At 28.2% G+C, this 72,089-nt stretch overlaps 3 protein-coding genes across 3 annotated transcripts; all 3 read right to left on the bottom strand.

Moving 5' to 3' along the window:
- Window positions 1-32,175: 32,175 nt before the first annotated feature.
- Window positions 32,176-46,752, bottom strand: LOC113386953 (CLIP domain-containing serine protease 2-like). The gene is made up of 8 exons (XM_026624713.1): window positions 46,186-46,752; window positions 40,699-40,891; window positions 37,682-37,899; window positions 35,316-35,427; window positions 34,456-34,655; window positions 34,076-34,180; window positions 33,476-33,564; window positions 32,176-32,493 (listed from the first exon to the last, which is right to left on the bottom strand). The coding sequence occupies exons 1-8, from the start codon at window positions 46,241-46,243 to the stop codon at window positions 32,272-32,274; spliced, it is 1,197 nt and encodes a 398-aa protein (XP_026480498.1). The 5' UTR covers window positions 46,244-46,752; the 3' UTR covers window positions 32,176-32,271.
- A 5,656-nt stretch (window positions 46,753-52,408) lies between these two features.
- Window positions 52,409-57,219, bottom strand: LOC113385722 (phenoloxidase-activating factor 1-like). Its single transcript, XM_026623561.1, has 8 exons — window positions 57,159-57,219; window positions 55,368-55,554; window positions 54,893-55,107; window positions 54,466-54,562; window positions 53,996-54,189; window positions 53,825-53,926; window positions 53,666-53,754; window positions 52,409-52,671 (listed from the first exon to the last, which is right to left on the bottom strand). The coding sequence occupies exons 1-8, from the start codon at window positions 57,217-57,219 to the stop codon at window positions 52,450-52,452; spliced, it is 1,167 nt and encodes a 388-aa protein (XP_026479346.1). The 3' UTR covers window positions 52,409-52,449.
- A 3,076-nt stretch (window positions 57,220-60,295) lies between these two features.
- LOC113385721 (CLIP domain-containing serine protease 2-like) lies at window positions 60,296-66,356 on the bottom strand. The gene is made up of 7 exons (XM_026623560.1): window positions 66,299-66,356; window positions 65,940-66,082; window positions 65,276-65,490; window positions 61,391-61,572; window positions 61,236-61,331; window positions 60,620-60,799; window positions 60,296-60,462 (listed from the first exon to the last, which is right to left on the bottom strand). The coding sequence occupies exons 1-7, from the start codon at window positions 66,354-66,356 to the stop codon at window positions 60,305-60,307; spliced, it is 1,032 nt and encodes a 343-aa protein (XP_026479345.1). The 3' UTR covers window positions 60,296-60,304.
- Window positions 66,357-72,089: the final 5,733 nt, after the last annotated feature.

The raw sequence follows: 72,089 nt of genomic DNA, 5'->3' as shown, positions 1-72,089 counted from the left end.
ACCATTTTTGGTTAAAAAATTATATCAGTATTTGTTAATCATAAACCAACTATAAATAAAGATTCAATCAATGCTAAAATTGTTTTTTTTTATTTTAATTAAATTAAGTGTTACAAATCTTGTTTCTTAGCGGTACAACTGAAGCAACCTTACCTTTCTTTGGTTTGAAATTGAAGGTTTAGTTAACCATCCAAAACCATTGTACCCCTCTAAGTTTTTAAGTTTTTAATTCACAATTTAAAATATATGTTTTGCGCAATAATTTGTCATTTTTTACGTATTAGTAGGTAAATTTTTACGTACAGGGCTTAATTGTAGGTAAATGGTTACAATGAACTGGACTGGACCAGAATCAAAAATTCTGGGTTCGATGCCGCTTCGAGCAGCCTGATATCAAGCAGTCGTGACATCGGTTTTTATTTGGAAATATAAGTAACAATATGTTTTCAAGTGAAAATAGCCCTCACCTAGCAGTGCTGCATTTATAATAAAACATCACTATTACAGATATTGTAATAATCTCATAGAAATGATACAACTAGGTTTGGGTAGCCAACTAGTAAAAGCTACATAGTGTGTAAGTAATTTACCAAAATTGCTTATAGAATCCTTAATTTCTGATTGCTCTCCAAATATTATTAAAAAATAACATCAGATAAATATTTGAACACCAATCAGAACTCTGGTGTCTTATACGCTGTTGTAATGATGCTTATTAACTGCGATTGAAGATTAATACTATTAGAATTTCTTCATAACTGTTGATTTTCAGTTTGGTGTAAAAATGCAAGAGTTGGACTATGTTTATTTGAGAACATATTTCAAATTGTTATTTTAACTAGAAACCGATATTGTAACTGCTTGCGGTGATATTTTGTATGGCTTTCTAAGGTGGATATCAAACCTGGAACTTTTAGTTCCTAACTCAATGATTTTATTGGTTATGAGGAAATCTTTGCAAACACTACAACTAAATTGATATGCGTGGAATATTTGTTTATAAAAATAAAATACTTTTACTTATGAGCATATCCCAAATCAAATGTTTTGTGATACTTCAAATTCTACCGGATGGTGTAATATTTGCGTTTCTGGTTTTTTGTTTTCCTGAAATGATTTTATAATAATGATCAACTATGAAATTTTATAAATACTTAATAATATAATAAGGTTACAAAACGTATAGGATTGAAATATTGCTAAATAAAAGTCTTCTAATATAGGCAAAATATGTCTATAATATAATGGAAAGTTTAAATAATTATGTTTTTTATAATTAATTATAAATTAATTATTAATTAATATTAATAATTGAATAAATGTTTAATAATGAATATTTAAAAATATATCAAAAAATGTTATTGAGTCTGAAGTCAAATTTCTTTGGCAAAATATCAACAATATAGATTGAGGTGAATTTATTTCATAAAATATTATTATCATATATTATTCTATACTTTTGTAAATCTTTTCCTTATAAAATATTATTTCAATTTAGGTATTTATTATAAACGTAAATTAAATATTAAATCCACAAGTCAATTAAATTTGCTTCTATTTTATACCATGTTTTAAACGCTTCACGAAACAGTCCATTAACACTTGAGTGTTACTCAAATCGAATATATATTTTTTTCTATATCATATTGAATATGTCAAATTTCACAATCATATAGAAACGGAAGTTAGTACATTATTGCAAAACGATAATAATTCAAACCCTCGAGGCACAATCTGGAAAAATGCGTTTCGCGAATAAAAATTCGCCACACATTTTTTAGCATATACAAAACATTTATGTTCATACACACAATCGGATATATAATTTTAAAACGAATGCGCAATAAATCTTTAACAAACGACATGTAATACAATAACAGTAAATCATCATAAGTATCTACTCATCGTTGATCAAAACAACATCGCATTGGAATAGACACAATTGACAATAGGAAAACATATAATATAAAAAATCCATTTTCACTCGTCGTATACCATAAAAGCCCCTTCGCAATTTATCCATTCTCAATTATTATCGATTATGAAATGGCGTCAACTTTTGGCATGAATCTTCTATTCCTCGTGCACAATACGATGGGGAATTGGATGAAAGACCGTGAAGGATATGTGATTGTTGTTCGCGAATTTCAGAGCCGGGAAAGCAGAACTTTGGAAGGTTTTCAAAAAATAATAAAGTAACATATTTTTTTTTAAATGCTTCTGATCTATTCTAAAAGTTCGATCGATAAACAGATACAATACAATATCAATTATTTGCATTATTTGTATTTCCGTGAAATGCAAAGATATAAATATATAGTATATATGTGATAAAATTGCTTCTTGGGCATCCATCCAGTAATTAAAAACAGTTTTATTGAAAGAAATTGTTTTTATTCAGAGAACATACGTTTCGGGTCTTGGTTTGACCCATCTTCAGTGCAAACAAATAAATTTGAAAAAAAAAACACAAAAACACACGAAACTGCACGCAAAAAACAAATTTGAAACAAAAAAATGCTAAAACGTCGAGTCAGGATAAATTTTAAAAAATTGTAAAATTAAAATAAATAATATATTTTATTTTAAAATAGCTTATTCCAAATGAACATGTTGTCAGCTTGGAGTATGTATTACGTGTCACATTACGTGTTCACACGTAGTACATACTGACAACATGTTCGTTTGGAATAAGCTTTTTCAATAAAACTGTTTTTAATTACTGAATGAAAGCACAAGAAATAATTTTATCACATTATTTCACCATCTGAAGAAAAACCTCTTGCATTCAAATACCTTGTATAAAATTTGCTTATCTAGCAAGAAGCAGGAAAACTTCTAACCAGTTAACTATATCGTTCACACAGAACAGTGAGCACAGTTTTCTTTCGTCCCAATCAGTCCGAATCGAGCTTTTATGACACTGAACTGAGTAAGAATAGTTTTCGATGGAAAGCACAAACAATTTTCAAAATAAACACTAGAAAATATTACTTCAATGCAAAATCTCATTTCTTATTAATTAAGTATATTAATTCCACATTTCAGGAAAATCATACCACTTGCCTAAAGAAAAAATACCACTTACAACTCCTTATTCTATACACTCATAACCTCAAAATTTCTATATATCCTGACATTAAAGATTTTTTTTCAAAAATTTCATTCTAACTAGCAAATCACTGTTATGTACACATGACGAGTATACTCGTCAATACACAGGATTTTACCACTTGTCCGTGACGAGTATATTCATCAATCAGAGTTGATTAATAAAAACAGATCAATAAAGATAACACTTTAAAAAAAGGAAGCTTAGGACATATAATATAAGTATAAGCAGTTGAAATTCTAGTCGATTAAAAGACAATATTGCTAACAAAAAAATATAATAATAAAAAATAATATAGTTAATAAAGATCAATTTACATTTTATTACTTGTCGTTTCTGCAGTTAAAGGATGCTATTATACATCAACAACACTGCTACAGAATAAAAAAAATCAGAATTATATCGTGATGAACAAAACTTTAATCTCTGTGACAAAATATCAAGAGTAAAAAAACAAGTGTAAATAGTAAGTTGTGGCAGGAATAGCTCAGTCAGTAGCGGGCCCGACTCACATGCCATGGATACCCAGTTCGAGTCCTGGCACTAACATGGAATTGTTAATTGATTTGTTAGATTGTAATGAAGTAGAATCTGAATTGTTGATTTGAGATAGAATAGAAGAAAAACATGAATTGAAGAAGTCAGTTTAAAGAAAATTGGATAGTATAGGATATAAAAATAGTATATGTAAAGATGATAATATAAGAAATAATAATAAATAATAAGTTTATTTAATGAATAAATGGTCCTTGTTAATCAATCTATTTTGCTATCTATTTATACGCATGTGCGAAAGTATACAGTTTTGCTAATTTTTTACCATAGTTTTTAAACAGTTTCATTTCAAGGATTGCGAGTAATGAGTATTTTTTCCAAATTTACTATAAATAACAAAAATATTTTTATTTTTTTTTTTATTAAAATTGAACGAAATTAACCGACGTATATAGATAATATATATTCTATTTTTTTCTATCGTATAAAATCGATATTAAATCCTATATTTTTTTACATGTTTTAACGTTTAAAAGAATTTGAAAGAGACTTATTAAATATAACTATTTAGGCGGCGCCTGTGGTCAATTTTAATTTTAACTCCACTGAGTTAAAATAAATCAACTATGCCTAAATTTTTTAAGTAATCCGTACAAATACAACGGAAGTGCGTTACGGCAGATAAGATAATATAAGAGTCGAGTGCCAAAAATTCGTCATTCGCTCTCGATGATATCATTTCTATACGGGTCGATTGTGATAAGTCGTCGCCTATGTGAATAGAGATCTGTCGTTGTATGCGTACCGATATCAACAAGAAAATCGTCATAGATAAATAAACATTTTAAAGTTACATCGTAGTAAATAGAATTTTAAATCTTGATTTAATAAAAAATGCCTGAATCAGAATAATATTTCACCCTGTTCTCCGTAAATAATTATAATGAAAATGATAAAACAAATGCAGCATTTGCGCCGTGTATGAAACATTAGTTTATTGAAATAATTTCTATATTATTCGTAGTTTCTATAAATCTTTGAAGTTATTGAAATGGAAAATATTTTTAGGCAAAACAGATATTACAGCTGTTCAAAGAATGAGACTATATTGCCAGCAAAAAAGTAAAAAAAATACAATCAGTCAATGAATGCATGCTAATTTTATTACATATCTTTAAACACAATTACATGATGAGTGAAATTGTGAAAACAAGATTTTTAGGCGTTGTTTGACATAATCCACTGTGTGAACAAATATTATGGAAGTTATTAATCAGCAATTACCTTATTTCTCTAATAAAAGTTCATTTCCAAATGCTAATTACAATGACAAACCGATTATGTTTTTTTTTTTTTGAATGCCATCTTGTACGGTAGCAAATAAGTTGCACTTCAATCGCGTGTGAACCTTACGCGCACTCTTTTTTTGCTAACTATTTTGCATATTTTAGATCAGAAATAATTAGCAAATTCAAAAATTTTATTACAATATAAAATAGACTAAAAGATTTTCAAATTGAATATTTCTATAAACATTAAGAAATAAATTTGCACTATTTCTATCAATACGGTCCCTGTTTCTGATGCGAGTTCTTCACGCATGGGGTGTTTCTGTTCGCCATACATGGGAGGGAATACAACAAAACAAAAAGGCCAAAATGTCATCGAGAGCGTTTCAGAGCGCGCGCTCAACGCGTGTTCGGAACGCAAAGATCGCAGACGTGGAATTGTTTGAAACAATTATTACTATTAGTTCTTACATACATGTATTGGTGCCTCGATCGTATTCCATATTATCAATCAATGGTTTATATAATATCATATGCAACGGCGCGATGATGATCTCTTTCTCTGCATTCAATATATACTTATATATATATATATATATATATAAATTTTTATGGGTCGTCGAATAAAAAAATTAATGTACTATTAATTTTTTTACGTAGAACTTCAATATTAGATCTATTTGAACTAATATCAGTATTTCTGTCCACATAAAAAAATTGTTCGAAATAATATTTGACAAAATGTTTGTTGCCTATTCGTATTATATGAGCAACCATAAATGTATATTGTTCACAATCTGCTGTACGCCAATTTACATTTTATTACTTGTCGTTTCTGCAGTTAAAGGATGCTATTATACATCAACAACACTGCTACAGAATAAAAAAAATCAGAATTATATCGTGATGAACAAAACTTTAATCTCTGTGACAAAATATCAAGAGTAAAAAAACAAGTGTAAATAGTAAGTTGTGGCAGGAATAGCTCAGTCAGTAGCGGGCCCGACTCACATGCCATGGATACCCAGTTCGAGTCCTGGCACTAACATGGAATTGTTAATTGATTTGTTAGATTGTAATGAAGTAGAATCTGAATTGTTGATTTGAGATAGAATAGAAGAAAAACATGAATTGAAGAAGTCAGTTTAAAGAAAATTGGATAGTATAGGATATAAAAATAGTATATGTAAAGATGATAATATAAGAAATAATAATAAATAATAAGTTTATTTAATGAATAAATGGTCCTTGTTAATCAATCTATTTTGCTATCTATTTATACGCATGTGCGAAAGTATACAGTTTTGCTAATTTTTTACCATAGTTTTTAAACAGTTTCATTTCAAGGATTGCGAGTAATGAGTATTTTTTCCAAATTTACTATAAATAACAAAAATATTTTTATTTTTTTTTTTATTAAAATTGAACGAAATTAACCGACGTATATAGATAATATATATTCTATTTTTTTCTATCGTATAAAATCGATATTAAATCCTATATTTTTTTACATGTTTTAACGTTTAAAAGAATTTGAAAGAGACTTATTAAATATAACTATTTAGGCGGCGCCTGTGGTCAATTTTAATTTTAACTCCACTGAGTTAAAATAAATCAACTATGCCTAAATTTTTTAAGTAATCCGTACAAATACAACGGAAGTGCGTTACGGCAGATAAGATAATATAAGAGTCGAGTGCCAAAAATTCGTCATTCGCTCTCGATGATATCATTTCTATACGGGTCGATTGTGATAAGTCGTCGCCTATGTGAATAGAGATCTGTCGTTGTATGCGTACCGATATCAACAAGAAAATCGTCATAGATAAATAAACATTTTAAAGTTACATCGTAGTAAATAGAATTTTAAATCTTGATTTAATAAAAAATGCCTGAATCAGAATAATATTTCACCCTGTTCTCCGTAAATAATTATAATGAAAATGATAAAACAAATGCAGCATTTGCGCCGTGTATGAAACATTAGTTTATTGAAATAATTTCTATATTATTCGTAGTTTCTATAAATCTTTGAAGTTATTGAAATGGAAAATATTTTTAGGCAAAACAGATATTACAGCTGTTCAAAGAATGAGACTATATTGCCAGCAAAAAAGTAAAAAAAAATACAATCAGTCAATGAATGCATGCTAATTTTATTACATATCTTTAAACACAATTACATGATGAGTGAAATTGTGAAAACAAGATTTTTAGGCGTTGTTTGACATAATCCACTGTGTGAACAAATATTATGGAAGTTATTAATCAGCAATTACCTTATTTCTCTAATAAAAGTTCATTTCCAAATGCTAATTACAATGACAAACCGATTATGTTTTTTTTTTTTTGAATGCCATCTTGTACGGTAGCAAATAAGTTGCACTTCAATCGCGTGTGAACCTTACGCGCACTCTTTTTTTGCTAACTATTTTGCATATTTTAGATCAGAAATAATTAGCAAATTCAAAAATTTTATTACAATATAAAATAGACTAAAAGATTTTCAAATTGAATATTTCTATAAACATTAAGAAATAAATTTGCACTATTTCTATCAATACGGTCCCTGTTTCTGATGCGAGTTCTTCACGCATGGGGTGTTTCTGTTCGCCATACATGGGAGGGAATACAACAAAACAAAAAGGCCAAAATGTCATCGAGAGCGTTTCAGAGCGCGCGCTCAACGCGTGTTCGGAACGCAAAGATCGCAGACGTGGAATTGTTTGAAAGTGATTTAGTAGGACGGACACTTACATGCGTTTCCTCCCCTTAGACAAAGTTTCAGGGGTGTGAGGGTGGATCTTGTACCGAAGGGGCTTTGCGGCCTCAGCAAACCGCATGGAGTTTCACGTGCGCGAAACGGATGAGTTCGCTTTTGTCTATTGTGGGTAGTTGGACAAGCGTAAGAAATGCTTTGTTAATGAATTTTCAAGGGTAGACAAGTAATGAATATTTTTATCAAATGATAACAAAAGCCAAAATGGTCACAATATATAAAATATTATGAAACATTGACAAAATCTTGATCTCTAAGATAAAGCTAATAAAATAATTGTTAAACAAAAAAACTAGTGAATCACTCCATTATTCTAAAAATACTGCTTCGAGGAAAACGCGTTTAAAGATAAAATGATCGTTATACTATATATTATATATACTTTTTTAAATGGCTATAGCTCAAAAACTATTTAAGATAGCTATTTAAAATTTTAGTATGTTATTTTTAAAGGTATAACCCATCGAAATATAGAAAAAATAAAATTCAATTTTTTGAAAATTTCACACTAGATGTGTGATTAAATTTCAATAAATTTTATTAATTTGTTCAAAAATTTAATTATTGCGTATTTTTATTATATTTGAGAAATATCTTCACAAACCACAATTTAATAAAACAATCATAAAAGTCTATGCAATTTATGTATGGGGCTATTTGTAATAGGGTTAACTAGTAACAAGCGTTTCTCATTGGAACCTTAAACAATATTAAAATATTTTTCTGTCTTCACATGTAAACAGTCTTGCATAATATTGTCATAGCTACTGTATCACAGTCAAGTTATATAAAATTAATCTATCATAAAATTTTGATTTGCTTATTTATCATCATTTAACATTATCATCCACTAACTTTAAATTTTATATATCCTGATTCGTTTCCAATTAATCTTTTATAATGTGTAACGATGTTTGTAATTGCTAAATTGTGTAGATAGTTATCTTGATTATTGTAACTAAAAACACACTTGGGGTTAGTTAAAAAAATCCTTGAGGCTAGTTATAATATACAAGATTTATATACAGATTCAAGTGAAAAATTTGTCTTGCAGGAGGTACTATAACTTTTATTTTTATTATAAAATTAATTGCAAATTTCGTTGATTTTACATATGATAAAAATGTATAATATAGGAGACATTATTTATTTTATTTGTTTTAATTATAGTTTGCGTTAATGTGCGGTAAGAATTATTTAGAAACAAGTTAATTTTTTCAAATATGAGTGAAGAACAAATTTCTAGATCCATTACTGTAGTTTTACACATGTTATGCTGTCATAGTGCACTTTTGTAGAAATTGATTAAATAATTAACATTAGCTGTGGAAGTATTTTTACTTAATTTGGTAAGAAATAGTTCCAGCAACTATGCTTTTAAACCGAAAAATATAATCAGTACACCTCAATACTAATTATTAAAAAAACTGTTACGAACAGGCCCCAAATTTAACACCTAATATATAATTTGTTTTTGTGGATTAGCATTTAGCATTTTGCATCCATCCGATTTTTGTTTCTAATATTTTTTGCGACCATTCGATAGAACTCAATATAATGATAATTTATAGTAATTTATGATTTGATATCGGCATCTTGCAATTTGCAACCATTAGGTTTATGTATGAATGCATGTTTTTTTCAACCCCTCGGTACCGATTTATGTAGATATAAGCATTTACCATTTTGCAGCTATTTTGTTTAAGAACATATTTTTTGCAAACTTTAAATAGACCTTAGAAGCGATTTATGTAGATTACATATTAGTATTTAGCATTTTACAACCATTCGATTTGATTTCTAATGCATATTTTTTCAACTTTTCGATAGATCAATAGATTAGATGTTATCAACAAGCATTTATGTAACGAAGTTTTAATTAAAATTTTATAATCTATCGATTTATATAAAAATCCATGCACGAAATACATTAGAATATGACCTTATTTTATAGTCAAATCAAATACAAATTGGTAACTGTAGAGTTTCTAAAAAGCCTTCTAAAAATCAACGTTATTATAGAAGGTCATATATTCATCACAACACCATATAGAATTGTGAAGTTCTGAGTTCTGATTGCTATTCAAATGCAACTATTTATTTAACTATTTTTATATGTATGAAAATACTTATGGCAATTTATATAACCTTTTATATTTACCAATATGTTTTTCAACATATTCAAAAAAAAATGTAAATTATACTTAAATACATACTAACAATGAGCAGGTTTATTAATGCAGAGTGCTATTATTATTTTATACCGCTACATAAGACATTTTATTCCAAAAAACCCAAACCTCCCAAAGTAGTATTTGTATTTTAAAATTCATAAACTAAGTAAAACGATATCAATTTTCTCATTTCTATATTTTTTCTATAGATATCCCAGTTTGTTCAAACTTATTTCTACAAATCAAATTTAGTGAAACATAAAAAAACCTATCCAATATCTCTCAATATGACACCATTTTTATATTGATACATTATGCAACACGCCCCAATATTTCTTATTTCATCCGAAGTGCTAAAATTATTTGACGCCTCGAGGGAAAGCTTTTATATCAAATAATATCACAGTGACCTGAAATGATCTGTTTTGCCGGGAGAAAATATATATTGGGGGATGAGAGGACAAAAGTTTGTTCAAACACTTCATTATCCGATAAAAGGTTTCGATTTGTACATGTGTAGGCTTTCTAATGCACAATACGCCAGAGGATGGTGGACGTGTGCGACCAGTGTTATATATCCTGATGTCAAAACACGTAAAATTGATGGAAAAATAAGTATTGTGTTTATAATAGAATATTGAGCTTTTATGTGAATTGAAGTCATAGGAATTGGAAACAATGCTACGACATTTCGTTGTTTTGAATTAATTTAAATATTTAATTGCAGTAATTTTTCTATGAGTGCTTTGAATTAATTAAACACTACGCTTAGTCCTAAACCTGCTTAATTATTATTGAAGTTATGAACACAAAACTTTCAAAATTTTACTTTTAAGTTCTCTTACTTTTGTTCATAAGTGTCCTATTTTTAACTTCCCGCAGGGCAAGTAATAGTAAGTAGTCGTTCAAAAATCGAAAACTAAAATTTTTGCTTATCTTTGCAAGAAATGTGTTGATTGTTTTTGGCAAAAGTTTTGGAGATAAGAAGTCCAGCCGTTTTGGAGATAAGTAGTCCAGCCGTTTTGTAGATATAAAAAGTGCAGAAAATGGAAATGGAGTTTTTGAGAGGACAGAACATCTGATTTGAAATATTTAAAAAATATTTAATTAGTAATGATGAGAAGACATGGTGATTAGTTTTTGACAAAGGCAGGCCCAGTCGGTTCAGAGTGAGGAGCTAAAAGTGTAAATAATAGCAATTTTGAGGGAACAAAGCTCCCGATTCAAAAAAAAATTTTACTTGTGAAGAAACGATTAGTTTAGGAAGGCAACATTTCAAAAGAAGTTTAATTTCTAATTATTTTTTTAAATATCAAAAATGATTCGAATTTTAAGTATAATTCTACCTAAAATTTTTACGCTCTCTTCTATACTTCAAATATATAGTTTTAATTTTGCAATTCACTTTATAGAATTCTTAGAAATATGAGATTTGTTCCTTCATTCTTGACCCAATTTTGTTTATGTTATCTATACTTTTAATGCAAATATATATAAACATCATCGTCCAATTTATATATAAGCTCTTATATTTTGTCATTCAAATACGAATAATGAAATTACAGTATTAAAAATCTATGTAATAATCTATAAATAATAATACCTATTCAAATAGGTTGAAAACATTTAATATTCATCGAACATTTCATAACGATTCGGAAATTTCAGAAAAGTGAAACATTTTTCGCCCACGTTTTAGCCCGGAATTCTGAATCGATTTTGAAAATTCAAAAACCGTTCGAAAGATATTGGTAGGGAATCTTGCTGATTAGTTTTCGGTAAAGAACGGCCGGGGCGTTTTCTTGTAATTAAGTGTTATAAAAAATTTTTTCGACGAGTTTTATTATTATTTTTTTGACGGTAGAAATATTACGGCCGTGCGACAACTCGTTTAACTTTAAAAATTCGCCAAAGTTTGTAAAAATTCGTATCGTTTTTTTGGAATTTGTCAAAATTAGACCTTTCATCGATGTTTTCTCAAAAACGCCTGAACCGATTTCAGAAATTTAAGCCATTCGATGTATCTCGATGAGGACTATCGTTTGTCAGTTTTGTGTGACGATCTGCTAAGCCGTTTCTTTGTAATTTTGAAAAAAGTCTTAATGAACATACTAAAAAAAAGTTTATTAACTTGCCTCAAGGCAAAATACCAATACCAACTAGTTTAGTTAAGGCTCAGACAGATTCATAATAAGTGTGCCTGTTGTGTAGGCAAGATCATATAGTTTTTGAGAGGTTGAATTACTTAACCAAAATACTGAAAAAAATTGAATAGGTACATGTTTTAAATTTAATTATCATTTTAGATTCATAATGAAAACTGTTAACTATGGAATGAATATTTTATCCAAAAAGTTCAAGAATGTAAGCAAATTTCAAAATCTTCAAAAATTTTTCAAAAAGTGAGTTTTTCATTAACTTGGCAACATATTATACAATAAGACAATAAAAGTTACAGCGACGCACAACTGCTTGCAGTTCTCGAAACGTGAGCATCCTAAAATCTAATTACCATTTTGTCAGTTACATGTGGCTTGTTTATGATTCCTTACATCCTAAGAATTACGGCATAACTTTAATATAATTATATCATTCCCGTACACATAATCAGAACTAACGCACAGTAGAGTAATCCAGCAAATTACTCTGTAATATAAGACCATAATCCTGACTAGTCCGTCATTTCTGACATATGATCTCGGGCGAGGAGACAATAAGTTAAGTGCAAGATTTAATAGGCAAACGCAGTCATTACCGGAATTCTGGGATACTTTTATTACCAAAACCAAGCAATTCGCAATGGTCTGTACGCGATAGTTAAAAATACTAATAAAATACACAAACTGCCGGGCTAAAGGCTCCTGGGTTTGATTGCCCGCTTTTCGAATTAGTGACGCAGGGAAGGATATTGCACACGCAATACTTAAGGTATTTCCTATGCAAGTTTTATTATCGAGGATTGGAGTATTATAAAAGTGATTACTTTCGGTTTTAGTGGGATCTTGTAAAATATTTAATGATTTGTAATAAATTATGTATTGGATTCTGCATAACACACTCCATGCAATAGTAGAACAAAACCGTATGCAACGTCTTTATACGATGGATTAAATACATACGCTATTTTTTTTAAAAAAAAGAACGTTTTTTATAAAATGCTCTTGTTAGACTGCACACAACAGATAGTTGCCTTAAAAATCAATATGTGATTATTGTTACCATTTATTATTTATAATATGGTAGGGAGGGGCACAAAGGTCAAATTTGACTTTGAGCAATTATACTCTACACAATAAATACCGCGCAATAAACAAACAGTTTCTGACTATGTTATCTGACTATGTTCAGTAAAACTCTCAGCTACATATGTTTCTTTATTATTTCTCTATTTTTAACTTCCCGTCCTTAGAGTAAGTTATAGTAATCGCAAAAAATCCGAATATTAGAATTTTTTCATATCTTTTGCTCTATATGGGCTTCTAAATATTTTGACATACCTTAGAAAAATGGATGTATGTGTGTATGTGTGTGTGTGTGCGTATGTATGTATGTTTGGAAATAATTTTTCGTTCACGATTTCGGACGCACGGATCAATCTATTTGAAATATTAAATAAGAATTCGATTCTTATTGATGGGAAGATGTGTTGATTAGTTTTTGGCAAACACAGGTCCAGCCGTTTCGAAGATACGGGGCCAAAAGTGCCAAAAACTATAACTCAGTTTTTGAGAGAACGTAGCGTCCGATTTAAATGATTCAAAAGACATTGCTTGTATTGACAAAATGACGAACTGATTAAATTTTTGGAAAAACAGGTTCAGCGGTTTCGGAAATATAGAGGGGAAAAAGTAAAAAAAGGAATGACATTTGGCGGTCAAAAATGATTCTTGGACATGTGTTCATTAAATTATCAGCTTTTTTAAATAAAATAAAAAATGAGACTAATTTTTTTACATTTTTTTAGGCTTCGTCCCAAGATTTTTAATTTTCGTTATTTACTTGTACGGTTAAAACAAATATCAACATTTTCAGATTTTTTTTTTCAAAATTTTCAGAAATATACATAGTTTTATATTTTAAATTTAAATTTATATTTACAATTCATTTTAAAAATACAAATATTTCATATGCGTTATTCTAATCGTAAGAAATATATGCTCAGATGGATGCCTCATTCGGCATGTTAATGAAAATATTCTCAAGTGTTCTATGCGATAAAATTGTCGCAATATAATATGAGCAATAAAGTATATATAGTATTAGAATGGTTCGAAAAACATTCGATTCCTATTGATAGGGAAATATGCTGATTAGTTTTTGGCAAAGGCAAGTCCAGCCGTTACGGAGATACATAGCAAAGAATGCAGAAAATGAAAATCGAGTTTTTGAGAGATCGAAGCATCCGATTTCAATGACCCAAAAAATATTCAATTCGTAATGACGGGTAGAAATGGTGATTATAAGTAGTATAAACGGCAAAAGCAGGTCTAGCCGTTTTGGAGATACCAAGCTAAATGTGCAAACATGGCAGCTTTTAAGAAAACTAAGCATCCGATTTAAATGAATACAACTTGCTGCTTGTTTTGACAAAATAATTGCTTTCGAAAAAAAAATTATTTCAAATTTTTTTGTCCAATTTGTTTTTTCAAAATAAATTTTTTTTTTGAATATCGAAAACAATTTAGATTATAATTTTAATACTGGCTGAAGTTTTAAAGATACTTATATACTTTAAATAAATAATTTTAACTTTGTAATTCAGTTTATATAATTCTATTATTAATATTATAATATTAATTGGTAATATTATAGATATTAGACAATGTTGCAGTATTTGTAATAATCTATTATGAACATTTAATATTTCTCGAACTGTTCGTTACGGTACGCAAAGTTCCAGCAATTTGCCTTAAGGCACGATGCCACATACCGCTAGTTTATAATTACCTAATATAAAACATTTAAAATAATTGTTATTTATAATTGATCAGCATTACTTAGTTAATTAAAGTAAAAGAATAATTTTCTCTGAATTAAAAATTATGAAACAAAAGAGAAAATATCCTTGTAGGCTGAAAACGTCTATGGCCGTACTTAGGCGCACAAGAGCTTTTATTAGGTATATTTTATCTGCGCGAAAGTACATATATAAAAGGGTGATGAGGAACAAAGGAGATTGGTCATATAAACTTAATGCTCTCAGCCATAAAACAGAAATAAATACAATAGAATACTATAACATTGTGTGAGAACATAAAAGCACAAAACACTATGGTAATATAAGGAGGAAAAGTGCAGTATTGAAAAGGCGAAAGGATTAAAAGCTCAATGCCTTAACTCTTTTTACGACAGAGGAAAGTGGTTTTATGAGACGAATAATGTAACGAACATATGTAATAACTTGTGAAAATAAAATTTACTATACTTCCATTTCTCAAATAAATTCATAAAACACTTTTTATAAAATAGATCAATAGATGAATAGATAAATAGACAGTTTTTTAATATCATCATTAGAGCAAGTTAGTAGTTATTTTATAAAGTACATATAAAATTAAAAATACTATATTAAAACCCCATTTTTACTTCAAAGTGAATTGCTAAAATTCCTGTCTAGTAAAAGTATTATAAAATGAACTCAAATATAAAATATAAATATTTATTGTGTTTTATTTTATTATTATTTAAACAACAATCAAAACTATTAAAAATTTTTTTGCTTTTTTCACTACCTATTAGTCTCTTTTTTGCGAAGAAATTATTTATTTTACATGCTTTTATATATCGTGATATGTATATTTGTAGTATATATACACACATATATACATTTTCAGGGTGTCCCAGAACTCAAAGTCAACTAAAATATGCTGATAATATTGTCAATTTTTATTTCATATAGTTTGAAATATATGAGCTTTTTACCGCGTTTTTATGAGGAACATGAAGCTTTGGTATAACTGTAACCATTTTTCGGTTGTTGAGGTTAATTTCCATAATTTTGTTCATTTAAACTTTGGATCCATAACAGTAATTAAAAAATCATAAAAACAGTTTATTAGGACTATTTATTAAACTATGAATTTAGAATTTTTAAATTGTTTGACTATATAAAACCCTTTTCTTTATATAACATTGATCTTTTAAACAAATGTACTGAAGTATGTTGGCAAATTCAGAAGTCTTAATTTCATTATGAAATTACCGAGTATTCTTAAAGAATGCGCATTCAAATTAATCAAATCAAATGAACTTCAAATAAAAACTCATTGAGCTGAAATATTATTGTTAAAAAAAATATTATTTTGAAAAAAATATGAATCATAAACTATGTATAAAAGTTGATTTTTTATAATAAGAATTTTATGTACTAATTTTTATTTTATTTAAAACAAATTTTAATTCAAAGTGTAATATGAATAAAAAGAATTTGACATCAATATTGGATTTGAATGTTGAAATTTATTGGATTGAAGTTTGAAAATACTAGGATATTTCAGCCCAAAAGAATAACACTTTCAAGTTCTAAAATACTAAAATTAAAAAATAAAATTTCAAAAAACGTAATTTTATTATTATTCATACTATTATTTGGGTACATATTTTATAAAGATAACACTGTATATAACATTGATCTGGTATTTTGTCAGAAAAATTCATCAATAAAGAGGGCGTCCATTAATCACGTGAGGTTTTTATGGGGAGGGGGGGTTTGACAAAAAATCACGAAATATCACGTGGGGGAGGGATGGGTATAGTAAGATATCACGTGTATTTAATTTTTAAACTAATTTATCAAAAAAATGTCAAAAAAAAAATAAAAAAAATTACAGTTTTATCACGTAACTAAAAATGCACGTGATGTTTGGCGGAGAGGGGGAGTAATTTTGAATATCGCCATGTATCACCAAGAGAAAGGGGGGAAGGTCCAAAAATCTTTAAAACCTCGCTCACGTGATTAATGGACGCCCCCAGATTTGTAATAAATTTTGTAAATTAGCTTGTTTTTAACTTAATTTACTTTTTTTACTATTTTTTATTATTGACACCTTTGGTTCAGTTGATCTTTTTAAATCACCAACGTGTAACCATAAATAGAGGTTATAAAAATAAGTTTGAATCTAACTTAAAACTAGTTGGTTTGGTTAATTAACTAAATTAATTTATGATTGATTGAAAGTATTCCGAGTGGATTTATTACACATAATTGAAAACGAACGAACACTTTGACACGGAGTATTTTCTGAAAGAAATCAACAATTCTAATAATTGAACCAGTTTTCATAAGACTTTAATGGCTTGATATGTTCATTAAAACCAAGTACTCTAACGTTATATCAAGTAAAATCGTCCAATTTTAATTTTAACAAACGCCAAAAAAACTACTAATTTTCTTAAACTTAGATGAATTTTTAAAATTAAACTACTTGTCGTAAGATCGTAATATTTCAATAAGTCGTATAAGGCCATGACATAAAAATCGCCTCAATTTTTGAACATAGAATTGAACACAAAATACCCAATACTTATCGTGTAACACTAACGACGACGCATAATCACTCACGCATAAAGCGGTAATGAGAAATATTCCATTCGAAACTTTGGCATAAAGTTTTGCAAATTGGGCTCGTTATTAACTTCGCCATAATAATAAAGCCTTTATCCTAATTTCCAGAGCTACATGAAATTGGGCTACGTTCATTGTCCACAGACATGGCAGTTGATTTTGCATTTAAATGATTCTCGCATCCATTGCTAATACGGTTTACATAAGGAGAACAATAAAATCGTATAACACAGTAGTGCCCTAAGGCTATATACTAAAAGATAAAGGATCGACTCGTAAACTTTGAAGATTAGAGTTGTTGTGAGTAGGTTATGAAATAGGTTAAGGCTTGTATGTAATTCGAGATTAGAGGATAATTTTGACCGTGCCTAAATTCGTTGTCCTCAAATTTTTCACATGAAGAGCATATATCGTTATTTGTGAGTTAGTAAAGCATAAGATAATATTTTAGATAAATATTAGAAAAAAATAACCATGTCATAGCACAAACTTTTTTTAAAGAAATAATTCACAGCGCAAACCTTTAGTATGCCGCAAATAATTTTTAATTACTTCAATTAAACCGGAAGCATATGAAATTACAATAAATGAGGAGTTGATAACCAGAGTAAACCATTCTTAATATACTTGAACGCCACTGAACCGTGTCAATTTTTTTTTAAATATTTCTGATTGTCTCTAATCAGGTTACATACTACTTTCCATTTACCTTTACATTAATATACTTGATAGTCCTCTGGGTTTTCATAAAGCTTGAAACAAATTTAGAACCAGAGCAGATTTTTTGCTTCCATTCAATGATAGATATAATATTATGTATTCCATTTTGGCGACATTATTTAGAGAAAATTTTTGATATCTTCACTATATCGCAGTTTGTACCAATTTGTGGGATGGTCCACTTTGATTACCAACTCCTGAAATGCAATCGTATACTGCCATAATTTTGTATGACGTAGAATCTGCAAAAACCATTTTAAAACCTGAAATATTTATTTATAATCATTAGTTTATAAATCAGTGATCATTAGTTTAATTATTATATAATAATTTGTGGAACAGATCTTCACCTGTTCTTACCTTCTTCATGCATGATTTCTTTAAATAAAATGCATGTTTAAATATATACCGATATAAATATTGCTTTTGAAGATCTAGTTTAAAGATACCGCTATTCGTAATACACCACTAAAGTAATTAATTTATTTATTTTAGTTTTTTTTTGTAAGTATTATGTTTAATTAGTATTATTACTATTTTTAAGTACTATATATTATGTATCATCATGATCGAATTTTCAAGTCTTTCTTGAGATTCTATAAAGGCTATGTACGTATAAAAATAAATAAATTAATTAATAAATAATAAATGAATATTACTTGTTTTGTTAGGTTCACCCAAAGGAGCCATTATGCTTATGATCAAAACTTGAGGGTTCTATGAGCTGTTGTAATGAATTTCTTAGAAATTACTTTTGTTTTTATAGATGGTCAACCCAAACAGTTGACGCTATTATAATAGTGATGACTTTTTCATAGATGCAGTGATGCTGGCATATTGATATCTCTATTTCCATGTAAAAACTGGTATCACTACTACTTGATGCCAGGCTACTGTAAGCAGGGATTGAACCCAAGACATTTGATTCAAATTCTTTTGCTATAGCCACCTATTAGCAAGTTAAGTGGCCCATTATACATTATATTGTATGTAGTAGTTTTTATAACTTTCATTATATAACAAATTTGTTTGTAATGTTTATAGTACAGCCTTACGATATATTATTTAACTCTTCTATCTGTTGCTCGAGTCTGTTTAGATTTTTTTATTTGAATTACTCAAATCTTTTGAATCTACAATCACTCAACACAAAATATATTCATAAAAAATATTTGAAAATAGCTATTTTAACAATAAATTAATGAGATAATAAAAACGAACTAGCTGTAAGTGGAATTCTGTCTTGAGGCAATTATGGCATCGTGCCTTAAGGCAAATTACTGGAACTTCCCGTACCGTAACGAAATGTTCGAGAAATACTGAATGTTTTCAAATAGATTATTATAAATATTGTAACATTGTCTAATATTTATAAGAATTATATAAACTGAATTGCAAAGTTGAAATTATTTGTAAAGTATATTAGAACTATAGTCATAATTGAAAATAAAATCTGAATTATTTTCGATATACAAAATATATATATAAAAAAAAAGTTGAAACAAAATTTTCTTTTCCAAAATCTATTATTTTGTTAAAACAAGCAGAAATTTCTTTGAACCATTTAAATCGGACGCTTAGTTCTCTCAAAAACTGCCATTTTTTACATATTTAGCTCCGTATCTTCAAAATGGCTGAGCCTGCCTTTGCCAAAAACTAATCAGCTCTTTTCCCTATCAATAGGAGTCGAATGCTTTTTGAACCATTCAAATCGGTTGATCCGTGCGCCCGAAAATGTGACTGAAAATTTGTATCCATACATACATACATACACACACCATCCATTTTTTCTGAGGTATGCCAAAATGTTCAGAAACCATCAAAACGTCGAGAAATGTAAAAATTTTCAATTCCGATTTTTGGCCCATTACAATAACTTACCCTACGGGAACTTAAAAAGACAGATTCGAATTGCTTAGAAATGATATGTTAAATGAAATTTATATTTTTCTTGTAGTTCGTAATAAACAATTAGAATATTTTTTGGAAGGATAGTTCAGAATATTTTATTTTAGTAGATATTTTTTTTTACAAAAAACCTAATACAACTAGAATATTTTTGGAAGTAGCCAAGCATAGTGTTTAGAATACTTTTTTTAGTAGGAAAAAATTTTCTACAACTATCGAAAAAGTTTTAGGAATAAAAAATAAGACTTAAAAAGAACGTATCTGAAATACAAAATCAATGAGAGCGATTTTGTGATAAACAAAATATTTAGCTCAATATAAACACTTCATGAGTGTGTTCGGTTTGTACTTGTTGTAGTTAGAACTGTGCCTTGCCTCTATTAGATTTAAATACTGGATTATTGAATTAGTTTTATACATAAACTAGCTGTAAGTGGAATTCTGTCTTAAGGCAATTAGGGCATCGTGCCTTAAGGCAAATTGCTGGAACTTCCCGTACCAAAAATTATTATTTTTTTTTAAAACGATTAACATTTTTGAAAAAAAATTACTTTGAAAAAATAAGATTTTTGAGAAACTATAAATTGGACAAAAAATTAGTTTTTTTTTGAAAAAAAAATTTTTTTTTTAAATTTTTTTTTTTTAAATTTTTTTTTTTTAAATTTTTTTTTTTTGAGAAAAATTTTTTTTTCTTTATTTTGACATATTGTGGAAGATCTGAACTTTTTTTTCAAAGCAATCGTACTGCTTTAACTACATAGGGACAAAATATAAAGCGCGTAAGCGCCGCGTCGCTGTCTAACGCATAAGCATTGGTACGGAACCGATAGGAATGTTAACAAAATGTATACTTATTGTTAAAATCTCTATAAAATGTCTGATAATTTGATGTGCATATGTCTAATGATCATTTTTGACCGCCAAATGGCTCATTTTTTTACTTTTTCCTCTATATCTCCGAAACCGCTGGACCTACCTTCATGAAAGTTGTATCGATTCTTCATCTTGTCAATACAAATAAAATGTTTTTTGAATTATTAAAATCGGACGCTCCGTTCTCTTAAAAACTGATTTACCGTTTTCGGAACTTTTTGCCCCGTATCTTCGGAACGGCTTGACCTGCCTTTGCCAAAAACTAATCAGCACGTCTCCTTATCAATACGGATCGAATGTTTTTTGAATTATTCAAATCGGTTGATCCGTGTTCCCGAAATCGTCGACAAAAATTTGTATCCGCACATACATACACACACATACATACATACATACATACACACACACATACACACACACACACACACACACACATACATCCATTTTTTCTAAGGTATGCCAAAATGTTCAGAAACCTCTGAAACATAAAGATATATAAAAATTTTCATTTTCGATTTTTTTGCGATTACTATAACTTGCCCTACGGAAAGTTAATAATATTAGATTTTTTTGTTAATAATGATATAAAAAGCAATTAGGAATATTTTACAAGTATTGTAATTTGTAACATAATTTATCAAGTTTCTTGCAATAGCAAATAGATATCAATTAGTTCAAAACTCGTCGTGAATGTATCCTGCAAGCAATATATTTCCATTTAAGGGTCGCAAATTCATCTCCCCGGACATGTTTTTAATCTAACTATTTTAGCAAGCTCAGCTTTCATGTCGCGAATTTAATATACGGATGTTTCGGTAAACAAGAAGGAAATAAATAACAAATTTCAACTTTGTGTGATTACATTTGTCCGCGATGAATTCAGAGCCTAAAGGGATGCTCTTTTTGGACATTGGTCATCTATATTTCACGCTTGTCAACACTTTCATTCATCTAATTTTTCAGAGCCGGAACTTTGTCAGCAAACCGAACTAAAGCAATTACTTTTGCGTATCAAAACGATGTGACTTTTGACATATGACTCTTATATTACTCTATAACTAACAGGGTAGAAATAGATTAAAATTATATATTCATACTTTACTTAATGTCTCTAACTTATGTTAAATTTACTTTCTTAATATTAAATTAAGACAACATGTTATTTTAAACTAGTTGATTTTGGTATTTTGCCTTGAAGCAAGTTACATGAACTTCCCGAAATGTGTACATAATCTACGTAATCAATAGAAAAATAAATTAATTTATGAGTGATTAAATGTATTCCGAGTAGATTTATTACACATAATTGAAAACGAACGAATACGTTAACTCGGAGTATTTTCTAAAAGCAAATTTTCAAAAATCTATTTTTATAATTGAACCAGTTTCCGTAGGACTTTAATGGTTTAGTATGTTCATTACGACCAAGTACTCTATCGTTATACCAAGTAAATCGTCTAATTTTAATTTTAGCAAACGTCAAAAACACTACTCATTTTCTGAAACTTTGATGAATTTTTAAAACTAGTTGGTATTGGTATGAGACCAAGTTACATGAACTTCCCGATATGTGTAAATAATTGACATAATCCATGATAGAGAAATTAATTTATGAGTAGTTAAAAGTATTCGAAGTGGATTTATTACACATTATTAAAAATCGAACACGTCAACCCGTTCGAAATATTTTTTAAAAGCAAATTTTTGAAAATCAATAATTTTTATAATTGAGCCAGTTTTTTGTAGGACTTCAATTCTTTAGCATGTTCATTAAGAACAAGTACTTTATCGTTATACCAAGTAAATCGTCTAATTTTAATTTTAACAAGTGTCAAAAAAACTACTCGTTTTCTCAAACTTTGATGAATTTTTAAAATTAAACTACTTGTCGTAAGGCGTTTTTTGCTATTTTTCAAACATATGTAACCTGATTCTTTTTATACCAAAGGCGGGGTAAAATGGGACTGCCAAGTAACAAAGAAGTCCAATGTATTGTTTTCAATTCTAAAGGCATTTTACAAATTAATAGCTACCTTATTCAACCAATGCAAAATATAAATTACACCTTTCATAAAGACAACATTGTATATAACCTTGATCTGTAATTTTGTCAGAAATAACTTAAAAATCAACGAAGGTTGACAACAACTATTAATTCGACTTATATGTGGAAAAATTGTTTTATAGCTGAATTTACTACTTTATATGCTATTTTTTATTGTGTACACCTTTGCCAGAGTAAAGATTCAGTTAGTCTTTATAGAGGTTATATATAAAACTGCATACATAAATACATTTTATAAAACATTTAAATAACGTGTAACTAAACAACACTGCTCACAACCAAAAAAGGTACCAACAAAAAAGATAATACTTTTGTTACGGATTTTCTAAAATTGCCGTGTACCTTCCGATAGCAACGTCGTAAGTGATAGCTGGTTATGCATCTTTTTCCCTCTACTTTCAAATATTATAGTTGAAAATTTCCTTATTTTACTTGTTTTTGAGATATCGATAGTAAACCTTTTTACCAGCGGAGCCTTCAAGGCCCCTTCTACACATAAACAGTTTATGTTAAACGATGAATTGAAACATGGAGAAAACAAAAGTATAAAAGATTTGGTTTTTCCCTAAAAGCACAAAGTTTTCTTAAGTTTAGAAGTTCTATATTTTTCCTCAGATTTGAAATCTGTCTGTTACGGTTTTTTTACCTCATACCAAAAGCTACTATTTCTGAATACATATGCATGTCAATGGGCGTAACCGTAGTTTGTGCAAAAAATATCAATCTGGTCCCGCAATCAAACTTCGCTCCGAGTCGGATAATAAATATTTCGCAAGCGGATGCCGTGCCTTGTGTCCTGTTGACCAGGGGTCGGCAAGCTTTTAACTGCAGTGTGCCAAGCCACTCTACCAATATGATTTAGAGTGCCACCTTAATTTTGAAATATATAGTTAGGTTCTAGGGTAGAAGAATTGTAACCAAATTTATCTTTTAAACATTTTTATTAACAAATAACATGAATTTCTAATATAAACAGTGCTGGATTACCCCATAGGCCCGTTAGGCCCGGGCCTGGGGCGGCATAATTTAGGGGGCGGCAAGTTTTTCAAAATGTAAATATTTTAAACTCGATGAAATGACACGACAATTCATTTTAAGGATAGATCCTGAAATTTTTTTTGTAAATTTAGAGATCATTTTCGATGAAATAGAACGTAATGCGTTTTCTAATCAAATTTATTATTCGTGGGTTCCGCATTGATATTTTCTTGATGTATCATATTTAATATAATAATTATCAAACTGATAAGATTTTTTGAAGAAATATTGAAAAACTGTTCGTTTTTTGTAATTTTGTTCAGGTGAATCTTATAATTAAAACGCTTTAAAAACTGTTCGATTGTTTCTAGTTTTATTTTCGGTATTAAATCAAACAATGGCGAATTAACACAATATATTCATTGTTGTTAATTAATTTATGTCATTTTTTTTGTATGTGAAAATATTTTTTTTTTAAAAATGCCTGTAGTATAAAATTAAATCTTAAACTAAAATATCTGACAATTTGGTATGCTTCCTCCAATTGGCTTTTTTTTTCAACTTCAGGAAGGCTAAGTTATAATAATCCTAAAAAAATCATAAATAAAATTGTTTATATAACTCTACGCTTCAAGTTTTCCTGAACATTTTGACATGCCTTAGAAAAAATTGATTTATGCATGTGTTTATGCGGTTACAATTTTTTGCCAATTGGCATTCGGGAAGACGTGCGGATTAGTTTTTTTGCAAAGACAGTTCCATCCATTTCGGAATAGGGAGCAAAGAGTGAAAAAAGTGCTAATTCAATTTTTCAAAAACGGAGCGTCCTATTTGAATAATTCAAGACACTTTTTACTTGTATGACGAAATAAGAACTATCGAAAAATTTGCGAGAGCATGATCAGCGTTTTTGCTGACCCAAAAAGGTGTCATTTGGTGATAAAAAATGATCATCGACATCAAATTATTAGATTTTTTATAAAAAAATTATTAATTATTGCAAATTTTGTCTTCATTATTTTGAATCATTCCGTGCCAAGATTTTTAATTTTCAAAGTTTACTTCTTAGATAGTTTAATTGTCCTTTGCAAGGATCAATCACCATGAATGACTCAAAAAATATTCACTTGGCTTTGACTGAGAGGCGTACTGTTTATGCCAAAGGCAGGTTTAGCATTTTTGGAGATACAGAGCGCAGAAGGTGCAAAAGTGGTCATGAAGGTTTTGAGAGTACAGATCATCCGATTGGAATGACTCAAAAAATATTTTGTTCGTGGTATTTTAGTGATATGAAGAAATGATTAGTTTTCCGAAACGGCAAGTCCACTGGTTTCAAAATTTTGAGAAAATTAAAATATCTAAAATTGTCAAATAATCGAATTACTTTAGAATTTAAAAAAAACTCGAAATTTTTGAATATCTCGGTTCTATTTATCGAGTTTAGTCCAATGTCTTTTTAATTTGTGAAATCAGTTCCGGCGTTTTTGAAAATTAAATTTTGATTTATCACATCACAAAAGCGCCTTTTAACACAAATTTTGATTATGAAGTTTTATCAAACTTTGATGAATTTTTAAAATAGTCAAATATTTTGACTCCTAATTGATATCTTTCAGAAATCTTTTTTCAATTTTAAAAATCGGTTTCTGGCTTTATTCCAAAAACGTAATATTTTTGCTTTTTTATGCTAATTTCAATCAACCGGCTCGTCCGATCGTCCCGCAAACCTAATCTGTCCGGCAGGTTTTTACCAAAAATTAATGAATACGATTTCCAACCAAGATTTTTTGAATGGTTTTTGAATTTTTAAAATCGACTTAAAATTGTGGGCTAAAACTTTGACGAATTTTTTCTCTCTTTTACTAATTACAAAAAAAGATTGGTCGACCGTTAAACCTGCTTCCCAAAAATTTAGGTAATTATTCATTCCTTCAGTACAAGTAAATTTTTTTTGAATTATTCGGAAACCAGCCTCTCGGTTCTTTCAAAAACTGAATTGCAATTTTTGCACTTTTGTTCTGTATTTTCCAAACGGCTAAACCCGTCTTAGCCAAAAACTAATCAGAACTTTCTTATCTATGAGAATGAAACATACATACATACACACACATCAATTTTTTTAAGGTATGCCAAAATGTTCAGAAATGTCTGAAACGTAAAAATATGCAAAAAAAATTATTTTCGATCTTTTGCGATTGCTATAATTTACGAGTACTTTACGGAAAGTTAAAAGTTGTATTTAAGTAATTTAGAATAAAATTATAGTTTAATTAAAAAAAGTAAAAAATTGTTTATTAAAAAGATCAGATAGGGCCTAGGGCGGCAGAAAGCTTAAACCGCCACTGAATATAAACTAAACAACTTTAATGCGAACCTTGTGCCTTTTCCTTAACATTTCAAGATCCGGGGTATAATTTGTAACTTTTAATTTCACACAAGATTTTGAATGTTTAGTTGTTAAACGATTTCTTTGTGAACTCAAAATATGTTTCATGTGAGAAAAAATTTGTTCACAGAGATATGTGGAACCAAAAGCTGAAAGGAGAGCGCATACAATTTTCTTTAATCAATTAAATCTTTTCCGGCAATGTCATTTAACAATATAATATGGCTGTCGATTTTTCCATAGAGTCATCTTTCAGTTTTTTTTTTTTGTAATTCCTTCAATTTTGTTTTCCATAATTCTGAAGATATTAGTTCGATAATTTCCATTTCAAAATTATCAACATTAATCCATTCGAAAGTCAACAAATCAAACGGTATTATTGATGGATCTATTAAATCTGGTTTTATGAGGAAGGAAAATATAGGCACATAAGCTTCAAAGCGAGCTACGTTAGAAAATTAATTATAATTAAACATTTTCTCTTATTTAAAAATCACTCGATATTTTCGGTTTTCCTCATTACTTTATAGAGTGCCATTCAAAACCCCATCGCGTGCCAAGCCTGGCACGCGTGCCGTAGGTTGCCGATGCCTGCTGTTGACCATACATTGATATATGATTCAGTCGGCAGAGGAAAACCCCTACAAATCTATTCTTTCTGACAGTTTTGGAAGAGTTATTGGATTATGCATTATAGAAGGGTGAAAGAGACGAGCTCTGATAATAAAACCGATCATATCGTCGGAAGACAAATTTAATATGGCGCGATAGATTGAAGTCAATGCAATTTTTAAATTGCTTGAAGAAAATTCGAAAAAGTTTCAATATTTCATGTATAATATAAACAATATTATATGGTATAGGATTACCCGATTGGAAACATCAAAAAAATTTGATAACACAGGTCCACAAAAAAAGCTGTTTAGATTGGGTGTGCCACACATGTTTTCTATGTAGTGTTTACCGCTGAACACAAATCTGAAGTCAAAATTAGAAGTCAAATGGCAAAAAAGTGGTGCATGGCATGGTGCCTTAATGACAAATTGCTGGTACTTTCCGTCCGCAATTTAAAATTTTTAAGTGCTTTAAAATTGTTCGAATATTTTTTTTTAAAAAAAAACAAAGCACGGCATGGCTGTCTTGACATTTTGAATGTTGATACGGAACCCATAAAAATGTAAACAAAATTTATACTCATTATTAAAATCTCTATAAAATATCTGATAATTTGATATGCATATATCTAATGATAGTTTTTGACCGCATTTTTCAAACCTTTTTTTGGATCTACAATACCGCTGGACCTGTCTTTCCAAAAAATTAACAAATTCTTCATTATGTCAATACAAGTGGTATGTTTTTGAATCATTCAAATCGGATGCTCCGTTCTCTCAAAGTGCCATTCTTATGACTTTTTACCCCGTATTTTGGAAACCACTCGGCCTATATCAAATATCAATCAAGCGCGGTTTCCCATCAATAACAATTGAATGTTTTTTGAATCATTCAAATCAGTTAATCCGCGCTCTCGAAATCATCCAGGAAAAATGTATCCAAACATGCACACATACATATAGTATGTATACATACACACATACCATCTATTTTCTCTAAGGTAAGTCATGTTTTCTGAATCATTTAAATCAGTTGATCCAAACATACATATGTACATACCATATACATACACACACACACTATATACATACTCTAAGGTATGCCATGTTTTTTGAATCATTCAAATCGAAATCATCGACGGAAAATTATATCCAAACATACACACATACATGCTATATACATAAACACATACATACATCTATTTTCTCTAAGGTATGCCAAAATGTTCAGCAGGTACTGAAATGTAAGGATATATAAAAAAAATAATTTTCGATTATTTTGCAAGATATGTTCGCAAATTACTGATGAATGTTGCAAAAAGATACTCAACAGAGATGACAAAAATCGTTACAGAAATTTGCTGCACAAGTCATTTTAAAATTAAAGGAGCAGGAATCGACAGAAATTACAAGATTTTAATTATAATGCAGAAAAGTTTCTAGATTGAAGATTTTGTCGTTTTTTTTAATTTTTTGTCAGTTGACCTTCAATGTTGATTTTAGAACCAAGTTAGGTGGTAAAAAATACATCAAAACACATGTATTGCATACCCAATCGATACAATTTTTTTTGAGGGCATGTGCTTTAAGTAGTGCAACTATTACATTTGTAAAAATAATCAAGAAAGATTTAGTAAAATAACCATGTATCTTGTGCTATAAAATAAAGCTGCGATTCTGTTCGAGAATTATTTCTTTTTCTGTACATTCGCCATAACATTTTATATCGCAGCAATTAGGAAAAAATGTTGCCGTTAAATCGGGAATGTTAATACTTTTCGTCTAGCAATGTGTTGCGGCGACGGCGGCGTTCAAATTGCGTACTTTGTTCGGAAAAAATCTCTCGGTGAATATTCGCGTATAATATCGGGTATAGTAAATTAAGCCTCTATTCACATACAACACGTGCCTGTACTCGTACCAGTTGGTTTTGTTTTTAATGCGATATTTTTTAATGTCCTTCGCAACGGCGACCCTCACAAATCACTAGCCAACGCGCCCCGACTCTATTTGCTTCCGTGTACACTCGCATTTTGTTACGGCGTATGAGAGAGGTAATTTTCAAACTTTTCTAACAAAAGTACAGAACGGAACAAACTGTCGTTAATAAATTTTGTGATTGCGGTAAATGTTTGGACATGTTACAAGTTTTTTCAAACTATATTCTGATTAAATTACGATGATTTGTAGTGGAGCCCAAACTGGGGTAAAGGAATGCCTTATCTAGAAGCTTTCATACCGCATTGTTAAAAATATTTCTGATTTTATTCCGACGCTCTTGGTCTTGTTTGTCATGCTCTGAAACCAAAAAATGGTGATCTGTAACAATATAACAAAAATACAAATAAATCAAATTTATTTGGAATTTTTTCAGGTGGCGTTGGTTCTTTTGAACATGTCTTAAATTTGAAGACTATGGTCGTGTTGAATAAGATGCTCTCGAAGAAGCGTTGATCTACTCAATAAGTCAAGCAGATTTAACAACATATACAATTTGCAATTTGAAAATTAATTGTTTTTTATCTGTATCTTCATAGTATTCCACAGTAGTGTGTATGCTTGGAGCATAGCTCTGTACGTATCCGAAGCCTGGACTCTGAGAAAGATTGACAAAAACTATCTGGAGAGTTTTGAATTGTGGTTCTGAAAGCAAATGAAGAAGATAAAGTGGACAAATAAGATAATAAACGAAGAAGTGCTGAGAAAAATTAGCAAAGAAAGAACTCTACTGAGCACGATCATTGAGAGGAAAGGAAACTAAATTGGATCCATAGATGCCTTCTACATGGCTTTGTCAAAAGTAAAATAGGAAGACTGAACAGACTGGAAAGAAGAAGATTTCAGATTTTTGTTGACTTAGGAGAGAAGATAAAATACAGAGAACTGAAAGCTGAGTCACAGGAAAAAAAAGCATGGAAGCAGAAGTTTGGTAAGTAATTGTGGGAAAAGGATTCATTGATTGTGGTACAATCACGCTATGGGCCTGCTTTCAGGCAAATAACCATTAATTATTATTATTATGACTATAGCATCAACAAAAAACAAAACCTATAAAACGACAATTAGCATAAATCAATTAAAATGACGTTCGCATTTAATAATGAATTAATTAAAATTTTACATACCTCATTCTTGTTTGGTATCCTACCGTCGGAAATAAAACTGTTCAAATAGCACTTTGTTTTGATGTCACACTTAGAATTCACTTATATCAATATTACAGTTGTAGTAATTTGCTAACTTCAGGTTTATTTACTAATCTCACAGACTACTAATTTTAGGGCTCCTTATATTCACTAAAAAAAGTAAAAAATTTGACTATTTCTCCTGTACGAATTTTCTCCATAAGTTGCTATGTATGCCTTTAATTGGAATTTATCCAACTACTCGAAACGGCAATCCACATAAATTTCATAAACTTTCTTCATACTCTGCAACTTCAAAACTGTTTTTACTTAAATAATTAATCTTAAATTAGAAACACAGAAAAATAGTAAAATTATCCTTTTGAAACCATTTTTTAAAGTAAGGTATTTATACTGATCAATTGATTTGTACCTAATACTTCTTATCTATATTTTTAAATAATAAAAATAAAACTTGGAAACTATTGAATCAGAAAAGTAACTATGTTTAATGAATAAAAACTCAGCTCCTAACTGACAGATGTAATAAATAACTATTTTACTATACCTTGTCCACAGTCTAGTGGGATAAGTTTGTACTTATAAAAAAATTATGTCCTGTAATAAAATAATAATATATGTGAATTATAATTTATATCATATATATAATAAGAAAGATTGCTACCATTTAAAGTTGGTAAAAAAAAATTCATCACTATCAAATCGTAATGCATATTATTTATATTTCAAATTGAATGTATGATAGCGATGAATTTTATATCTTCAAGTATGAAATGTGTTTTTAATACACTTATGATATTGATATTAAGTAACATATCAAAATCAATTTAAATATTCAGATTTCATTTAGAATATAATCCGAAACATTCACCAATTTTATCACAGTGTGTGAATTTTGAGAATCTTTTGAAGCTTCATATTTTCAACGGCGCGACGTGCTAGATCATAAATTTCATTTTCGCTTTCCGAACGATTTTTCGGCAATGTCAACATTGGTCTATAAATAGCAGTACCAATTACAGTTGGAAATTATTTATTACAGCCCATATATTGCAGAGCTTTGGTCAACTACTTGATTTTTTTATATAAAGAGTTTAATTTAGCGATGAATTTCTTCAGAAAATAAATGAAACTATATGTTCTTTACGGTTGAATTATAAAGTTACTTATTAACAGGTAATATAATAAAAAAGAAAGTAAAATATTATGAAGCAACTCATTCTAAAAAAAAATTTAGAAAATTTTTAGACAATGTTCAAAATTGTTCTGATAATTTTAAAATATCAAAACATTCCACTCTTACGGTTCGAACTTAACTTCGTCCAGAAACTTAAAGTATTTACAACAAATTTGCTTGTAACATTAAACTGAATATTACTGTTAAAAGACATGTCACATGATCTATCTAGTAGAAAAATAGTACCCAAAAACATATACTATTCACAAGCTCACATATTTTTCCTGGTCTCAAAATGACCACAATCTGAAATAACAAAGTGACTTTCTATATTATGTGAACAATATTACAATATACTCTTATAGGTTAATAAAAAAACAAGATCACTTGAGAATTTTCAAAAGTCGTAAAGAAAAGAAACTAATTTAAAACGAATTATTTGACATGTATTTTCTACTTAAAAAATACCACCAAACCAACATCATTCAAGAAAAAGGTAAAAAAAAACAATGGGGTTGATTCTGTCATAAAATAGACCGATGTTATGGCAAGACCATGTTACGTAGCATTTTTCATATAAAATGGTACTAAAAACTGTCAAAATGCTATGTAGTTGCTGTGCAGTCAAGCGTTTTATATAGAAAACCTAACCCAGAAAACGCACAAACGTCATAAAAGAAGGTTCTCATAAGCATACTATACATACATAAGTTCTCAAAAGAAGGTTCTTTGATATGTGCATTTATAATAGATTTATGTATAAAACTACTGATCGAACTGTATATACATAACATTTTGACTTGAAAGTTTTTATTACAATTTTATATGAAAAATGCTACATAACATAGCTTTGCGATAACATTCGTCTATTTTTTACGGCAGAATCGGCTGTTTAAATCTACGTATAATATTACGTACTTAAAATTAGGTATTGTTATTAATAAAAAATATTACTATATTTATATAATTTACTTATCCACTAAGTAACAATTTATGGTTCCATGTTTCCTCTAATCCATTCGAGGTATTGTGGAACTCTTGTATAAATACCAGGAATGCCAGCTTTTCCGCAATTTATTGGTCCTAAAGATACAATACCTAGAAGGTACCAGGAATCGCCGTAGCGGTCGTAGCCCATCAAGGGTCCACCGCTGTCGCCGCTGCAGGAGTCGCGATGCAACTCGCCGCCTGCACAAAGTTGCCTGGACCAAACCTAGTAATAATAAATATTATAAATAAACTAGTGGTGTATGGAATCCTGCCCTAAAGCAAATTGCTAAAACTTCCCGTACCGAAAATTAACATGTCTAAAAAACCTTTAAAATTTTTTGGAAAACTTGGAAAAAAATGAGATTTTTAAGAATTTTGAAACTTTTGAAAGATTATTTATTTGAATAATAATTTTTTTAATATTTCGATTATTTTTCATAGGGAAAGTTATTCCAATCGTCTAAAAATCGAAAATAATTTCTCTTGTATATCTTCACGTTTCAGGGGTTTGTACATACATGCACCCATACACACACACACATACATTCATTTTTTTCTAAGTATGCCAAAATGTTCAGAACTGTCAACTCTGAAACGTAAAGATATATAAAAATTTTCATTTTCTCTTTTTTTGTGATTACTATAACTTACCCTACGGGAAGTCAGAAATATTAAAATTCAATTATAGTATGCAATGTTTGGCATGAATAGCATTATAACTTTAATGGGAGAGTAGTTATAGTATTTAACAGTTCTATAATGTCGGAAACATTTAAAAATATGTATTTGATCTAGCAAACTAAACGAACTGAACTCTCTAAAGGCCGAAATAATTCGTTTTAATACATTTTTTTGGTTTAGTGTGACTTTAAAGTCACTTCGCCCTATAATGTCCGCACTTATGTGTATGAAAATATTATTTGAGGCAGATAAGCCTAGCAAAGATAATAAATATTAATCTTGGTGGTCTTGGCAAAATTATAAAATTAAGATTTATGCGTCAATTCACAGAAAACTATTATTATTTGTTAGAATATCAAAATTTTTGAATTGTTACCTACGCAATCCATAGAGGGTTAGATCAATGAATATAATAGTGTGTAAATCTCTTGCATAAGTGGTATATTACAAATTATATATTTTTATAACTCCTCAATAGTTTATATTATATTACAAAAACAATTTCAAATTGATCAGAAACTCACCCTCACATTTAACCTACTGTATGGTTGCATACAATCTTCATTTTTCACAAGTGGTACCTTCAACTTCAGTTTTACTGGACTTGGAATTCCTAGATATAGAAATAAATAATATTTATATAATATTTTGTATTATTTGTATAATATTTTATATTAATTTTATAATAGTAAACATCTTTTGATTACATTTTCTAATTGTAGTTTATACTTTTATCTACGCTATTAATAAACCATTTTAAACCGCTAAACTATTTCAATAATTTGAAACAATAAATAATTCATCGATTTGATTTTATTGATCATACGACACTAGCTTTATTTAATTCAGAATTATAGCATTCTTTACTATATGTTCTAAAAAAATAAAATTTTGGTATTGAAAATATATTAAGAATAGAATAACTTCATAATAATATTTTAAAACATCTAAAGCTGTATTATTATTTAGTATAATTAGTTTATTTTATTATAATCATATATTAATAAAATTATATCGGTAAGTTTTAAAGGCTTTTTATATTTTATATTTTTATACATAGTTTATTGAAGTTAGTTCATTGTTTTGTATTAGTAATGTGGAAAATTGTTAATTTTAAAACTTACCTAATTCTGTCCTTCCCCAACCGGCCACCACAAATGGTCGTCCAGGTTCCAAGTTTAATTTAGGAAAATACTCTGGTAAAGGTAAACAAAGTGGCTGAATAAAATCTGTAATAGAAATTAAGATATACTTAATACATTTTATCCATGTAAATATTAAACGAAAATTGTATTCTGAATAGAACTCAATAGTTTTTATGACTGCGATATATTATTATATGAATATGTTATTATAATAATTGATTTTATGATTTTTAGATAGCAATTTTTTTAATTTCTAGCGACATTTAGGTTAACATATTGTAGGTCAATAGTATATGATATAGAGATAATGCTTCCGTAATTTTTTTTTTTTTTTTGACAAGATGAAAAATTTCACTCACCACTAAATACTACATTTCTATCCAACCTTAGCAAAGCAATATCGTTATGCTGATCGGATGTGTCGGGCCTGTAAGCATCATGGGGGATGATTTTTTCAACCCCAAAATCTTGAGGTGGATCAGCGCAGTCGTAAAAATCTAATTCCTGGATGCAATCGGATTCACTCTCAGTATTATACTCGCCTAGTCGGACACCAACTCTATTACAAGAAGGTGATGTTAAAATCTTTATTTTTATAATCCAAACACCGATTAATAACTCTTATTTTAATATTGATATTTTTTTATTGATACTAAATGAACATTTTGCGTCTCACAAAAATTTACAATTATTTTTGTAGAATTTAAGTAATATTGTGTTAAATCTTGATTAATTTTATTAGATTTGGAGTATTAAACGACATATCTATATTGATTGGCACTATTTTTTTATGCATTGCTAAAATTTATGTCACTTTGATTTACAATTTCAATATACACCATAAATAAAAGCTAAGTTGCAATTTGCCTTAATGTAAGTTGCATTGAGTCCGTTATGAGTATATAATCATCTTTTGTGGCATTTTACACAAAAGAATTTTAAATAGACAATTCTACTAAAGGTCAATTTTCACTCGCATATTTATACGCATATGCACACTTTTTTTTCAATTTTAGTGCCAAACAATTCAGAATGACTTGGAACGTTGACAAAGCATCGAAACAACAAATCGGAATCAGACGAAAACGTAATCTTTAAAAAATGATAATTTAAATGTTTTATTTAAATTAAAAGTTATTCAAAACAAATAAATTATGTCGCCTGCATTATATAAATAATCATTGAAATTTATAAGTTGGAAATACGAAAATTTACTCACAAACCACCAAATTTGGAATAACTTTCCCCAGCTATGCAATGGGCAGCAGTAAGAACATATCTCTGACTAATCAGCACACCTCCACAGTAAAAACCCAGGCCCTTATAATTTTCTGGAAGAATAAAATAAATAGTTTATAAGATAGTAAATAATAGCAAATAAATATAGTAATTTGATTTGATTTGATTTGAATTGTATCATAATGAAATTATATTACAATGTATCAATTGAAAGAAAAAAGTGATCAAATGAAAAATCGTTCTAATTTAAGAAATTCTAAACTTCTGTATATAAAGTGATAAATGAATGAAATGATTTTATTAAATGCACATTTTTTGGCGTGCAAAGAATTATATGTATAAATATACACATATAAAATAGAAGTAATTTATTTGAAGTGAAGTTTGTTCTTTATGAATAAATATCACTGGAATAAAAAAATGAGTGTTTGCGATCTTGAGACACAAAACAAACTAAGTCTCAAGATCGTAATATTATGATAAATTTTAGTTTCTTTCTTGTTTGAAATCTAATTAAAAATGAAATACACAAATTGTAATGAAAATATATTTACACAAAAACATATTGTGCATTACAATTCATTGAACTCATAAAGAGACAAGTGAACTTGTAAATAAATTTCATTCTATTTCTATTCGTTCTGATAATATATTGTGTACTAATCTGAATAAAATGCCTTAATTATGTCGTGAAAACCAATCACAACAAATAACACATATCAAACATATCTGACTATGTACAGTGAAAAATCCCAGCTAATCCATCATAGTAAAAATGTGTTTTTTGTTGTTTTCCAAAACTTTTTTACCCCATAGGCGAATAAAAGTCCAATGTCGTATTTTTAATTTTTAAGCAATTTTACGAAATAATAGCTGCATTATTCAACCAATGTAAAATATAAATTTCGAGGGTACATTTTTCACAGAAATAACAAATAGTGTATATAACCTTGATCGAATATTTCGTTAGAAATAATTATCAGCAGAGTTAAATAACTATTTATTTAACTAATTTCTTGCAAAAAATTTTAACTTTTAATTTAATAATAAATAAATAAAACGTTGATTTTTTTAACTTAATTTACTTTTATATATACTATTTTTTGATGTTCACACATTTGCCAGTTAAAGTTGGTCCTTTTTACCCCTCTCATGTGTGAGTTTTTATACAGGTTATATAAAAAACTGCTGAATCTAACTTAAAATTAACAATATAGTTTATGAAACAAATAAATAACATATACTTATAAAAATTATATTGAGATCTCGTAAACTAAACAACAGTGCTCACAACCAAAAAAATACCAACAGAAGAAAATACATTTGTCATGAACAAAGTGATGGCTGGTTATACATTTTTTCCCTTTACTTTCAAATATTGTTGTTAAAAAATTCTTAACTTCACTTATTGAAATTCCGGTGGTGGTCCTTTTTACCCTTGGACTTTTAATAATTATTTGAAAAAAAAAAATTAAATAAGTAAACATCAAATAATAATTTATAGTTTATACTTGAAAATGGTTTGTTTAAATATTTTACATAATATTTACATTTACATAATATTTCCAAATGAGAAAATTTAAATTCACACATGACAGTTTTGGATAAGGAAGGGTCCAAGCAAATTTTATTTCTTCTATTATAGTTTGATTGAATTTTATTCAATATGCATTAAGTTAAAATTCAACATGCATTTAATTAAATTATAAATCATAATTATATTATTACAAATAGATTTTGATTTGTATTCTAATGAACTAGCCAATCATGACTGCTATAATAAATTTGTTTTTAATAATTGCAAATGTTTATTGCAAAATTGTTATTATTATATGAATTCGAATCAAAGCTATTAATATAAAATCATTTTAATAAATATCTATCTATTAGTAACCATTAAAGAAAAAGGAGCACACTCCTGACACAATAATCAAAGATAGGCGGATTTCGTTGTAACATAATAATTACAACCCGAAAAAAACGATTCGTGCTTATGTATAGTTAACAATGTCAAAACACATAATATTAATAACAATTCTAGGTGTAATGGTCTATAAAGAATATATATTAGTTTTTCTCATGCGATATAGTGATAACGTACACAACTCGAAACGCCTTCTACGAACTAATTCCCAAAATCCTGAAATGGATTAGTTGTAATCATAATAATATAAAAACATTTTCGGTAGTTCTAATGGGGCCTAATGTTAGTGTATAGATTTCTTATATTATATATATCTTATTCTTGAAATGTGATTAAAATGTTGTAGACTATAATTATGATTAATACCAAAAATGAAATCAACAACGATTTGTTTTAATATAATTATAGTTTTATTCACTCACTGTTTTTGTAATCCAACAAAGCCATCCACGGAAACTCGTCGATTCCTGTGATTTCACCATCAAAAATTCTGTTATTTGCAAATTGTTTTCCGCAGATATCTTTTGATGGTAACACATTTGATTCTCCAAATCTGTCTCCAATTTCTGGACTGGAATTGTTTCTATCTGGCCTCACTCGACGCTTTTTTGGCTCTTCCGTCAAAGATAAAGTTAGATTCCTGTTCAAAGTATAAATACAGTAACATTAAAAATTTGAAGTTAAAAATAATTATTAAATACATTAACATTCAAAGTATTTTCGACAAATAATTATTAAAACATATGTAACAAAAGGTTAGACAAATAATCAGTAAATAAAGAAACACAATAACTACTTTGCGTATATATTCATACTACATATTATATTAAAATCGAAAAAATATTTTGTTATATTAATCATCATTTCATCAATTGTTATCCATAACAATATATGTAAATTAGAGAATACTATAGTTTTTATATTTTTGACAGCAACTATTATGATTATTATTAAAAAAAATCAGTTTTTACAAAAATTGCTTCAAAGGTTTAGATTTTTTTTAATATTTACAAAATAGTTTAGTTTTGAAAAAAAAATAATCAGAAATAATCCGAGATTTAGCTTCTCCAAAACCAAACCGAAATTGTTCTTTTGTAATACATCATCACTCTTATATTTTTTAATAATGTGTTTCAAAATAATGTAATTCATTATTGACAAAATATCACTTTCAATTTTCAACGTTTTTATTATCATTTTATCGACGTATTCACTAAATTACAAGCCTAATAAAAATGTAGCTGTTTTAAAAATGGCAGATTTTTTTTTTTTTTTTTAATTTCAATAATTATTACAACTGCTAATTTATTAGCATCAAGTAATATTGATAAATAATAATATAAATTTAAATAAATAAAAGAGGCAGATGAAGTCAGTATTGAATCACATCACTAATAATAATTAGTACTAATTAATAATGATTTCTTTCCATCATACTAAACGATTAATTTAAGTTTAATTTAAGCTTTCACAACTAGATTAAATGCCTTAGGCATTATACTATTCAGATACAGAATTGTTTACAAATGCCAAAGCACATATAAATGTCGAATAATAATCTACATCAAAAATATACATATGCCTTACATTTAATTTTTTAAAATTTAAGACAATTTAGGATTCCATGTATATACTAGTTGGTATTGGTATTTTGCCTTGAGGCAAGTTACATGAACTTCCCGACATGTGTAAATAATCGACTTAATTAATAAAGAATAAATTAATTTATAAGTGATTAAATGTATTCCGAGTGGATTTATTACACATAATTGAAATCGAGCGAACACGTTAACTCGGAGTATTTTCTGAAAGCAAATTTTCGCAAATCAATAATTTTTATAATTGAACCAGTTTTCGTAGGACTTTAATGGTTTAGTATGTTAATTAAGACCAAGTACTCTATCGTTATACCAAGTAATTCGTCTAATTTTAATTTTAACAAACGTCAAGAAAACTACTGATTTTCTCAAACGTTGATGAATTTTAAAAATTAAACTACTATTTTCACAAATTACTATCAAACTACTAAATATTTCAGTAAGTTCTATAAGACCATGATATATATCGCCAAAAAAGTTCCATGAAAATCGGCTCAAATTTTGTTTTCAACAATTAATTACAAGAAAACGGCTCGGTAGATTTTTATCTAAAACTAATCATTCCCTACTAATATCTTTCGAACAGTTTTTGATTTTTTACAATCGATTTGGTAGTATGAGCTTAAATGTGGACGTAAAGTTTAATACTTTTTTTCAAATTACAAAGAAACGGCTCGGCAGATCGTCTCACAAAACTGACAAACTATAGTCCTCATTGAGATACATCAAATGGCTTTTAAATTAAATTGAGATACATTAAATGGCTCTAAAACTATGGTAAATACCGTCAAAAAAAATCAGAAAATAAATCATTACAAGAAAACGGCCCGGCCGATCTTTACTAAAAACTAATCAGCACGATTCCCAATTCAATTCCCAATACAAAGTTGCGGGCTAAAACGTACACGTGAATTTTTTCACTTTTCTGCGATTTACAAAAAACGGCCCGGCCGATCGTCGCACAAGACTCAGAAACTCTACTCCTCATCGAGATACATCGAATGGCTTTTAAATTTTTGAAATCGATCCAGCCATATTTGAGAAAACGTCGATTTACGGCAAAAAATCTGTTCACACACACGCACACACACACATACTTTTTCCAAATTTGGTCTCATTCGATTAAGAATGGTTTGAAACGTCGAGAAAACATAAAATTAGCGAGTCGGTTTTTTTATGAAAACATAAGCTTCTCCTTAGAGAAATTAATTATTATAGTTATGTTAGTTTAAATCCATTTATTTTACAAATATTCATCCAATCTGGAATGTGATACAAATACTGAACAAAATGTATGAACGCAATTATATTTTGTAAATATTTATCCATTTCACCCAATCATGGTGAAAAATTCACTTAACCATCATTGACCGAATTTTTGTTTTACACCAAAAAATTTTATGGGACCAAAAAATCAGTGAGTATTGAGCAAATGAAAAACAAAAAACTCTGTTTGAACCAATTTTTGTTTATTACCGAATTAATAAATTACGTGACGATCGAGTTATTTCAGGTTTAAAATCCTAACAAAGATCATAAATATTGATAGATAATTGGTTAATAATAATTGTCTTGACTACGTTATAGAATTAAGATTTGTACGTTATCTCACGATAAAAGACATATTTATTCGATAAAATAGCAAAAAACTTGGAATATGACCTAAAAGTTATGCGGGCCCATAGAAGGTTAAAATTATTCAGAAACCACAAACTTTAACCTTGGCACTGAATTTCTATTCAATTCTATCGAAAACACCATAAAAAATTATTAAACTAAGGCAAAATCTATAATATATATTATCGCATAAAAAGGAAAGGAGTATGTTAGGTGACAGTAACCTATATTGTCCAGAACTGGGGCAGCAAACCATCGACTCATTGGCCGCGTATCCGCACTGGGCTAGGCGAAGAAAGTTGATCGTCTCGTCGGTCAGCGGACGAGTCTGCAGGGCCTCCTGGTAACCAGGACAAGTCGACGATGTCACACATTTTCCAGCCTCGCCGCCTGGTGTGTCGCATATTATTTCCGAACCTGAATGGGAAATAGAAAACTGATCAGTTTGAATAATAGATAAGAATGAAACAATATGTGATTATATTTATGAATTGCAAATTTAGTCAGGCCATAATTTTTCATTGTAATTTCTATGTATTCATTTCCTACTTATTTTTTAATTTTGCTAAAAATTAGAAATAAACTAGTTGTTATTGGTATTTTGCCTTGAGGCAAGTTACATGAAATTTCCGATATGTGTAAATAATCGACTTAATAAAAAAATAAATTAATTTATGAGTGATTAAAAGTATTACGAGTGGATTTATTACATATAATTGAATACGAACACGTTAACTCGGAGTATTTTTTAAAAGCAAGTTTTCAAAAATCAATTATTTTTATAATTGAACCAGTTTTCGTAGGACTTTAATAGTTTAGTATGTGCATTGAGACCAAGTCCTCTATCGTTAAACCCAGTAAATCGTTTAATTTTAATTTTAACAAATGTCAAAAGAACTACTCATTTTCTCTAACTTTGATGATTTTTTAAAATTGAACTACTTGTCGTAAGGCCGTAATATTTCAGTAAGTTCTATAAGACAATGATATATATTGCCAAAAAAGTTCCATAAAAATCGGCTTAATTTTTTTTTTCAACAGTTAATTACCAGAAAACGGCTCGGTAGATTTTCACCTAAAACTAATCAGTAGATTTTCACCTAACTAATCAGTATCATTCCCAACTAATATATTTCGAACAGTTCTTGATTTTTTTAAAATCGATTCGGTAGTTTGAGCTTAAATGTGGTCGAAAAGTTTAACACTTTTTTTGAAATTAAAAAGAAACGGCTCGACAGATCGTCTCACAAAACTGACAAACTATAGTCCTCATCGAGATACATCAAATGGCTTTTAAATTTCTGAAATCGTTCCAGGCGTTTTTGAGAAAACGTCGATCAAAGGTCTAATTTTTGATAACTTTGCCAAAAAACGATATTAGTTTTTGCAAACTTTGAAGAATTTTTAAAATTAAACGACTTGTCGTAGGGCCGTAATATTTTTGTATGATCTACAAGTCTATAAAAATCTGTTCACACACACATACTTTTTCCAATTTTGGTCTCATTCGATTCAGAATGGCTTGAAACGTCGATAAAACATAAAATTGGCGAGTCGGGTTTTTTTATGAAAACATAAATTTCTCCTTCGGGAAGTTAATAATTTATGTTAATTATACGTCGCTTTTTCGTAAGCTTCTTTTAATTCCAATAGAAAACTGATCAGTTTAAAAAATAGAGAAGAATAAAACACATGAAACAATATGTGATTAAATTTAGGATTGGCGAATTTAGTCAGGACACAATTTTCATTAGCACATTTTATATGTATTCGTTTTCTCACATTTTTTAATTTTGCAAAAAATTAGAAAAAAAAATATGTTGATTACACGTCGCTTTTACATAAGCTTCTTTTAATATCAGTAATGTTGAAATTTAAGAAAAGAAGCGATGATATTCCCTTAAACGCAATCTTTTATGAGTCGTTGCCTGAATATATATAGTTTGATTTAATTATTGATAAATGGATAAATACGTTTATCGTTCTCTTACATATACATAAACAATAATATCTCGCTAATCCGACGCTATTTAAAACCAGGGGGTGTCGGATAAGTGGAATGTTTGGATTACTGGATTATAGTGAAAAGTCACAAAATATTGGGAATATCGAAAAAATCTTCAATATATTCCCAAAAAATTGTCAATTGCTTCAATCGCTGGGAGTGTCAGATTATGAGAGGTGTCAGACTACAAATGAGTCGGATTAGCGAGATTCAATATTCGAAACGGCTGGACCTATTCTCTAAAAACTAATCAGCACGTCCACTTATCAATGAGAATCGAATGTTTTTTGAATCATTCAAATCGATTGAACCGTATTCCCGAAATTGTTGACGAAAATTTGTATCCGAGCACACACACACATACACACATTTTTTCTAAGGTATGCTAAAATGTTCAGAAATCTCTCGTAACTAATTTTGTTGGTATTTAATACTTGAGAAAAAATCAAAGACTTTATTTTAAATTTGACAAAAAATATTATTGTGTTTAAAATATACAATTATGAGTAATAATACAACGTCCTTCACACAAAAAGATATTTTGATAAGATACTAATTCATCAGGAAACATAAAGAAAAAATAAATTGCTTATATAATGACATCAACTGTAATTATTTAAACAACAACACATTGTATAACTGCGCACATTTTTTTCATTAATGATTCAATTAACAAATGTGAATAATTATTGTTCGCGTGAATCATAAATGAAATTTAAAGGATTTTTTTTGAAATAGTTGCTAATGCACTTCTAATACAAAATTGTACCAATCTTTTTAGATTTTTAGAAACAATATATCTATTGCTAATTCATAAACTTTATTATTATCAATTATAGTTAATGTTTTTCTTATTAAAATAGAGTATTACATAATAATAAATTGTAAATGCCAGTTCATTTTAACAACCCAGTAGTTTTTCATAATAATTTAAATATCACAAAGAGCGTTACAAATGATTTTTCAAGTCTACATTCATTCTTCGATTATACTATATAATTAGTATATCATATTTACACAATTTACATTTGAAATATCTATAGCGTTTTGCCTTTTAAATTATTTAAATTGCAAATTATGCTAGAAAACCAAATGATATCGTTCTTGGAAATTCCGTAAGATAATGAACACCTTACTTTAAGTTTAGGTCTTTGATTCGGTCAAGTTCAAAATACATTAATTATTTTTTATATTGTTTAGTAATTATATACAGGTTTTTACCCGATTAGGAGTAATTAATTATCTGCACTATTAGAGGAAAAACATTACGAATTTGGACAAAAAACAAAATCGATTCATTTATAATAATAATAATACTTGGCCATAGGCAGATACATGGTAATTATGATAAATTCTACAATTTTTTGTTAATATTTACATTATTAAAGTCGTTGACTTAAAAATCAAATATTGTTTGCAAATATCAATGAACTTCATAAATAACACATACTTAAGAAATTGTACACCTACGTCCTACATGTAAACTTATTATAGCAACACATAATCGGGTACATCTAGTATATATAAATATATAAGGATATATATATATATATATATATATATATATATCAGTTTTTAATATAAAACAAACATTAACATTTTTGATACTTGATAATATGTTCCAAATCTGAATTTATAAATAGTAAGTTGTAATCAAACCAATGTTGTGATTAATTTTTTACTATCAAACGTAATAATGAAAAATATGGCAATTAAAGCAAAGTACATGTCATTTGCATAAGTTATCAATAATTTGTTTACAATACGAAAATACTAAGAAATGTATTAATTTCTGGTGAACTGAAGCGACTCGTCTCATGTAATTCTTTGTGTTTATATTAAAACAATTAATTGATCGAACGTGAGATCTATTAATAAATTCTATTTATCATTTGTCTTTGATATACAAATAAATAATTCTAAGTATTTTAATTATATGTTGAAAAAAATAAAATAATTTAGTGATTATATTTTATAGCAGAATTTATGAAAATATTTGGTAGTAAAAAATATGTTTTGAAAGAAAATCATAGAAATTAGAAGTAATTAAAAGTATTAATGTGTGAAAAATAATATTGACCTAGAAAATAGTATCGAATCTTGATTATTAATATATAATCTGCAATTTTAGATTTATAAACGTCTTTCTAATACATCTGATCTCTTTCATATGATAATTCAAATCATTACCATATTTATAAATTAAATAAATATCTATATAAATATAAAAAATATTACTAGGTTTGTACGTTTCGAAATAAAATTTTATGTCATCTTCAGTGAATAATTGACTTGGTGTCAATTCAATAAATGTGCACAAAACACATAAGTTAGCACTAAAATTTATACACTTGCTTGTCATTAATGAAGATTTTTTTGTTTGATGAAATTTATTTTTTAACTTCCAGCAGAGTATGTTATTGTAATCGTCCAAAATTGGAAACTGAAAATTTTTGCATTTCTTCACGTTTTGAAGGTTTCTGAGCATTTTCAGAACCTCAGAAAAAATCGATGTGTATGTGTATGTATGTATGGATACAATTTTTTGTTCACGTTTTCGGGCGCACGAATAAACGGCGATTTGAATAGTTCAAAAAACATTCGATTCCTATTGATAGGGAGATGTGCTGATTAGTTTTTGGCAAAGGCAAGTCCAGCCATTTCGCAGAGATTTCTGCAAAGTTTGCAGAAAATAGAAATCAAGATTTTGAGAGAACCAAGCATTGGATTTGAATGAACAAAAATATATTCAATTCGTAATGACGGGGAGAAGTCATGATTAGTTTTGGGAAAAGGCAGGTCCAGACGATTCAGAAATACCAAGCTATATATGCAAAAAATGGCAGTTGAGAGAACTAAACATCCGATTTGAATGATTCCAAAAACTTTCAGCTTATGTTGACGAAACGATTGCTTTTGGGAAAACATTTAAATATATATATATATATATATATGTCGAATGTATTCTGAGTGGATAATAGATATTAATTTGGAAATATGATCAAACAACTTTTTTTTTGCACTAATTTAATAAATAATAATTTTCACAAACGTTTCGAGACGTTTTGAATGTCAAAAATAATTTGTATTTTAATTCTAATTCTAAAGCTCACTTAGATCCTTAAAATAAATAATTTTAACTTTTCAATTCAGTTTATATATTTCTTATAAATATTAGACAAAGTCCTTCATTTTAAATCCGATTGATTAAATTTTGTTTATTTACTTTTCTGTAAACATATCTGTTACAGCATTTATAATAATCTATTTGAAAACATTGAATATTCCTCGTATTTTATTACGGTGCGGGAAGTTCTAGCAATTTGCCTCAAGGCACGATGCCATACATCACTAGTTTTATTGTGCTTTGTACACAATTATTGATGTAAGACACCAAGTCTAATATCCAATGATGTAAGACACCAAGTCTAATATCCAATAATGATGTTAGAAAATTAAAGAATAATTAATAAATCTTTGCTTTTTAGTTGATATATGGTCTTAGAAAAACTCATTCACATACCTAAACATCAAAATTAACATCTCTAACATATATAAGGAAAGAAAATGGATTCACACAAATATTGGCAATGTATTACCATATCCGTATATAAAAAAATATTTTTAAATTTTATTTAAATTAATCATAAAGTAAGACACGTGCAAATCACGATAATTGCCCTGACATTAAATAGCCAGTACTTACCTGTGACTGAAGCAACATATGCGCACAAAGAAACCAAACCATATAACACTATAGACATTGCACTGAGGATAGAATAGAAATTATAATTTCCAATACTTTGTACACACTCAATTTACACACTAATGTTGTCACTGAATAAAATTTATAATATAACTGTATTTTGGATACTACTTAATGTCCAAGAACGAGGTATTTGTCTCCTCATATCGCAAAACAGTCTGACGACTACTTACTCGGCGTGCAATAAGCGATACCTCCGTATGTGCTTCACACAGAGGTTATGTTTGTTACAATGTGCCGGCATTGGAAACTGCGAACATTCGTTTTGTTGTGTAAACCGATGGCATTGACGTAGATTTTATAATTGATCAAGATAGTTTTTGTAATATGTATAATGCCACATAATAATGATAATTGCTAGCAAACTTGTCCATGCTACTAATATTTTTCGACTGGCTCGTTCTCAAAGTTGAGGAAAAGGTGAACTGTTGGAAATTCCTTATAACCAATGAGATACCTAGGTGTTTCCTGCTTTGATTTTTAGTACGCTTCTCTGATAAAATAGTAATTTTATGTCATCAGTCTTTTTTATTGAGAAATCAAATAAGTTGGTAGTTCGAAGCATCTACTGCGTCTACTGCTCAATGAAGCGATTTGCACTATATTAACTTCTAAATACTAACCTCCAGATGGCACAAACATCAAAACTAACATTAGCTTGACTTCGCGCATTGCAATAATTTGTTATCACTCATGGTAATACTATCATTTGATGTTTATGTTCTTTGGGGGTTAATATTATGATAGAATTTGTAATTTTTTTTTTATAATTTTATTTGATCAGCGATCAGTACTTATGGGTTCTATGAGCTGTTGTGATTAATATCCTACAAACTACGTTTGTTTTATTACAGATGGCAACCTAAACAGTTGTCACATCTCTGTATGATAAATTTTTATTACAATCTCTGTAATATGGCACGTATGGTGCAACAGTGCCGGGTGAGGGCTATTTTCACTTGGAAACATATTGCTATTTATATTTCCAAGTGAAAATCGTTGTCACTGTTGCCTGACAACAGGCTGCTCGAAGTGGGTTTTGAACCCGGGACCTCTGAAACAAGTCCCTCCGCCCTTAACCGCTTACCTACGGGCGAGACCAGACTTTGTAATATAATGCCTCATATCATTCCTAATTGTTAGCAATCTTATCCGTGCTACTAATACTTTTCGATTATTTCTATCGCAAGCCCATCAAATGACTAGGTTTCTTTCTGCTTTGGTTTTAAGTACACTCTTTGGGTGAATTCTCAAATAAAATAGTATTTTTATGTTATCGGTATTTTTTATTGAAAAATCGCGTGAGTTAGTAGTCACAAATTATTAAAAATCTATTGTGCCGAGTCTACGGTAAAATAGATCATGGTTATGGCAAGGCTATGTTACGTAGCGCCTCTCATACAAAATAGTACTAAATACTGTCAAAATGCCATGTGGTTTCAGATAGACCTGCAAAACGCACAAATGTCGAAAAGAACTATGTTATCATAATTACATCTATCTGATGCAATATAATAACATATGAGTTAAGTTGCATTTTAGGTGTGAAACGCCTGACGGCACAGCAAATGCATAGCATTTTGCCAGTATTTAGTGAAAAATAACCATTAGTACCATTTTGTATGAAATGCACTACGAAACATAGCCCCTACGTAAAATTGGTCCATTTTACGGCAGAATCGGCCTCTATGTCTTTGCTGTGATGACAAATGACATAGTCAAGGATTTCTTTAATTAGCCATAATATGTAATCAACAATTATATTCTAAATCTAATGTTTAAGTTTCAGTACTTACTCATGGTGTTAAATAGTCTATTAATCCAATTATTCTTCGAATGCAAATAGCGTTTGCTAGTTTTGGTCTATAAATTTGCTAAATTAATTCATTTTAAATATTGACTATAAATGATTCAGTTTATCGAAAGTATTTAATTTTTCTAGTTATTTATAATTTAGAAGAAGTTACATAATTGTAAACAAAATGACTTGTAATAATTTTAATCTAAACCAAGCCATCTTATAAAAACATCAACAACAAAATAATTCTTGCCTCTTTTATATTAGTGTTATTCAATAATATTTTTAACACATGCAATGTTATTAAAATTCTAAATTGATACGTGCATAGATATCATACTATAATTACCATAGTTCAATTCAAGTTATCAAAACCTGATTGCACATATATGTAAAAATACGTACTTAAACTCAAATGCATTTAAATTTCTATTAATTATAAACAAAATTTGATATTTAAATGTAATATGCAAAATTTCTTTAGCATTAATTAAAGTGGTTCTATGCTATTAATACATAACTTGCAAATCATATTATGAACTTGAGAAGTAAAATAAATTTAATATGTTTTCAAACCTAACACTGGTTAAAACTACATATAAATTAGCAATTTAATTTTCAAATTATCAAAAGGCAGTTTGAATTATTATTAGATAAAAAATAATAATTAATGAGGCTTTTTTTTAAAACTCATTTGGTAATTTTATTTAAATTTAATTAAAAATTATATTTAAGGAATGGAATTTCTAATACTTAGATATATATATATATATATATATATATGTATTTAATTTTATAGATTTAAAAAAAATGTACGTCACTGGACTGCAAGTGCAAATAAAATATTGGGATAAAAGTTGTTCTTCCAGTTTGTTACCGCACGCGTGCATCGATTGTCAAAATTTATAGACTGTTAGAAATTATATGTTTTATTATCAATTTTATCTCATTGAAGCAAAATGGTTACCTAATATTTAATCTTTATTTTCAGAGTACAAATAAATGAATATTTCATAAATTTTGGCATGGCAATCATGGCATTCTCTTGGATGCTCCCAAGGAGCATTTTCATGAAATTGGTACACTTTTAAAGCAATTTTTTTATTAAATAAACTTATTATCATAAAAATTTAGCCACTTTTATTATTAATTAATTGCTATTTTATCCCAAACTATATAAATTTAATTGTGTATGTTATATTTGTCACATAATATCACAAAAAAGAAAAATAAGAGTATTGGTCAATCATTTTATGTGATAAATTATCATAAATGAGGCTGGAGAATCAACCCAATTAAATAAACTTTATCATTTTTTGTATAAAATTTCATTGTAATTATGACTTTTCTGTTTGATTAACAGTAAATACGTTGTTTTATCTAAAGGTTAATTATGTCAAGTATATCCCTGTATAATATAGAAAACTACATAAGGCGCGATTTGCCTTAAATAAAGGTCTTTTATTTCAAGGGTAATGAGCGATTTTAATCAAAACCATTATATATAAACATATTCATTAATTTTTAAAACATTTTGATAAATCAATTACATTTTCTCATCCTCATTTTGATTATTGCAGATGCACTTATTTTACAGAAGAGTTTTAATAAAAGATCTAATAAGTTTATTGTTCCACAAAGAAGCTATAATAATCGTAAAAAATCAAAAATAATTTTTTTTGCATATTTTTACATTTCAAAAGATTTTGAAGATTATGGCATTCTTTTGAAAACGTGGATGTATGTGTATTTGTTTGTGTGTCCAAAACTTAAACATATGTGTTTTGTATGGTTACAATTTTTGCATCCACGACTTCAAAGAATCTTCTTTGCAAAGACAGGTCCTGCCATTAGGGAGATATATTTGATCATTTCAGATCAATATTATTGATTTATATACATGTTGAACTATTGACGCAGATGCAGGTAGACAGGTAGACAGGTAGACAAGTAGACCAGTAGGAAGATAGACAGATAGACTAGGTCAACTAGTAAGCAGATAGTGGTAGCCAAGGCCTCTTGTAAGCAGGAAGACAGGTATATAGGTAGAGAAGTTGGCAGGTAAACAAGTGGAGAGGTGGGCCAGCACAAATTAGACAAGTTGAAACTTAAACAGGATGATAATACTTAGACATACAGTCACTGGGCAGGTAGACAGTTGGAGAATTAAACAACTATACTGTTAGACAGGTAGATCACATGAAAATCAGATTTTTGTTGATTAAATCGATTATTTTTACAAATATAAGGAAGTTCGTTCAACTTGCCTTAAGACAAAATGCCACTTACACCTAGTTTGATTATATATTTTACTTTATCATAATGCTAACAAGATATGTTGATCATTTACTTAATTTTACATATAATTTTAATATAACCTTTTGATATCTATTCTTATCTATTGTCACTATATTTAGACATAATTGGTCGTTAAGGAATTTCGCTTTCTTCTAATAAATTTAAATTTATCACACATGTGTAACTATCATGAATATTAATATAAAATTAAAATCGATTTAATGTTATGTTCTCGACGTAGATTAACACATCAAACTAAATTAAAATAACAAATTATGCGTGTTCTAACACTTGGTTCAGAAAAATATTTTACACTTGGAAATACCCATCTGCAAAATTGGATTACGTATATATAAAAAATCATATCAATTAAAAAAATGGTATTTTTATAATATGTTAATAGCGTTCATCATAATTAAGTTTATAGAATGGTTCAGTAATCGATAGAAAATCCAATATTTATGCAACATTATACAAACAGTAATTACGTAATAAATATTTGATAGATTATAAAATTGCTGCTTAAAAATATAAATGGTGTTTGCATATTATTATAAATTTACTACTGAGATGGTCTTGGAGATAACCTCAAGCAATGTAAATAATATTATTAATTAGAAAAATTGCGCCTGAAGAGTTGAGAAAAAAGCAAACGTCTCATCAAATAATTTGAAATAGAAAACAACTAAAGAAAAAGAATGAATATATTCTTTTACCCAAAATAACCGAAAAACGTTTTGCAATCATAATAACAATGAGAGTTTGAACAGCAATGCCATTAATAAAAAAAAAGTAACATCACATTTCGGTACATAATATTACAACTTTCTTTAATAGAGATTTTACTAATTTAAAAATAAATTGTATTCTACTCTTTGGAATATTTTAGAGTTCAAATATCAATAGAACATGTGTTAGTTGTTTATTACTCCTCAATTTTTTAGGTAAAATTTTGGTCCCTTTTATAAGCCCACATATAATAGTTAACCTAGTGCAGATCCGTGAGAGGGCGTCCAATAAAAAACAAAAAATTGCGAAAGATCACTTGGGGTTAAGAAGGGTATATTAAGATATTACGTGTTTTTATTTTTTACCTGAATTATTTAAAAAAGATTCAAACATTAAAAAAAATCAAAATTAATTTTGAAAATTTAAAAAAATAAAAATCATAATTTTTTTTCGTAACTAGAAATACACGTAATGTTTGGTGAGGGAGGGGGAGTAATTTTGAATATTACTACGTATCACCAAGGAGAAAGGGGGATCCAAAAATCCTCAAAAAATCGATTATGTGATTAATGGACGCCATCAAACTCTAACTATTTTCAATTGGAAACATATTTCTGATCTATATTTCCAAGTAAAAATTGACATCGCTACTGCACGATATCAGGTTGTCCAGAGCGGAAGCTCGACTCTGTCGAAACAAGGCAGCGCATATATATGAATTATTAAAAAACAATTGAAGCAATAAATTAATATTATGCAGCATTATACGCCTGGGTGAAACAGTTTACCGCAAAGACTCAATACAATCATTTCGATACTCAATACAATCAGTTCGAACTAAATTAGCTAAATTAACGAATATAAGATAATTAATTATTTCAATTACAATGTTTCTATCTAAACCCAAAACTTAGCAAACAAATATGTGTATATGATTTAGGTCTACGAAGAATGTAAAAATATTGTATGCAGATTCTATGTACCTACTACTCATCAGAGATTTTAGATTTATTCTACAATACCGTCAAAGCCTTCACCAACAACCCATACGTTCCACAAATTGTTAGTAGAAATTGAATGTCTTTTTAAAGTGGAAAATTGTAATATTTGCATATATACATGTAAAAATAAATAGATATATTTCAATTTTTAATTCTTTTCTATGGCAATAGCTCCTACGACTTGCTAAGCGTCATGCGTCTACATATTATAAACTTTGCTCAAGTTGAATTCATAATAAATATGTTTTATTAAATAACTACATATAATTAAATAACATTCAATAATAATTTTAAACTCAATTCATATTTAACTTAATCACTCTAATTACCTGATTTAATTTAAATGCGCCACTTACTTAAGTAGATCACTATCAGTTATCACTTATTAGCGGATTCTCTAATCCAATCTAGATAATCGTACACCTTCGTATAAACACCTGGAATACCTACATTGCCAATTTTTTTAAGTCCTAAAGAAACAACTCCCACACAAAACCATTGGTCTGCATATTTATCATATGCCATCAAGGGTCCACCACTGTCACCAGAAGTGGTTCCTTTACGCACCTCACCACCGGCACATATTTGGTTGGGGGTCAACTGGAAAATAATTATATAATAGATACATGTATTTATTTTATAAATAAACTATTATATTACTTTCCATTTATGCTAGATATATAATGAATATTATTATCAGTAGAAAATAAATTAGGTCATAATTGGGTCATTGGCTTCTGCAAAACGACATCGAAGAAATAATAAAAAAACTGACGAAAAAAGAAAATAGTTGATAAAAAAAAATAAAAAGAATAGGAAAATTAGGCTCACAAAGTAGAAATTTATATTTATAGTATAGTAAGAAGTAAAGTATAAATGATTTATAAACAATGTAGAAAATGTGGTGTACTCATACAGAACTGTTTTTGGATAATGTACCCATTAGATTTATGTTATATATTGTTGACGTAAAAAGCATAACATATGAATAAAATCACAAAAGAATAATGCATATTGTGTGAGTAGTTTATATATTGTGAGAGATAAATAGTGATATATAGAAAGTGTAATTAGAGACAATAAACGAGTAATTAGAGACAAACGAATTTAATAATATTTTCTTGAACCGTCGAGAATCCCTAAAGAAAATCCCCATCGAAATTATGAGAAGATTTAAATTTTTTGAACTTTAAGAATAACTGTTTAAGCACCTTTGGCTTTCCTGTAGTAATGCAATCGGTTTTTTAATAATTTTGTTTAAAATAAAATAAAGAAGCAAATTTCACTAAATTCTCTCAAATCATATAAAACATAACATGAGCATTGAAACAGACAAATAATTGTAGTTCTCAGATATCAATATTAATGTTTCTTGCATATGCTTCATACTCATTTAATTCTAAATACATGTAGATCATTTGATATTATCAGAAACAGTTATCTGCTAAAGGAATTAAATAATTGATGAATAAACAATAAATTGATAAATAGTTAATAATCGAAAGATATAGATAAAATGATTAGTTTAAAGATTTCTTATTAACTTTAAATGGTGTATTGAGTATCTAATTCGATTAAAAAGTAAAATTTGCACCTGAATTTTGAAGTTCTTATATTGCATGCCGCAAGCATTCGGTGATACCACTGGAACTTTGAGTTTCATTTTTATAGGACTCGGTATACCTACAAATTAAAAATTTAACAAATAAATTAATAGCATCTAGTTACAAACATCATTTAAAAATTTACTAACTTTTTTCAGTTAAACCCCAACCAGATACAAATAAGCTTCGTCCTTCCATTTTATCTAGATCCCGATGATCAGGAACAGGTAGACAAATAGGCTGCACAAAATCTACAAGCCAAAGCAAATTTAATATGTATTATTAATTTTTGTTGAATTGTTTTGTCATAAAATATTTACAATTATAACGTGCTTCCTGTGTTAATTTGATTACAGCTATGTCATGATGTTGATTTTTCATTGCAGAGTTAAATTCAGGATGCACAAAGACCTTTTCTACTTTTAAATCTTGAGGAAGGTCTGCACATTCTTGGGTAAAAGAGTCACAATCTTGATCAGTTGTAATGTCGTACTCTCCTAATCGGACATGGGTTCTAAAATATCAATAGTAATATGAATTATGTATTTTAACGTGTATGTTTAAACAATGCTTACCAACTAAAGAAAACTAATAAAATTATTGATTAGCTGAACAAGGTTAATAATATTTAAAAAATGGTGAAATAATTTACAGGTACGCAGTGTTCGTTTGAGAAAGATTTCTCGATAATACTGCATCTCAATAATAATGAGCTTTTCTGCGGTATTTTCATCAACTTTGATTTTCTTAAACTTAGAACAATATTTATTTAAGTATATGAAACACTTACAAAGTTCCTAAAACTGATAGTAATGGTTCAGTAACACAATGAGCTGCAGTCAAAACGTGTTTCTTGCCAATTAAAACACCACCGCATAAAGCACCTTCTAAAAATTGAAAAATCAACTTGTAATAAATATTATAACTACTAGCAATATTTATAACCAAAGAAAAATTAGGCATTTTTTTTTTCAGGAATAAAAACAAATTCAAGAATTTCACTTCAATAGTGGAAGTTGCTTATTTAGTTCAGTAGTGAAAATCAATTATATTTTTTTTAGGATATTAATAGGTGGAAATAATTAGTTGTAATTCATGAATTCCTCAGGGCCTTGGTAGATTAAAATAATTGATCGTTAGTCATTTGATCTTGATCAGAGGCTTCAATATTTTCTTTAAAGAGTGTATTATCCAATATCACTTATAATAATACATACTCTTAGAATATTGCAGCAAAGCCATCCATGGAAATTCATCAAAACTGGTAACAATTCCACCACCAATAATTCTATCAGGCTGATAATATTGTATTCCACAATCACTAAAGGATGGCAGAGCAGAAAAACCAGATTGAATTCTATCAGAAAGTTCCAAATCTACATAAGGATCTCTTTTTGAAGAACTGGTAGTGTTGATGGATATATTAGTATCACTGAAAAAAAAATTGAATAAAATGTTTTATAATTTTTATTGGGCCTAACCTTTCAAGAAATTGGCCATCTTATTTAAATAACAAAACCTAAAAATATGATTGGAGTATCTTATTGGAGAAAAATTCCCCAAAGCCTTGAAAAAACAGTATTTAGTCTAATAAGATATATTTATTCTTATTGACTATCTTTAATGACTTTGAATTGTAATTTAATTTACCTACATATATATAATTATGTATTGTTATATTTTATTATTTACTTGTATTTCCCCGATAAAGAACAGCAAACAGCAGGTTCTTCGAATTCATAACCACATTGGACTAATCGAAGAAAATTTAGTTCATTAGTAGTTAGATTTTCTCGTTCTAGAATTTCTGAATAACCAGGACAACTTGTAGAAATTATGCATTCGCCTTCTTCACCATTAGGCAATGTGCAATTAGTTGCTAAAAATAAAATAATATCAACATGATTGAAATTGAAATTTGGAAAAATTGGATCTTCTCGTTCTAGAACTTCTAAATAACTAAGTCAACTTGTGGAAATTATGCAATATTCGGCAATAGCTCAGTCAGTAGTGTGCCCGACTCACACGTCAAAGACACTCGGTTCGAGTCCTGGCACTGACATATAATTACCATTTGTATTGTTGGATTGAAATAGAATTCGAATTGTTGATTTGAGACAGAATAGAATTAGGAGTTAAAAAAGTAATGTTAGAAGATAAAAAAGAAAAAATCAGTTTTGAAGTAAATTGGATTGTATAGGATATTATTAGAATAGTATAAAATATAGTAAAAATGTGTAAAAAACGTAGTGTTCTCGTACTTTACTCATATAATTCCAGTTGCTAACAAATTACCTTCAAAATTATTAAAGTTGGAATTTGTTGATAGCAACAGAAAGCTCTACTTTTTATTATCAGATCATCAGAAAGTGTGAGTAATATTTAGATACTTTTAAAACTATTTTGGGTCCAAATTTGATTCTTTTGTTCTAATGACTTCATTAATAAATAAATAAATAAATATAATGATTAATGTCAAATCAGCGATAAAACTAATTGAAAGATTTCATACTTTAAATATAAAAATCACGTATATGTTTGAAAGTACCTATGTCTTGAAAGTAGGTATTAAAGTAAATAATTTGCAAATATTAAATGTTAATTGCATTAATTTTGCAGGTAATAACAAACATAGAAATAATATTTTTAAAACCCATAATTCTCAAATCAGAGGCAATTGAATCTTTCTGTGTCAGTTCTAAAACTATATATAAAATTTAAAATTATAATGAAATTGGAAATTGTGCAACTCTTTGAAAATATCATCAAATATCTAAGCTTTCTTTTTTATAATAATTTAAATTTATATCATTTTATTTATCTTCACTATTCATCAATAATGATCAAGTACAAAACTCATTACAAATTATTCAATTTTTTTACAATGTTTTCAAATTTTTGTTTTTTTTTATCTTATAATAATTTGAATTTATATAAATATATATACTTATATAAATACTTATAGAAATATATATACTTAAATATATTTATATGTGGAAATGTTGAATAACTTGAACAATTTTTAATTAATTTTAATAAACTTTTATTCATTATCAAATTTAAAGCTTTACTATTTTTTCTTAATTTGATAATAAAAGAAATTATCAAAATTTATTGAAAATTTTTCAAGTTACTCAACATTTCCTTTGACCACATATAATTGGCGCACCCTCTATACGCACACACACATATATATATATATATATATATATATATATATATATATATATATACATATATATACATATATATATATATATATATATATATATATATTATATACATATATATATATATATATATATAATAAATCATTAGTAATTCAATATATATTATTTTAAACGGTGTAATCTCAGAGAAAATATTATGCATAAAAGGTTATCTACTAAAATCTTTCAAACAAATATTTGCATAATTTGTAAGTTAGTAATAACAAAATATTACTAATTGTAAGTTAGTAATAACAGAAAAATTTATACATACCTAAGGAGAATTCTAATCCTTGTACTAATAAAATCACAAATAGTACTCTGAAGTTAGTCATTATTTTAAATACTCTATTCAAAAATTATCACAAAATTCATTCACTAAATTTCTAGTTTTACTAGGCGATATCACAGCGTCAATCTCTAGCTTTGAAGCGCTTCTAATTAAAATGCAGCAAGTCGCATACATTAATCACATGAATAAATAATAACCAGATTTTATGAATAGATCGCCTTCACAGAACAACTAAACATATGATTTTTTCCCATTTATTTAACACGAGACTTTTTGCGTAACAAATTCCAATCAAATTCAAACAAGACCATATAAAAGACGGGTTTTAATTTTAAAAGATGTAAATAAGCGCGCTTACGCATTTAAAAATATAAAAAAATGTTCTATATATATATATATATAAAGCGAGAGGTTTTTCTTCAGATGGTGAAATAATATGATAAAAATTGTTTCTTGGGCATCCATCCAATAATTAAAAAAACAGTTTTAATGCAAAATGTTTTAATTAAGAGAACATACGTTTCGGGTCCAGATTTGACCCATCTTCAGTGCTACAAATAAATATATCAGGGTTACAAATTAAAACAATATAAAAAAATATTTTTATTATTTTTTATATTGTTTATTTATTATTAATTTATATTTTTTTTATATTGTTTTAATTACTGGATGGATGCCCAAGAAACAATTTTTATCATATATATATATATATACAAAGGAATAGGTTTAAAAAAATTAAATTAAATTAAAAATTATATTTGACTTGACGTCGCAATGCCTTGTAACCCTCGTAAGAATATCACCGAATTAGTTCTACAATATCTGTTTTTATATTTAGGGTAGGGCAGGGCACAAAGGTCCACTTCGATTGTTAGCAATTATATTGTGGTTACCTTACCAATTATTGACAATAAATACCATATATGAAACAAATGACTATCTGACTATGTTCAGTAAAACTCCCAGCTGATTTATCATTCTGGATATGTGTTATTTGCAGTTTTTCAAAAATTTGTCACCTGCTTCTTTTTGTCCCGTAGACGGGATAAATTGGGATGGCCAAGAGACTAATAAGTCTGATTATTAGTTTTTAGAGGGATTTTACAAAATAACAGCTACATTATTTATAATAATGCATTATTTGAAGTCTGTTGAATAATACATTATTCAACTAATACAAAATATAAATTTGAAACAACACTGTATATAACCTTGATCTGGTATTTTGTCAGAAAAAACAGCAGCAGATTTGGAATAACTATTTATACAATTTATCTCTTGCAAAATTACATGTTTAACTTCATTTACTTTTTTGTTCACTATTTTTTTATTGTTTACATTTTGCCAGGGTAACGGTTAGGTTGGTCCTTTTTACCCCACCTACATGTAAGCTTTTACCAAGGTCATATAAAAAACTGTTGTATCTAACTTAAATTGAACAGTAACAATACATTTCATAAAACAATTAAATAACGGGTAGTTAAAAACTAATTTAGGTTTTGTAAACTAAGTAACAGTGCTCACAACCAAAAAAACTGAAAAAGAGAGAAAATATTTTTGTTGTGAATTTTTAAACATTGCCGTTTATCTCCCGATAGCAATGTCGTAAGAATCAAGGTGATGGCTGGTTATACATATTTTCCCTCTACTTGCAAATACTGTTGTTAAAAAATTCATTTTTACTGGTTTTTGAGATATCGGTGGTGGACCTTTTCACCTGCAAATCTTTAGGGCCCGCTCTACCTTATAGTAATTACAAAATTACAATTTATAAAAATTAGATCAATTAATAAAAATGTGTCAAATGCTAGTAATAAAATGTCATGTCAAGTATGAAATAAAATGTAACTAGTGGGGTGGGTGGCATCGTGCCTTAAGGCAAATTGCTGGAACTTCCCGTACCGTAACGAAATGTTTGAGGAATACTGAATGTTTTCAAATAGATTATTATAAATATTGTAACATTGTCTAATATTTATAAGAATTATATAAACTGAATTGCAAAGTTGAAATTATTTGTTTCAACAAAAAACTAAAAAAAAAAAAAAAATGGAACAAAAATTTTTTTTCCAAAATCAATTATTTTGTTAAGACAAGCAGAAAGTTTTTTGAATTATTCAAATCGGACGCTTAGTTCTCTCAAAATCTGCCATTTTTTACATATTTAGCTCCGTATCTTCGAAATGGCTGGGCCTGCCTTTGCCAAAAACTAATAAACACTTCTCCCAATCATTACTAATTGAATGTTTTTTAGATCATTCAAATCGGATACTCCGTTCTCTCAAAAATTCGATTTCTATTTTCCGCACTCTTTGCTCCGTATCTCCGAAACGGCTGGATCTGCCTTTGCCAAAAACTAATCAGCTCTTTTCCCTATCAATAGGAATCGAATGTTTTTTGAACCATTCAAATCGGTTGATCCGTGCGCCCTAAAACGTGACTGGAAATTTGTATCTACACATACATACACACACACACACATACACACACACACACACACACACACATCCATTTTTTCTGAGGTATGCCAAAATGTTCAGAAACCTTCAAAACGTCGAGAAATGTAAAAATTTTCAATTCCGATTTTCGGCCCATTACAATAACTTACCCTACGGGAAGTTAATTAAAAGATTTTATGAACAATCTCAAGCAATTTCTTTGACGTTGGTAAAAAATTGTATTTCAGATTATATTTATAATAATTCTCAATTAATTGCAGGAATATATATTTTCTTTGGGAAATTTTACTGGTCAAAACACATTTCACCTTGCTAATTACTCGACCCCAAATCGATAATAGAAATATTGTATATATTTATTATTTATATAAACATTACTAATATAATTTAAATCGTATTCTAATTCTACATATTAGAAAATAATAAAGTCTGGCCTAGAGAGCAAAAGATTATCTTCAAAATTAACCTTGGTGATCGTAATGCGTATGAAATAATTGGCAATATATATATATATATATATATATATATATATATATATATAATATTATTTCGAAAATTGAATAATAATCGAAAGTTGTTATCGCTTTATGAGACAAACTTATCATATTTTAATTTTAATAGTAATGATTATATTATTTTATATTCCTTTATGCTACTATTTATTTCTAATTATTTTTGATCATAATTTGACATAATACTTCTGATCCAGTTCATGTAATATAAAACATCTGTATAAACAGCAGGTTTTCCAATTGATCCACATGGTGTTATACCATATGAAACTATCCCAATTGCATACCAAGGTCCCAAGTCGTCATTTGAAGATTCTAAAAAGAAGTCCATTTAAAGTACTGACATAAACTTGACGTCCCTTTTATGTAAAGTATGTTAATTTTATTATTGTTAATTTTATTGGCGTAACTATGCATTTAACTTCTAGTTACTACTAAGACCATCACAACTTTAATCTATTTATTTGTATACCAGATTTAGCCATCAGAGGTCCACCGCTATCACCTCTGCAAGAGTCGATGCCTTCCTCGCCACCAGCACATAGTTGACCATCATGAAGATCAGAAACATTTGCCATCCCATATGCTTTGGCACAGGCAAAATTTGGCATTAAAGGTACTTCAGCTTTCAGCATCACATCACTGCTAAGGGCTAATATTAAATAAAATAGAATTGATGATACAAATAATACCAAAATTATATATTTTATTTTGAAATTGTAGAGTCTATGAATGTATACACATCTGAACGAATTTTGTCTCAAGGAAAAATTTGCATACTTGTTTTATAGGGATTCTACTAATGTTGTGATTTTTCCATTATTTGCTCACATTTGTACCTTATTATTGACTAAATGTCAAGAGTATATATTTCATTTGTATTGTTAGCAATTTTTACAATTATATATATATATATATATATATATATATATATAATTTATTTGTGATAATTTGGTTTTATATGTTTATATTAGTACATGCTTACTAAGAGTTGGTGTTTGGTCAAATAAGTAATTAATATTCTTAGTATTGTGCAAGTAGTTATTTTTTTCCTTTGATAAATGATACTTTTGTTTATTTAAAATCACCTGATTGTGTTTTTCCCCAGCCAGCAATAGAATAGTGTTTTCCATAGCTTATTTTAGGTTCCACATTTGTTGGCAAGCATATAGGTTGAACATAATCTGTTTGGTGAAAAAATATTTCGAATAGAAAAATAAAAAAAAACTTCAAATTAAATTACCTGTGAATTTTATATCTTTTTCCAATTCAACGATAGCAATATCATGTTCTCTTCTATACGATTTGTAATTTGGATGCGGGTGTTTTTTTAAAACCTTTACTTGCTGATGAGGTAAAGCACATTTCTTCTTCAAACAATCAGGATTTGATTTCAGATTGTATTCTCCCAAGCGAACAACTCGTCTAAAAATTATATATGTATACGTATATATATATATATATATATATATATATATATATATATATATATATATAATTTGGCGTTTCTCCAAAAATATAATATTGCTACATTTCAAGTTATTATTATCTTAAAATTTCTATGTCATTTATTATTATCTGTCACTTATTGTTTTAATTCCACTTTTGCATTTATTTTATTTATTAATTTTATTTTTTTTATTATTTGCTTTTTTTATATTAAATCATCATACTAAGGATGTCATTTTAAATTCTATATTTTGTATATATATATATATATATTTAAATTTATATTATTGTTTACTATTATTACTAAATGTTAAATTATTTGACAGTTGTTATAAATATTGTAAATAAAAAAAATCAAATTCATAACTATATTTTTTATCAACTTTTAAAGAATTTTATACAAAAACTAAATAATCATTTCAAAAAAACTACCACAAAAAATTCATATAAAGCATACCCCAATTATATATATATATATATATATATATATATATATATATACAGTAGCGGCGCGAGGCGTCGGCGGTGTCGGCGACCGCCGACGGCCTCGCGCTTCAGGGGGCCTCGCAAGATGGGCACTATCTAATATCGTCTGTCAACACTATAGATTATTAAATCTAAACAACTTCGCGCGAGAAGGCTAATTCTCTGATTGTTTATATTTGTTTGGTTGTTTCTTATGTGAAGATAATGTCAAATCATTATTCCTTTTGGGAATTCTTATGAGTAGGTATCATAATATATCCAAACTGTAATTAAATATTCAAGGAATAAAATTAATCAATGATCAGTAAGAATTAATCAATGAGATATAACTATCGTTTTACATTTTGAAATAAATATTATAAATACAGTTACTTTCAAACTAATCATCGTTTCACACCGTCAACACAAGCAAGATATTTTTTGAATTATTTTAATCGGATGATCAGTTCTTTCAAAAACTGCATTTATAACCTTTCACACTTTTTTTGCATCTCCGAAACCGCTGGACCTGCCTTTGCCAATTTATCAACACAAATCGAATGTTTTTTGAATCATTTAAATCGGTTGATCATTCTTAAAAAATCCGACATTTCGACATTCCTGAACCAATTTTGAAAATTCAAAAACTGTTCGGAAGTTTTCAGTTCAGCATTTTCAGGAAATCGTGCTGATTAGAATTTCGTAGAGAAGAACGGCCGAACCGTTTTTTCTTTTATAAGAGTTAAAAGATTTGTAAAAATATATTTTTAAAGAAAAATTTCATATAGGGATAACAATTATAGTCTAAACTAACATAAATTTTATGGAACTGCGATAAGTGATTAATTATAAAAATTCATTAAATTGTGGAATAATGGGCCGAGTTTTCAGGTAATGCCATGTGTATGTTCCATGTGCGGATTTGTGCACTCAAATCATTATGATTGTAGATTTTTCTAATTATTCAATTGTAGATTGCAAAATTTTGTCTAATTAGTTACTGATTAGGTCGGTGGTTTCGAATCATTTTCATTCCGAATGACTTGAACGGTCGAAAATTCATAAAATTAGCTAATCGAATGATTTGACAAAAAAGAAACTTCTTCGGAATAATTATTTAATTTCAGTATTTTTCTAATATCTGAAGAACGAACTATTTTTGCCGAAGAGTTTGTTTATTTTAACTTATGTAATTTTTAACTTCCCGTAGGGTAAGTTACAGTAATCGCAAAAAATCGAGAATGAAAATTTTCATACATCTTTTCGTTACGAAGGTTTCTAAACATTTTGGCATACCTTAAGAAAAATGGATGTATGTGTGCGTATGTATGTATGTATATATACGCGGATACAAATTTTCGTCGACGATTTCGTGAACACGGATCAACCAATTTGAAAAGTTCAGAAAACAATTGATTTGTATTGATTAGTTTTTGGCAAAGGCAGGACAAGTGCCAAAATGGTATTTCAGTCTTTAAGAAAATGAAGCGTCCGATTTGAATGATTCAACGAACATTTTATTTGCATTAACAAAATGAAGAACTGGTTAAATTTTTAGGAAGGCAGATCTAGCGGTTTCGCAGATTCAATAAAAAAAGTAAAAGCAAAGCCATTTAGTGTACAAAAATGATCATTAGACATATGCACATCAAATTATAAATTATTTTATAAAGATTTTTGTTAATAAGTACAAATGTTGTTTGCATTACTATGCATTCGGTACCAATGTACGATATTTCGTCCGATATTTCGGCTAACGCAGCGTGATTGCTTTGAAAAAAAAGTTCGAAATTTTCAACAAATTTCAAAGTATAAAAATATTTCAAATAAAAAAAAAATTATTTCAATTTTCAATTTTTTTTAAACTTTTAAAGAATTTAAATTACAGCACGGAAAGCTCCAGCAATTTGCCTTAAGGCACGATGCCATGCATCACTAGTCAACTTTAATTGGAAATAAGGGGGGGCCTCGCAAACGAATTTCGCCGACGCCTACGAATGGTCTAGCGCCGCCACTGTATATATATATATATATATATATATATATATATATATATATATATATCCTACATTTTTTTTATTAATAATAGAATATTCTCTGCTATTAGTTGTGGCGTGAATGGCTTATAAATAAATTATAGTATTTTATTTATCTTTCAAATCATAAATAATAATATATTAATATGAAAAATTAAAATTATATATTAACAATTATATATACTATACAGGGTGTCTCAAAGCTCAATCTCAAGACGAAACAGGGTGACGGTTTTGATCGTTACTATCAGGAAAAAAATTAGAAATAGCTCTATCTAGAGCTTTGGTGAAATTGTGACCATTTTTTGGTTATTGTGTCCTGATTATTTAATAATTTTATTTATTTAAGCTTTGGATGCATAATCGTAAATAACATCTCTAATACCACAGCCAAAAATGATGATTTAATTGCCAAGTTTTCTAGAATTACATCCTCCTTTAAAACGCTTTCGTTTCAAAATAAAATACTAAAGTGTGTTGCCAAGTTCCATCAAAAGTTTGCGCACATAAAGAAGTTTGAGCACAAGTTTCACCAAAGCTCTAAGTTGCATGTAAAAGCTTATAATTTTCAAACTGCATGGAATAAAAAAAAGCTTTTTTATAATAGCTACGATCAAAACTATAACCTCAATTCGTTACGTTCTGGGATACTCTGTATGAAATGAACACCTATAACAATTTTGAAAAAAGGATCTAAAAATGTCTCCCATTTGTCTAATTCTAATGAAGACCAAATTGAATACTCTCTGTTTAAGTTAGAATAAATTTCTATACTGATTCTTATTGTCGACTTCAAAAAGAAACCAGATCGCTTGGCTTCAAAAATTTAACTGCCTAACTTTTCATATGATTTTTAATACATTATATAATAATAAGAACAATTATTCATTAGATGGAAAGAAATCTGGATCATAACAATTCTGCAAAAAGGATGCCTTTCTTACAGTCTAAGGTTAAATAGATAGTCTAAAAGGACTGGAAAGAAATCAAATGTAGATGATTGATCAGAGCACTAGAAAGTATGGAAGCAGAGGTTTGAAAAGAAAAATGCATGAAAGTGTATAAAAATGTGAGTAATGGTAATGAAATATTAATGATAAGTAATGAAGGGAAAGATAATCGAGAATCCAGAAAACAACCAATTATTATTTATTATTATTATATTTCCAAAAACTCACAGTGGTCCAGAGTCGACCAAAGCCGGTCCAGTAACGCAATGTCCTGCGGTTAGAACAAGTCTGGGACTGATCAGGACTCCGGCACACATAAATTTAACATTATCTGTAAAACCGTATCCCAAAATCGCCATCCATGGAAATTCTCCTAAAGTTGTTATCTCACCTCCATATATTCGGCTGTTCATTGACTTAGAACGATGCATACCACAATAACCCTAATATATAATATTTTTAGATGATATACAAATATATAAAACATTTTAAATTTCATTCTTATACCTTTATATTACTTAAATTAATATGATATAAAGATAATTTTCCTTATACTACCATGATATTTTTACTAAAAATTATTAATAATAGAATGTTTATTTGCGATGCACATTTATAGTAATTTGGCCAAAAAGTTCCAAATCGATTTAAAAAAATCAATTTGAATGCAATATTTTTTATCACCATTGTAAAAATCTTAAAAATTGTATCACCATTGTAAAAATCTGCTTTATCTAAATTTAAGATCGAAATTTTGGGCAAAATAAAATGTTCGATTTCAGTTCATTAGGTTAGGAGCGACTATCTCATTCTTTTATTAACCAATTTTTGGATATATAGAGAAAGTATACATCTTTATTTATATCACATGTATTTTTTCAAAATTACATACCTCATTCTGTTTTGATTCCGATTGCCTTGACTGATCCGTTGTTGTTTCTTCTACTTTATTTTGAAGATGTGTAAATAAATCCGAATCGGGAAATACAATACAGTCATTGAAGTAGCAACGTTGTTGCAATGAGAAAGATATAACTAGAATGAAATATAAATTAAAATCACCACTTTAAAAATTATAATGATCATACATATAGAAACAAAAAATTCTTGGATAATTTTCGTTATAGTTTAAATTAAAATATCTAAATAATCCAACAATTGGCCAAACTTACGATTCGCAATGTTATATTTATTACACTATTAAAAATAATTAAATTTTTCACTTCTACACAAGTAGATCCAAAAACTCACCATTATTAATAGTAAAGATCATAGAGAACACTATATAAACTCGAACTCCAAACTGCATTTTAAAACTTTGTCATCACTATTGAGCTTTTGGAGTCTCCAAAACACGAATTTTGCCAAAACCTTCATGTGCTCTATATACACTGATAGTAATCACATTGCAGGTAATTAACAGGTCTGTACTTGGAAAGTATGTGCAAAAATATAAACATTTTAATAACTTTAATGTTCTTCTTCAATCTGGTAAAACATCATCTCCATATACATTTGATAAACTTCAATCTCATTTCAACAGAAATCTCACTTTGTAGTATATAGAATAATATACAATATAATATATATACATATATATATATATATATATATATATTTATATACATATGTTTTTATAATAACATACTGCTGATGAATTATGAAATTCTGTACTAGAAACAAATAATCAAATGCATATTATCCTATATAATTAGATAAGAATTATATAAAAGCATTATATTATTAAATAAATATAATAAAACTTCATTTAATATTGCCGCTATAAAGATTGAGCAGTACAAAACAGTTGATAAATGACCTTACATTTTATCATATTTCTGAATCAGTTCGATTAGTAAAAATAATTAAAAATTTTCTCGCAAAAATCAAATTTTAGTTTCAAAATTTTAAAACAAAAATTTTGGAATTTAAAACAACTAAAACTTATAGGATGAAAATTAAATTGTGATGTGATACCATAATTAATTGCAATACATTTAAAGGTGAATTGTTTAAATTAAGATAGAATAATGATCTGCATGATTGTATTCCAACATTATTCAGAAAATTAAATATATCTGCGGCATGAATCCTGAAAGTTATCTTAGATCTATAATATCATATTCAACAAAAATGAACAAATTATTTTAAGATATTACTAAATCTGCATTAATCGTGTTATTCCATTCAAAAATAAAATATAAATATTGTATACAAACTTCTCATACGATAATGCACTAATTTTTTTTAACTATGAATGAATTAATATGAAATATAAATTTTTAATTTTTAAGAAATAATTGTGCTGCTCAATGTACTTGAAAATATATCTAACAAAGAGATGCTAAATAGATCTTCATATATAATATATGCAACAGCAGAATTTCAATTTATATATATATATATATATATATATATATATACGTATATATATTAGGGTGGTTCTTAATATAGACATTTTCGAATTTCCTTGCTCCCAAGGGCTCAATTGCTTCCAAATTGATAAAAAACAATTATCTGAAAGTTTTAGCTCATAATATTAACTTTTAGATAGTGCACAATTCAATCAACCTTTGTATGAAAATAGCATGGAAAACATTTTGAAAATTAAAAGAAAAATTGTTAGGTACAACTTAGCGACAAATGAATTAAAAGTGAAAATTCGTGTCATTTTTTATTCAAAATTCGACGATCTGGAAAATTTTTGAAATTTTTTTTATGATATTTGAATCAGAATTTAATCTACACTTAGTGTCAATTTTAGTGACACATATTAGTGTATGTTCTGTTGCAGTATGCTTCATATTTATTATTGTAAATGTTTTCTATTATATCTAAAATGTAAATCTATTGTTTCTATATTCGCTGATGATGACGTATGGTCATATCATATTTTCATATCATATATAAATAACCCAATATAGTTGTCAGTAATGAATTTATTCTAGTCACTATTTGTATCACCTATTAGCGACAAGTCTTAAAATGAATTAAACCTCGTAATTATTTTGTACATTTCTCACAAGTATATATTCTGTTTTTTATATTCTATGCCCGTCTTTACCAAAAAGTTCAATGGTCTAAGAAATTTTGTCCTCTAATTAAAAATTCCATTTACCACATAAAGAAAAAAATTAAAGATAAATGGAAAACTTGAGGTAAGAATAGCCATGGACTGCTCCATATATTTATATATTGGTGTGTGTATTAAGAAATCCTTTAATTTAAATTTTCTTTATGGCTCTAAAGTATTTATTAAGAGTATTTAATGCAGCACCCTATTAATAAATCTATTTTTATACCAGCTTATAACCATTTCCATCGTGCAACCCTTTCCTTCCTCCCTTAATCAGAATGCAAAGGCGACGCAGATGCGTTCATCTTTCGAAGTAATTAGTTCTAGCCGTTAAGCGACCCGAAAAGTCTCTGCAACTAAGAAAGCCCGTACCATATATTCAGAGGATTTGCACTATAAATCTGTCTTGCATATATTGTATATCACAATTAAACCAGATTCAGATACCGAAAGGCTATGCGTCCCTGTAATTGTCGCATTTGTAATTACTTTCACCTACTATCGCGTATGCCGAGTCATAATTCGCGCGACCGAGCTAGGTAGGTAATTTTGGTTGCGATTTATGAACGGTGTAAAATCGTGGCTAGGTGTGATATGGATAGAAATTAACCCAGTGACGTAGTGAAGGTAATCGTATTATTAGTTTGTATACCTATTGTATAAAAATATCTATGATGCTCACAGAAAATTCAATTGCATTTGTACTTCCACCTTGCATTAATAATTTCAGCCCATCTTAGACTAATGGCCGATTTAGGTGCAAACTTACCGTCCAGACTTTTGAAACGGTACATATCTCGGTATAAAGTTTAGTATCCATGACACTAGGAAAATTCACACTACTATAATGTCGTCAGATCAGAAGTTTCGAATAAAGCATAAAAATTGTTTTGAAGAAAAGTATTCGAACTCGATAGAACACAATCTATTAATAATTTTCAGTGCAAAAGCCCAACTGATAATTGTATGAAGTTTGTTTTTTTAAACTTGTAAAGAAGAAAGCAGCTTTTGAAGTAAGTAGCCCAATTGATTCTACAAAATTTATTCTTTTAAACTTTTAAAAAAGTAAGTAAGTAGGTTTTAAAGTATGCTCAAGGCATCTACAAAATTTGTCCTTTTAAACTTGTATAGAAATATGCAGCCCAATTGATTCTACGAAATTTGTCTTTTTAAATTCGTAAAGAAGTTGCAGCCTAAATAATTCTACTAAATTAGTCTTCTTAAACTTGTGTAGGAGTAAGCAGCCCAATCGATTCTACGAATTTTTTCCTTTTAAACTTTTAAAGAAGTAAGCAGCCCAATTAATTCTACCAATTTTGTCCTTTTAAAGTATTAAAGAAGTAAGCTGCACAATTGATTCTACTAAATTTGTCCTTTTAAAAGTGTGAATAAGTAAGCATGCTTTGTCTTCTGTAAGCAACCCAATTGATACTACAAAATTTAAAAGAAATTCGTTTTACAAACGTTGTTCATTTAAACACTTTAAAAAATAATAAAATAAGGTTTTGAAAGTATCCCAATGATTCTTCAAAATTTGTTCTTTTAACATTGTTAAAAAGTTAGCAGCGTAATTTGTTCTACGAAATTTGTCCTATTAAACTTTTAAAGAAGTAAGTAGTCTTCGAAGTGAGCAGCCCAATTGATTCTATAAAACTTGTCTTTTTATACTTAGTATAAATAAGTAAGCAGACTTTGAAGTAAATATCCCAATTTTATTTACAAAATTTGTCCTTTTAAACTTGTAAAAAAGTAAGCACACTTTGAAGTAAACATCCAAATTTATTCTACAAAGTTTGTCCTCTAAACTTGTAAAGAAGTTGGCAGACTTTAAAGTAAGCACCCCAATTTATTCTACAAGATTTTTCCTCTTGAACTTGTTAAGGAAGAAACAGCATTTGAGTAAGCATCCCAATTAACTCTACGAAATTTGTCCTTTTAAACTTGTAAAGAAGTTGGCAGGCTTTTAGTTTACATAATTTGACCTTTCAAACTTGTAAAGAAGTAAGCAGCCTTTAAAGTAAGCATCCCAATTTATTCAACGAAATTTGTACTTTTGAACTTGTAAAGAAGTAGGCAGGCTTTGAAGTAAATCCCAATTGATTCTACAAAACTTGTCTTCTTGAACTTGTAAAAGAAGAAGCAACATTTGGAATGAGTAGCTATCAAATAAAGAAGCAATATTCGGAGTAAGCAGTCCAATTGATTCTAAGAAATTTGTCTTTTTATGCTTGTGAAGAGAAAAGGAACCTCTAAAGTACGCAGTTCAATTGATTCTGTGAATTTTTTCCCTTTAAACTAAAAAAATTGCCCCTTAAACTTGTACAAAATTAAGCACTCTTTTGGTAATATTATATGCTTTCATAAGAATATATAATGCATAATATTTATTAAATTTTTTATGTCTATTCATAAATAAAATTGAATGAGATTAATTAAATACATTGATAATGTCAATTAAATGTTTAAACTGTAAAAAAAAACTGAGTGTAAGTTTAAAGCAAGTTTCATTTGAGTTCCAAAATTAGTAAATAAGCGATTTAATCACTAATGATTATGAAGAGATTTAATATCTTCAAAAATCATGACGATAACATATATAACAGTTTATTTAGAAAATTTACCCACATATATACTATTTCCAATTCTGGTGTCAAACGATTCAGTTTGACTTCGAGAAATTAAATGTAAGCAAATCTGGTAGAAACCTAATATTCTCCCTGGATGTCGTCGTATTTATCAGCATGGTTCCTACAAATGCAATCTCATAATTTTATATACACTTTTTTGATTTACATCTGATTAAATTTTACCTAAAAATAGATAATCAAAAATTAATAAACATTACGAATTATATATTTTTATAAACTATTATATGAAATTATATAGATCATTATAAAACACTCTATGAGCCAAATTTTTGTTTTACATCAAGACACTCTTGTGTATGACAATATTATTTTAGGTCGAAAAGCCTAACAAATGTCATTAATATTGGTATTGCTTGCCTTGACTACGTTATACAATTAAGATTTATCTCACGTCATCCCACAAAAAAATCCATAATTATTTAGTAATATATCGAAAAATTCAGAATATGAGCTGAAAGTTGTACGGGCCAGTAGATAATTAATAAATGTTTTCTAATGTGGTTCCTTATATAGTCACAGTTTCTCCTATAGATGTGATGATGAAAGGCTATAAAATAAATTTGTATTAAATATAGTTTGATTACAAAAATTGCATAGTCTTGACATAAATAACAATTCAATGTTTGTTTGTAGAGTAATTGTCTGAACCGATTATTAATATATCCTTCTTCAACGTAGCATGTTCACAATATTCAATATTTCCTAATTCAATATTAAAAAATATACATTTGTCAAAGAAAAAATTATAATAAGTAATATTAAAAATTATTCTAAGGATTGTGGCACAATCCTCTGGTGATTCTTTAATTATATACATCGTATCGTTTTACAATTAAAATTACAATTGCAATTAGCAAACAACTGCATGCAATTCTTAGCAAATAAATCTTCCAATAATGAAAATTTAGTATCGTCGCCCAATTTCCTAATTGCTGATACAGAACACTCCACTGTATGACTTTATAGAATAAAACAAGTCTCTTATAATCTGATTTATGTCCGCTAGTAAATTTTATTAACGGGTTTAATCTTAATTTAATGCGTAATTGTTGTATTTCAGTTCATGGTTAGTTATCTTTATGAATAAGTTGCGTCTGGTATTTTGTATAAGCGTATTTAAGGTCTTATATTTATGGTCATAATGTAGAACATTTACCTCATAAACCCTGAAAATTGTACGAAGATAAATCATTGTGATAAAAACATGTGGTAAAATAATTACGCTAAATGATAAAATTATGGTATACAACATTGAAGAACTTAATATTACTTGATACAATCATGAGAGAAGTTGAACTAAAAGAATCAAGAATAATTC

This window comes from Ctenocephalides felis, unplaced genomic scaffold, assembly GCF_003426905.1.
Source record: "Ctenocephalides felis isolate EL2017-DRISC unplaced genomic scaffold, ASM342690v1 CF-g0.4_SCAFFOLD_03571, whole genome shotgun sequence".
Lineage (NCBI taxonomy): Eukaryota > Metazoa > Arthropoda > Insecta > Siphonaptera > Pulicidae > Ctenocephalides > Ctenocephalides felis.
The sequence above is the reverse complement of the archived record's forward strand: the minus strand, read 5'-3'. Positions and strand labels throughout refer to the sequence as shown.

Excerpts from the sequence above, each read along its gene's own strand:
- LOC113385721 (XM_026623560.1), bottom strand. The coding sequence starts at position 66,356 with ATGCAGTTTGGAGTTCGAGTTTATATAGTGTTCTCTATGATCTTTACT. Across the intron at positions 61,573-65,275 it reads TTGGTCGACTCTGGACCACT|ACGAGTTGTTCGCTTGGGAG; the intron begins GTGAGTTTTTGG and ends TATAATTTTTAG. Across the intron at positions 61,332-61,390 it reads AAAAGATATAAAATTCACAG|ATTATGTTCAACCTATATGC; the intron begins GTAATTTAATTT and ends TTCACCAAACAG.
- LOC113386953 (XM_026624713.1), bottom strand. The coding sequence starts at position 46,243 with ATGTCTATAGTGTTATATGGTTTGGTTTCTTTGTGCGCATATGTTGCT. Across the intron at positions 35,428-37,681 it reads TTTGTTGGATTACAAAAACA|AAAATTATAAGGGCCTGGGT; the intron begins GTGAGTGAATAA and ends TTATTCTTCCAG. Across the intron at positions 34,181-34,455 it reads TAGAAATGTAGTATTTAGTG|ATTTTATTCAGCCACTTTGT; the intron begins GTGAGTGAAATT and ends TTTCTATTACAG.
- LOC113385722 (XM_026623561.1), bottom strand. The coding sequence starts at position 57,219 with ATGACTAACTTCAGAGTACTATTTGTGATTTTATTAGTACAAGGATTA. Across the intron at positions 54,563-54,892 it reads TTTGCTGCAATATTCTAAGA|AAGGTGCTTTATGCGGTGGT; the intron begins GTATGTATTATT and ends TTCAATTTTTAG. Across the intron at positions 52,672-53,665 it reads ATAAGAACTTCAAAATTCAG|TTGACCCCCAACCAAATATG; the intron begins GTGCAAATTTTA and ends ATTATTTTCCAG.